This window comes from Eurosta solidaginis, unplaced genomic scaffold, assembly GCF_040869045.1.
Source record: "Eurosta solidaginis isolate ZX-2024a unplaced genomic scaffold, ASM4086904v1 ctg00001086.1, whole genome shotgun sequence".
Classification (NCBI taxonomy): Eukaryota; Metazoa; Arthropoda; class Insecta; order Diptera; family Tephritidae; genus Eurosta; species Eurosta solidaginis.
This window is the reverse complement of record NW_027136923.1, coordinates 456,442-528,530: the sequence shown is the minus strand read 5'-3', so window position 1 is coordinate 528,530 and position 72,089 is coordinate 456,442. Positions and strand designations below refer to the sequence as shown.

Genomic DNA, 72,089 nt, shown 5'->3' with positions numbered 1-72,089 from the left:
ACATACATTTTGTATGTCGGGGTTGATTCTGGGTAGGTAAGAGTTTAACCTGTTACAGTATCCAGGTCGAAGTTGAGCTGGAGTGACGCGCGTTTTCCTACGGATAGCGCGTTCCTCCTCTGCTAGTTCTGAGTACTTTTGTTCGAGTACCGGATTCGCCGGGCAACTCCTGGCATAGAGGTCCGACGCCTGTTTGTGGATATCATCCAGGAACTGCTTGTGCTTTTTGGCATCATACGACTGTATTCTCGGGTGCCGCATTTCCTTATAAGGCTTACGGATATGGCCTTTTGTGGCCACTGGGCGGTGTAGTCTCATTAATCAGATTTTGGTTTGGATGGCCAGTTTGTGGTTATTTAAGAGAAACTGTTTGGTTAGCATTTTATTTCTCTCCCTAATGGGGAGTACTCTCAACTCATAGTATAGATGGTGTTCTGGGGACATAGGAAGACAGCCCATAGCGATTCTGAGGGCAGAATTTTGGAAGGCCTGTATTTTCTTCCAGTGAGGAACCTTTATTTAACCTTGGCGACCATATCATGCCGGCCACTTGCTTTGTAAGTGAAAAGGCGTTTTTTTGTCTTTACCCCAAGTGTTGCCGGCAAGACGTCATTCCCAAGATTTTAGGGTATAAGACAGTGGGTAGCGTAGTGCCATCGACGTGGATGTTCACAATGGTCGATATTTGGTACGTCCATGTTGTAAAGAAGGTCGCGGAGGGTTAAGTCGGTGACAATGCCAGGTTTCGCGAGGCGAAAAACTGGAGAGATCAGGGAGGTAGCTTATTCTGTTACAAAGCTCATCGATCTGTGCGCCTGGACCTGTGGCCATTATTTTGCAGTCATCGGCGTAGGATGCGATAGTGACTCCTACTGGTGGTGATATTTGAAGAAGTTAATCAAAAGTGGCACCCCTTGTATAATAATTCTCTGGTTTGATGTTACTTTCCTGAATTGCACCGATGCTTGCCGATCAGACTTGGGGAAGGGGAGGCCCTTCTAGGTCTTCCATTAACGTGCCGTGGTTGACCATATCAAAAGCTTTTGAACGAGCCAGTCATGGTTGACAGGCCAAGCAGCACCAGCACCGTCCTATGATGAGTGCTAATGGAGTTCAGTAGTGATATGCACTTTACGGAAGTCTGGATAACCGAAGAATTTCGTTTAAATGAGTTACTGACTGAAAGGATAATATCGGTAGATACTCGTTGGGTTTCCGGTTTTTGGTAGGGGGTTTATTCTTGCCATTCTCCGTTATTTTGGAATGGCAAGTACTTTTAACGATAAGTAGAAAAAATGTGCGAGGCTGCAGATGCCCTCATGGTCAAGGTGTTTAGGCATCGGCATAGGTATTCCGTCTGGGACGTTTGGGAATTCTAGTCGATTAAATCATTCAACTACTAACTAGTATGAATAACATCACAAAGTTATAGTCAATAAACTATTCTAAAACTGACTAGTATGATGAATGCCATGAAATTCTAGTCAGTTAACTACTCATACACTAACTAGTATGAACCACAACAAAAAACTATATTCAATGAACTACTCAAAAGCTGATTAGTATGATGAACGCCACAAAATTCTAGTCAGTTAACTACTCATACACTAACTAGTATGAATCACACCACAAAATTATAGTCAATGAACTACTCAAAAGCTGACTAGTATGATGACCGCCACACAATTCTAGTCAGTTAACTACTCATACACTAACTAGTATGAATAGCGCCACAAAATTCTAGTCAATGAACTAGAATGTTCGCTGACTACTTTGGCTTTTGACTGCAGGGTTATAGTCAATAAACTATTCTAAAACTGACTAGTATGATGAATGCCATGAAATTCTAGTCAGTTCACTACTCATACACTAACTAGTATGAATCACACTACAAAATTATAGTCAATGAACTACTCAAAAGCTGACTAGTATGATGAACGCCACAAAATTCTAGTCGGTTCACTACTCATACACTAACTAGTATGAATCATACCACTAAATTATAGTCAATGAACTACTCAAAAGCTGACTAGTATGATGAACGCCACACAATTCTAGTCACTTAACTACTCATACAATAACTAGTATGAATAACGCCACAAAATTCTAGTCAATAAACTAAAATGTGCGCTGACTACTTCGGCTTTTGATTGCAGGGTATTATACGAGGCTGTAGTGTCCGTTTTTTGTCAGCATAATCCTTAATTAGTGCAGAAATACTTGGCATTATGTCATTTGGGGTTGAAACCAGAGTTATAAAATCGTATTGGGCATCAGCAATCGTAGGTTTTTCATTCCTATTACGAGGCAGTGGTTGCAGAATACAATGCAGTAGCAACATAGTTATACAGTATTTAGAATCTGTTAAAGGTATATGATTAGATAAAATTTAAACAAACTGACATTTATATGTACCATTTGAAATATTTGTGTTTAAAACTTTAGAGAGCAGCAGTTCTCTGCTTGCTTTGTCCATAACATCACACTGCAAGATTGGCATTATTTTTTTATAATTTCTCCAGCTTCAAAAATAATTGATTTGATTTGCCTGGATACGTATTTTCGAAATCTATCTCGACCTAAGAAAAAATGTATTTAAATTTTTAAACGAAAGCTAAATCAAAATACTTACTAATTCATAACCGTTGGAATCGTTATACCTAGGCCAGTCCTCCAACAAATCTTTTAAGGAGTTTCCACTTTTTAGCCTCATAACAGGTGTTTCTTTCCAATACGATTTAGCTTGATCCCACGGTGTGCAGTTGTGTGTTAGCCAACATTTCTTCTCCAGGAACTCTTCTGCAATTTCAAAAAATAATAATTAAATAAATTAAATTAATAAATAATGGTTTTCTATTTCGATTTCAGTACTTGAAGGCCCTTCAACCCTGATAGAGTTTGCCCAACCTGAATACAGTTTGCCGGAGGAATTCTTCTTTCCTTTTTTTCTATCTAAAAAATAAGTTTCCTGAAAAGATAACGCAATCATATTTAAAAAAAAGCACTGTAAACAAAATAAATTATCTAAAATAAACGCAATATTTTAGCATCATAAAACAATCACTTCGTTATACTCAAATTTAATGGGCTATAAAATTGCATACTTGGCATTTTTCTAAAGGAAAGTTAGAAAGTAATTGAGGTAATTGTTTTCCACAAAGGTAAAATATGTAAGCCACAGTCAAAAAATCTAACAAGCTATTTAAATTACCGGTTTTTCCTTTGGGAATATTTGACATATTGCATTTGCCCATTGTTTCATGTCTGAGTAATTCATCTTCCGACCGGTGCTTGTATAACTTTCTATAATACAATGTGTGAGCGTCTTTTGATGTTTATTATCAATCATGGCGCAACGATACAAGGTGGTAGCATGGGACAGCTGATTTTGAGCTTTTTTTATTTGATTTGATACATCAAATTACGACGCAGTACGATTTTGACATTTGTCCATCGAATTTACAAAAACAAAGTACATGAAATTTTTATTTATGTTTGTAGGTATGTCACCATGCTGCCACCTTGTACCGTTCCGCTATGTTATCAATATATCCCTTCTGATCGTGAAAAGCAAGCATAAGTTGGCCTCTGACAGTCGATTTCAAAAGATCATAAACGTTAAATGGCGTATTTTCAGACGGCAATGAAATTGGTGTAGATTCTCTGGATTTCACGGTGTCTAAATCGTTCGATATTTTTTCCGACCAACTCAATATTGTACTATGCCCTTAGTCGGTATCTCTGTCACACAATAATGGAATATTCTGAAAAAACTATAATTAGAGCAATCACATATTTATTTAAAGATAAAAACTTACCAAACGGTTTCTCCACTACCTCAATCCAGACTTGAACTTTATTTTCTCGCCGAAAAATTTGCTTTCCAAACTGTTAAAGAGAGCTTCTACATCTTCAATTAAAATTTTTTTTAAAACGGGACAAGACATGATGCCGCGTTCATTTAAAATTTGCATGATTTCATCATTCAATTCTCATGATTTCATCAAATCCAATATTTCAGCTGCACTATGGAGCGCGTCGATATCCGGCATTTTAATTTTTGTGCGTTGTTGCGTTGTAAAGCTCACTGAAAATGTTTGCACTTTGATTTTTTAACACGATTCAATATAAAAACTTTCTTTTATAAATTTATGTTCATATAAGATTTAAATAATTTCACAGCGATTGAATTTAAACATTAAAATCATAAACTTCACTTGTCCGGCTTGTCTGTCCCACGAATAGAAAAACACTGAGCATTTCGCTAACTACATTTGCAAGAACAAGAAATATACCACTGAATTAATACTGTTTTTGTAACGGTACTATTGCTAAAAAAAAATATATGCTATCTAGTAGTGTTTAGAGGAAACACGTCTTAATAAAATCAAGAAGCTTCTTGTAAAAATTAGAAGTAATCCTTTTTAATAAAGAAAAAAGTGTTATTTGTTGCAATTAAGACGTTTTCCGCTTTATTTTTGAATTATTAACAGAAAATGCCACATTTTCAACAGAAAATTTTGAAAATAAGTCGATATATGGTAATTTCAAACTGATTATGGTTTTAATAAATTTAATAGGATTTTCAACATGAAAACAAAAAGAGTATCTTATAAAAATTTCTTCGTTTTCATCTCCCGTCATACCCCATCGCCTAAAAACATTTTAAGACGTTAAACTCATACTTTTTAGGTAACATTTTTGGCTCTGTGCATATGAAGCCACCAGCCGCAATATCGATTGAAAATTTAATTGCCCTTCCAACCCAAGTTCAGGGGGTTCTTGGGAGCGCCTTATAGGTGTCGTAAAAAGAATGCTGCTAAAGACACTTCGTGAGAAGGCACCGAAAGAAGACACACTTGGAAGCGTATTGATCGAAGCGGAAAATATTTTAATTTCGAGGCCACTTACCGACGTGCCTTTATCATCGGAAGAGGACGACCAAATCACTCCTAACCATTTCCTTATGGGATGCCCCAATCCCATGCAAAGAGCGCAGCCAGCCGATCAAAACATTTGCCTTAGAAAACAATGGCGTATCGCACAAAATCTGAAAGACCGCATTTGGAAGCAATGGGTGAGACATTATTTGCCCCAATTACTTGTGAGGCCAAAGTGGCAAGACAAATTTAAACCCACCGCCATCAACGATTTGGTTCTCGTCTGCGACGATCTTCAACCGCGAAGCCAGTGGAAGAAGGGACGAGTTACCAAAGTGTTTCCCGCTAAGGATAGGCAAATCCGCCTCGTTGAGATTAAAACAGCTAACGGAGTACGCGTCGGCCGGTGTCATGGCATGCCATCCTCAGAATAAATGGTGAATCCCTACGCGATTCACGGTGGGGTGGGGTGTGATGGCACCCTGTGTATTCACATTTTAAATAGTAGTCAATCATATGCGCAACATTGTTACTTTTCAACGCGAATATAAATACCACCACAACAAAAGAAGAGGGCAAAGTCTAAGCCAACAGCCAACACAGAGACAACACAATTTGGAAACACATCAACCGCCAAGGAAAGAAACGGCCATACATATATACCTTTAAATTGTTATTCTTTTGTGAACCGTTTTTCCTATACATTTTAATAAAGTAAAATTGCAATAATATCACACTCTGTCATCAATGTTAAGCCAACCGATGTATTCCACAATTGCTCGAGAGAGGAACCGGCCATAGTAAGACAAAAGTTGATGGAAGCCCAACAAAGAATTTTGAGCAGAAATAACCTTGGAAAAAAAAGGACGTGTGGCACTCGGGGACTGCCGCGGTAAAGCTATTGCATATTATCAATTTATGCAATTATAATATTTGTGCAAAATTTTGTTTTCTTTGATATTAATTCAAGTTTTGTCTTTGATATTAATTCAAGTTACACTCTTTAAGCGTGGTGACCGATAAGAAAACAAATTTTTTACTTTTATTGAATAAATGAGAAGTTAATATTGGTTAAAAAATTTGTCTTATTATCTTACAAGATATGTACATACATAGGTTATTCAGGAATATTTATAATTGAAACTATATGTTTGTGGTACCTGAAATAGGAAAAATTACCTTTAACTTTCACTTTAACTTTAACTTTATTTTTAACTTCAACTTCCACTTCAACTTTAACTTTAAATTTAATTTTAACTTTAACTTTAACTGTAACTTTAACTTTAACTTTATTTTTAACTTTACTTTAACTTTATTTTTAACTTTAAATTTAACTTTAACTTTAACTTTAAATTTAACTTTAACTTTAACTTTACCTTTAACTTTAACTTTAACTTTAACTTTAACTTTAACTATAACCTTAACTTTAACTTTAACTTTAATTTTAACTTTAAATTTATCTTTAACTTTAACTTTAACCTTAACTTTAATTTTAACTTTAACTTTAACTTTAACCTTAACTTTAACTTTAACTTTACCTTTAACTTTAACTTTAAATTTAACTTTAACTTTAACTTTTAACTTTTAACTTTAACTTTATCTTTAACTTTAACTTTAACTCTATGATAGAGATCCAATTTTATGTATTTGGCCTGTTGCTAACACCTTACCTTTTTCGAACCTTTTTTGAGAAATATCCGTTACGGCTTTTTTTGATTTAGTCGCCAAGCCTGCGATAAAATCTATGCAATGGCTTAAAAATTAAAAAATTATCACCCCGGGGAAAAGGTTTTTTTAAAGCGAAACAAAAGACTTGAAGGTAAGCTAGATAGGATTTATGTTGAGAAGGCTATTGAAAAAGACCTCGGCCCACACAATTAATCGACCCGATGTGAAACTAATTACTTGAAAAATGCAAGAAACGAATATTGTTATTGTTATTATAATATTCCACAAACCAATTTTGAATTATTACAGAACTACTTAAGAAAACAAATTTCGATTGTTGTTAATTGTTTGTAGATTAAGCACTAACAGAGTTAATCCATCTTGCCAATGAAGCTCAAATGATCTCATAAATTACATTGCCCCGAACTTTATGACATTCCGAACCGGGACGTTTCGAGCTTAACAAGGGGGATAGTTAACAAGAGGTACCATTCAAATACTTATGCTACCTTCCCATATGTAATGCTGGGTTGAATGTATGGCCAAACTGTTGCTGGGTTATAAACGCAAAAACATAACTATCATTAGCTAATAATGATATTAGTACCGCGAGCAAAGCACAAAAAAACTTCAATGGTATTATCGCCTGATGACAATAAGAAAGAGCATAAAAAGCTCCAACTGAATTGTTGCTGCACAAAAAATTAAGACAAACGGGAATACCTAGTGAAGTGGACGTTGGTCACCAAAGCCATTCCCATTAAAAAAAATACGCAAAAACAATTGATTTAGAGGCAAAACCAAAGCTGGATATATTTGGCAAACGGAGCATTTCAGCAGATCATTAAACAACCGTACCTTGAATAGGCTAGTCGCTCGATCGAAATATATGACTGATAAAAGCAAGTCGTTTTGATATATGTAAATCGAAGAAAATATATGATTAATAAATGCAAGTTGATTTCCTATAAATCGAACGGAGTGATATTTTATTTTATATACCACGGATCTCTATAATTCTTTCAGACAACAATATCTGCTATATGCGTAAGCATTTGGTGAAATTTGAAGCTTCTAGCTGTTAAAATGGGGCGGAAATTGCGAAAATATATATATATATACTATATATACCACCATATATATACTATATATACCACCATATATATTCTATGTATGCCACCGATCTCTAGTTTTTTAGACAACAATATATGCTATATACGTAAGCATTCGTTGAAATTTGAAGCCTTTAGCTCTTTAAATGGGGCAGTAATTACGAAAATTTTCTTATCTGAACAATCGGTTGTGGGGGATATATACTATATATAGACCGATCTCATCCATTTTTTCAGACAACAATATGTGCAATGTATGAAAGCATATGGTGATGTTTGAAGCTTCAATCTGATAAATTGAGGAAGATATGACAAAAATCCCTTGTATGGAGGATATATGCTATAGTTGTCCGATCCGGCCGGTTCCGACAAATGTCTAATCGGACACCTAAATACACCCGCTCACCAAATTTTATCAACATATCTCAAAAATTGAGGGACTAGTTTGCATACAAAAAGACAGACGGACAGACGGATATGGCTAAATCAACTCAGCACTTCATCCTGATTATTTCGGTATACTTAATGGTGGGTCTATCTATTTTCCTTTAAGGACTTACAATTTTGGGATTCGTGACGAAATTAATATACATTTCATTTTCATGAAAGATATAAAAATAGGTATGTACTTTGTGTCAGGATGCAAAATTTCACGTTTTTTGTGGTCTGCATGTAAAACCTATGACTACGAATCACGTATCTCAACAATATATAACGTAAACGTAAGTATTTGATGGAATTTTAAGCTTATAACCGTAAAAAAGGGGCAAAAATTACAGTTTATATGGGGTATATAATATATATACCACCGATGTCTATGATTTTTCCAGACAACAATATATGCTATATACTTATGTATTTGGTGAAATTTGAAGCTTCTAGCTGTTAAAATGGGGCAGAAAGTTTCTTATCTGAACAATCGGTTGTATGATATACAAGTTAACACGCTGCGGCACCCAACACATTCCATTCCCACACTCTACCTGTACGCGTGCCGCTGTACCAGCATAATTGCAGTCATACCATTTTGCAACCCAACACCCTAATTCAAGGCCAATGATATTTCACCATATACACCTGTGGGAAACCAAGTTCATGATTAGTACCACGTACTAATGTTTACGCAATAAGAACCATACCAACAGGGCCAGACAGTTGCGTCAGCAAATTATGTTTCACACGATTGTGAAATACTTGCACATCAATAAGAATCATACCAACAGGGCCAGACAGCAGCGTCAGCAAATTATGTTTCACACGATTGTGAAGTAATTGCACATGCCCTCAGTGTATGTAAACCGTGAGAAACTAGGGCCTAATCCAGCGTACCAAATACTGTGCACCACAAGGCAGCAGAGCAACAAGTCTATATAAGGAAGCAGCGCGCATCAAAGTGGCAGTTGCATCGTGGACTACTAACCCGCTTGTTCTATTTCAATAAATTACTGTAAATCTAACTTTTCTGTGTTTCATTGCAGGGCAAGTTTGGGTTTTAATTTTTTTATTGTTCAGGGACCTTCAGTCCTTTACTTACATATTATATATACCACCGATCTCTATGATTTTTTCAGACAACAATAAATGCTATATACGTAAACATTTGGTGAAATTTAAAGTTTCTAGCTGTTAAAATGCGGCTGAAATTGCGAATATATATATACTATATATATATACAATATATACCACCATATACTAGAAAGTCGAACCGTGACCGCGCTGCTTTAAATGCATCAAAAAAACTTGCCAGGCAACACTCCAGAAGTAGTAAAAACTTAAATTATGTCTTATCAAACGTAAATAATATCTCACTTATTATAATTTATCAGAACGTTAGGGGGTTGAATACCAAACTAACGTAAATTTTTCTACTGAGTCATGAGAGTTCTTATGGTGTACTCGTTTTGCTAAGGCTTGGTTAAAACCAACAGTTTTTAATGCTGAAGTTTTATCGAGTTCGTTGCAAGTGTTTAGAAAAGATCGACTGGCCAGAGCTGGTGGAGGTGTGTTAATTGTCGTTCACACTAGGTTTTCCGCGGAGAACTACATTTTCCTCACTTTGAGGATGCTGAGCTTCTTTGTGTGAGAGTAAAACTTTCCTCAACCTACAAATATTTTACAGCCAACTACATTCCCCCACATTCTGACATTTCCTTATATTTGAATCATTCCTCAATAGTGAAATATGTGTGCAGTACTGCCAGGGCCTGTGATTCTGTCACTGTACTTGGCGATTTTAATCTGCCATGTGTGTCATGGAGTCTTATCGACGGGAAGCTAGTCCCTACTTCTTCTCGCGCTATCCACTATGATTTCCTAAACGAGTTTGCAGATGTTGGACTTTTTCAAGTTAACAACATTCAGAATAAATTCGGTAAATGCTTGGATTTAATTTTCTCAGACGATTCCAATTGTTTTGTAAATCGATGCGATCCCCTTGCCCTGCCTGAAGATGTAAATCATCCTGCTCTCGCGATGTTTATGGAATCTCATAATTTATCTGAGCGTTCTTCCAACGTATTGCGAAAGACCCCTCACCGATTTCTGTTTAGAAAGGCCAATTGGTCTAAAGTAATACTCGAAGTATCGAGAATAAATTGGCCTGAGTACGATGGGGATATTGATGAGAGTATATCCCATTTTAATAATGTATTATACGGAATATTTAAAAAATACATACCTACGTCCGAAACCACTGCTACACCATCATCGGCTTGGAGCACTAAAGAATTGAAACGCCTGAAAATCAGAAGACGCGTTCATTCAAACGCTACAAACTTTCTGGATCAATGACTGACTATGCCGCCTACTCAACTTTACGTCGCAAATATAAAACATTGAACAGAATTTGTTATAAGAACTATATCAGTAGGATTAAAAGCCAAATATTTGTCAATAATAAATATTTGTCCTAAGTCGTTTTACAGCTTTGTTAATTCAAAAAGGAAGATAAAAGGGTTTCCTTCTACAGTGAAGCTAAATGATCAGATTTCCAAAGATAGCTTCGAAATTGCTAACATGTTTGCGGATTTCTTCGAATCTAATTATTCAAACAGCTACGATTACCCGCCATCGAATTATACTTTCAGATTGTCTCTTCTGAATTCCCAGGCAGTCCCATATATATGTACTGATGATGTTTTAACTCATCTGGAAAATCTAAAAATTTCTTACTCTAGTGGTCCGGATCAAATTCCGTCGGTAGTGCTGAAATCTTGTGCTCGATACTTGTATCGACCTCTAGCCTGTTTGCTTAATGCGTCCCTGAAGCAAGGGGTATTCCCCAAAAAGTGGAAAGAAACATTCATTATACCCCTGCATAAAAATGGAAGCAGAACGTGTGTTTTAAATTATAGAGGAATAGCCAAACTCAACACCATTCCTAAGCTATTTGAATTGATTATCACAAAACAGATTGCTTTTAGAGTATCTTCATTAATGGATTTTTCACAACATGGCTTTTGCAAGGGTAAATCAACGGTGTCCAACTTGCTCGAGTTTACAACCTTTTAAGACTAATTGTGAAGTTGATGTTATTTATACTGATTTTAGCAAGGCATTTGATAAAGTTTCTCATTCTATACTTTTATTCAAACTTGATCGGTTAGGATTTCGTCCTTTGCTTCTATCTTGGGTTTCTTCTTATGTGAAGGAAAGAAAACTAACAGTTATATTTAATAATTGTTGGTCTCGGTTCATAAACATAACTTCTGGTGTTCCTCAAGGCAGCCATCTTGGTCCGGTTTTGTTCCTGTTGTTCATTAATGACCTTCCTAGTGTTTTGAAGAGCTGCAAGCCGTTGATGTACGCTGATGATGTCAAACTTGTAATGCCTATCCGCTCACCCGTGGATAGGGCATGTCTTCAGGCTGATCTGAATAGTCTTGGTGACTGGTGTTATGTAAAGGCCATGTCAATAAACCTACCTAAATGTAAGTTCATGTGTTTTACAAGGAAGTCCTTCCAATCCCATGATTATGTTATTGGCGACTATGTAATCAAGCAAGTCACTAATTTTATTGATTTAGGCGTTACAATGGACCCAAAACTCGATTTTAAACTTCATATTTAATCTTGCGTGAATAGCGCTAAAGGTACTTTGGCTTTCGTTAAACGTTGGTCTAAAGAATTTAATGACCCATACGTTACAAAAACTCTTTTTACATCATTGGTCAGACCTTCTTTGGAATATCTGTAAATCTTATAAAGTCGCTAAATTCCATGTATGCACATAACTTCACACAGAATGCTCCGATTTTAAAACGGGTTTTTGCATTTGAAAGCTTAGCTACGTGAGATGGTACAGTTAATATAATTTGAAGGTATATATTATAGGGGCGTGGCTAATTGCTAAAATGTAGTAAAAAATTATAAAATTTTTGTTTACAAAGCTATAACTCATAAACGGATGGATGGATTTAAAAAATTCTACTTTTCAGTAAAACTTTGAAATATTTACCTTCGATCTGCGTCAAAAAAAATACTTGACTCCTTTCTTATATCAGCCAAATTGTTTAAACAAAAGTAACATTTTTATCAAAAAATTCGTATGTGTGTTTGTTCGCTGTGAACTGTCCGCTCTAATTGCTTTTGAGTGAGGCTTGATGCGACACATACATACTTACATATATAGCATTCGCTGCGTTATTTAACTTCGGGCGTAGGTTTATAGGTATGTGTACATCACTACATAGTATAAAACAAAGTCGATTTTTCTGTCCATATGTCCCTTTGAATGCTTAAAACTTTAAAAATACGCGACGGATTTTGATACGCTTTTTTTTAATAGATAAAGAGTGATTGAAGAGGAAGCAACGGATGAACATATTTGGCTGAAAATTGGTAGAGGGGTAGCTTAGAACCAGGAGACAGACATAGGCCAATTTTATCCCGTTCTGGATAGGGTCTTGAGATCAAAACGTGGACCTGGGTAATCCTGGGATATGTTTGTACAATATGGGTATCGAATGTAAGCTGTTTATGAGTACTTTGATATCGGGTATTTTTCGTACACGCGTGTAACTAGGGTCTCGAGATATAAGCGAAAACGTGGACGCACGTACCCCTAGAATGTGTTTATATAATATGGATAACGAATGAAAGCTGTTGATGAGTGCTTTAGTACAGGGTAGTTTTCATACCTATTGGTGACTAGGGTCTCGAGATTGAGGCCAAAACGTGGACCCGGGTACCCCTAGAAAGTGTTTATACAATATGGATAAAAATGAAAGCTGTTGATGAGTGCTTTAGTACAGGATAGTTTTCATACCTATTTGTGAAGGGTCTCGAGATATAGGCCAAAACGTGCATCAGGGTAACACTAGGATGTGTTTTTACATTATGGGTATCAAATTGAAGCTGTTGATGAGTGCTTTAGTACAGAGTAGTTTTTATACCGCTGGGTGACTATGAGTACTTTGATACGGGGTATTTTTCGTACACGCGTGTAACTAGGGTCTCGAGATATAAGCGAAAACGTGGACGCAGGTACCCCTAAAATATGTTTATACAATATGGATAACGAATGAAAGCTGTTGATGAGTGCTTTAGTACAGGGTAGTTTTCATACCTATTGGTGACTAGGGTCTCGAGATTGAGGCCAAAACGTGGAACCGGGTACCCCTAGAAAGTGTTTATACAATATGGATAACAAATGAAAGCTGTTGATGAGTGCTTTAGTACAGGATAGTTTTCATACCTATTTGTGAAGGGTCTCGAGATATAGGCCAAAACGTGCATCAGGGTAACACTAGGATGTGTTTTTACATTATGGGTTTCAAATTGAAGCTGTTGATGAGTGCTTTAGTACAGAGTAATTTGTATACCGCTGGGTGACTAGGGTCTCAAATTATGGGCAAAACCTGGACCCGGATACCCCTAGAATGTGTGTATAGTATGGATATCAAATGAAAATTGTTGCCGAGAGCTTTAAAGTAATTATCATTGTGATATTCGATTTAGTTGTATTAACCTGGAAAAACTGATAAATGTGGATGCGAAGCCGAAATAAAGACATGAATTAACAAGTAAGAAAAGCTAAGTTCGGGTGTAATCGAACATTACATACTCAGTTGAGAGCTATGGAGACAAAATAAGGGAAAATCACCATGTAGGAAAATGAACCTCGGGTAACCCTGGAATGGCGGCCACCGTGGTGTGATGGTGCTCCGCGTGCTCCGCCTACCACACCGTATGCCCTGGGTTCGCACCCCGGGCAAAGCAACATCAAAATTTTAGAAATAAGGTTTTTTAATTAGAAGAAAATTTTTCTAAGCGGGGTCGCCCCTCGGCAGTGTTTGGCAAGCGCTCAGGGTGTATTTCTGCCATGAAAAGCTCTCAGTGAAAACTCATCTGCCTTGCAGATGCCGTTCGGAGTCGGCATAAAACATGTAGGTCCCGTCCGGCCAGTTTGTAGGGAAAATCAAGAGGTGCACGACGCAAATTGGAAGAGAAGCTCGGCCTTAGATCTCTTCGGAGGTTATCGCGCCTTACATTTTTATTTATTTTTAACCCTGGAATGTGTTTGTATGACATGCGTATCAACCACGAACAGTAATCCTGCCATGATTCCAAGGGCTTTTGATTTCGCCCTGCAGAACTTTTTCATTTTCTTTTACTTAATATGGTAGGTCTCACACCTATTTTACAAAGTTTTTTTCTAAAGTTATATTTTGCGTCAATAAACCAATCCAATTACCATGTTTCAACCCTTTTTTCGTATTTGGTATAGAATTATGGCACTTTTTTCATTTTTCGTAATTTTCGACATCGAAAAAGTGGGCGTGGTCATAGTCAGATTTCGGCCATTTTTTATACCAATAGAAAGTGAGCTCAGGTATTATGTGAACTGAGTTTAGGAAAGATATATCGATTTTTGCTCAAGTTATCATGTTAATGGCCGAGCGGAAGGACAGATGGTCGACTGTGTATAAAAACTGGGCGTGGCTTCAACCGATTTCGCCATTTTTCACAGAAAACAGTTATCGTCCTAGAATCTAAGCCGCTACCTTGCTTCACAAGGATTGGTAAATTTTTGTTCGACTTATGGCATTAAATGTATCCTAGACAAATCAAATGAAAAAGGGCGGAGCCACGCCCGTTTTGAAATTTTCTTTTATTTTTGTATTTTGTTGCACCATATCATTACTGGAGTTGACTGTTTACATAATTTACTTATATACTGTAAAGATATTAAATTTTATTAAAAATTTCACTTAAAAAAAAATTTTTTTTTTAAAAGTGGGCGTGGTCGTTCTCCGATTTTGCTAATTTTTTTTAAGCATACATATAGTAATAGGAGTACCGTTCCTGCCAAATTTCATCATGATGTCTTCAACGACTGCCAAATTACAGCTTGCAAAACTTCTAAATTACCTTCTTTTGTTGTTGTTGTTGTAGCAATGCTCGCCCCACCTAATAGCCGCGACCGATCACAAATTGTCATCAATATCCTCTAACGGGAGTCCAAGGAAACTTGCCGTTTCAACAGGGGTGGACCATAAGGAAAGGGGTGTTAGAGGCGTTGGTTCCACATTACAATTAAAGAGATGGTTGGTGTCATGTGGGGACACATTGCAAGCAGGGCATACATTTTGTATGTCGGGGTTGATTCTGGATAGGTAAGAGTTTAACCTGTTACAGTATCCAGAACGAAGTTGAGCAAGAGTGACACGCGTTTCCCTGGGGAGTATGCGTTCCTCTTCTGCGAGTTCTGGATATTTTTCTTCAAGTACTGGATTCACCGGGCAATTCCCGACATAAAGGTCCGACGCCTGTCTATGGAGTTCACCAAGGACCTGCTTGTGTTTTTCCGCTTCATACGGCTGGGTTCTCAGGTGCCGTATTTCCTCAAAATGCTTACGGAGATGACTCCTTAGGCCCCTAGGCGGTGCTGGTTCGTCAATCAGATGTCTGTTGGGATGCCCAGGTTTCTGGGTATTCAACAGAAACTGTTTGGTCAGCATCTCATTTCTCTCCCTGATGGGGAGTATTCTCGCCTCATTATGCAGATGGTGTTCTGGGGACATAAGAAGACAGCCCGTGGCGATTCTGAGAGCAGTATTTTGGCAGGCCTGTAGTTTCTTCCAGTGGGTGGTTTTTAGGCTTGGCGACCATATGGGTGACGCGTAGCACGTAATCGGCTGGCTAATTGCTTTGTATGTGGTCAAGAGCGTTTCTTTATCTTTTCCCCAGGTACTGCCAGCAAGGGATTTGAGGATTTTATTACGGCTCTGAATTCTGGGAACAATTGCGGTTGCGTGCGCACCAAAATGTAGATCCTGATCAAACGTCACACCCAAGATTTTGGGGTGTAGGACAGTCGGTAGCGTAGTGCCATCGACGTGGATGTTCAATATGGTCGACATTTGGGGCGTCCATGTTGTAAACAAGGTCGCGGAAGATTTAGTCGGTGACAATGCCAGGTTTCGCGAGGCGAAAAAACTGGAGAGATAAGGGAGATAGCCGTTTATTTTATTGCATAGCTCATCGATCTTTGGGCCTGGGCCTGTGGCCATTATTGTGCAGTCATCGGCGTAGGAAACGATTGTGACTCCTTCCGGTGGTGAAGGTAGCTTAGATATGTAGAAATTAAACAAAAGCGGGGATAGGACACCACCCTGTGGCACCCCTTGTTTAATTCTCCTTGGCTTTGATGTTTCGTTTCTAAATTGCACCGATGCCTGCCGACCACCCAGATAATTTGCGGTCCACCTTTTAAGACAAGGGGGAAGGGTAGACCCTTCCAGGTCTTGCAGTAACGAGCCATGGTTGACCGTATCAAATGCTTTTGATAGGCCTAGCGCTACGAGTACTGTTCTATGGTGGGGATATTGATTCAAACCGCAATTTATCTGGGTGCTAATGACATTTAGCGCAGAGGTAGTGCTATGGAGTTTTCTGAAGCCATGCTGATGAGGGGCTAGCTGCAAATGTGCTTGGAAATAAGGGAGCAAAATGGCTTCAAGCGTCTTTGCCACTGGCGATAGGAGAGATATCGGACGATATGATTCACCTACGTTGGCTGGTTTCCCAGGCTTTAGTAGCGGGACCACCTTGCCCATTTTCCATTTCTCGGGTATGACAAAGGTGGAAAGAGACAGGTTGAAGATATGCGCTAAATATTTGAAACCCTCTTTCCCTAGGTTTTTAAGCATCGGCATGGCTATGCCGTCTGGGCCCACTGCTTTGGATGGTTTAGCGCGACCAATGGCGTCCTCAACCTCTCTAGCGATGATGGTAATTGGTGACGCGCTGAGTTTGTGTTTATGTGCGTGTCTATTGGCTCTCCGTCTATCTTTGTCGACCGTAGGATGCATTATATATTGTCGGCAGAAAGCGCTCGCGCATTTTTTCGCATCCGACAGCACCTTATCGCCAAAGGCGATGGAAACTTTGTCTTTGTGCGTAGTCGGATTCGATAGGGACTTTACGGTGGACCAAAGTTTACCTACACCGGTAGAGAGGTTACAACCTCTTAGGTGCTCTTCCCATTTAGCCCGCTTGTGTTCGTCCACAAGCACTCTGATGCGTTGGTTTATATCCCTTATTTGGGGGTCGCCTGGATCAAGCTGTCTTATAAGGTCACGTTCCCTCGCTAAGCTCGCGATTACCCGCCATCGAATTATACTTTCAGATTGTCTCTTCTGAATTCCCAGGCAGTCCCATATATATGTACTGATGATGTTTTAACTCATCTGGAAAATCTAAAAATTTCTTACTCTAGTGGTCCGGATCAAATTCCGTCGGTAGTGCTGAAATCTTGTGCTCGATACTTGTATCGACCTCTAGCCTGTTTGCTTAATGCGTCCCTGAAGCAAGGGGTATTCCCCAAAAAGTGGAAAGAAACATTCATTATACCCCTGCATAAAAATGGAAGCAGAACGTGTGTTTTAAATTATAGAGGAATAGCCAAACTCAACACCATTCCTAAGCTATTTGAATTGATTATCACAAAACAGATTGCTTTTAGAGTATCTTCATTAATGGATTTTTCACAACATGGCTTTTGCAAGGGTAAATCAACGGTGTCCAACTTGCTCGAGTTTACAACCTTTTAAGACTAATTGTGAAGTTGATGTTATTTATACTGATTTTAGCAAGGCATTTGATAAAGTTTCTCATTCTATACTTTTATTCAAACTTGATCGGTTAGGATTTCGTCCTTTGCTTCTATCTTGGGTTTCTTCTTATGTGAAGGAAAGAAAACTAACAGTTATATTTAATAATTGTTGGTCTCGGTTCATAAACATAACTTCTGGTGTTCCTCAAGGCAGCCATCTTGGTCCGGTTTTGTTCCTGTTGTTCATTAATGACCTTCCTAGTGTTTTGAAGAGCTGCAAGCCGTTGATGTACGCTGATGATGTCAAACTTGTAATGCCTATCCGCTCACCCGTGGATAGGGCATGTCTTCAGGCTGATCTGAATAGTCTTGGTGACTGGTGTTATGTAAAGGCCATGTCAATAAACCTACCTAAATGTAAGTTCATGTGTTTTACAAGGAAGTCCTTCCAATCCCATGATTATGTTATTGGCGACTATGTAATCAAGCAAGTCACTAATTTTATTGATTTAGGCGTTACAATGGACCCAAAACTCGATTTTAAACTTCATATTTAATCTTGCGTGAATAGCGCTAAAGGTACTTTGGCTTTCGTTAAACGTTGGTCTAAAGAATTTAATGACCCATACGTTACAAAAACTCTTTTTACATCATTGGTCAGACCTTCTTTGGAATATCTGTAAATCTTATAAAGTCGCTAAATTCCATGTATGCACATAACTTCACACAGAATGCTCCGATTTTAAAACGGGTTTTTGCATTTGAAAGCTTAGCTACGTGAGATGGTACAGTTAATATAATTTGAAGGTATATATTATAGGGGCGTGGCTAATTGCTAAAATGTAGTAAAAAATTATAAAATTTTTGTTTACAAAGCTATAACTCATAAACGGATGGATGGATTTAAAAAATTCTACTTTTCAGTAAAACTTTGAAATATTTACCTTCGATCTGCGTCAAAAAAAATACTTGACTCCTTTCTTATATCAGCCAAATTGTTTAAACAAAAGTAACATTTTTATCAAAAAATTCGTATGTGTGTTTGTTCGCTGTGAACTGTCCGCTCTAATTGCTTTTGAGTGAGGCTTGATGCGACACATACATACTTACATATATAGCATTCGCTGCGTTATTTAACTTCGGGCGTAGGTTTATAGGTATGTGTACATCACTACATAGTATAAAACAAAGTCGATTTTTCTGTCCATATGTCCCTTTGAATGCTTAAAACTTTAAAAATACGCGACGGATTTTGATACGCTTTTTTTTAATAGATAAAGAGTGATTGAAGAGGAAGCAACGGATGAACATATTTGGCTGAAAATTGGTAGAGGGGTAGCTTAGAACCAGGAGACAGACATAGGCCAATTTTATCCCGTTCTGGATAGGGTCTTGAGATCAAAACGTGGACCTGGGTAATCCTGGGATATGTTTGTACAATATGGGTATCGAATGTAAGCTGTTTATGAGTACTTTGATATCGGGTATTTTTCGTACACGCGTGTAACTAGGGTCTCGAGATATAAGCGAAAACGTGGACGCACGTACCCCTAGAATGTGTTTATATAATATGGATAACGAATGAAAGCTGTTGATGAGTGCTTTAGTACAGGGTAGTTTTCATACCTATTGGTGACTAGGGTCTCGAGATTGAGGCCAAAACGTGGACCCGGGTACCCCTAGAAAGTGTTTATACAATATGGATAAAAATGAAAGCTGTTGATGAGTGCTTTAGTACAGGATAGTTTTCATACCTATTTGTGAAGGGTCTCGAGATATAGGCCAAAACGTGCATCAGGGTAACACTAGGATGTGTTTTTACATTATGGGTATCAAATTGAAGCTGTTGATGAGTGCTTTAGTACAGAGTAGTTTTTATACCGCTGGGTGACTATGAGTACTTTGATACGGGGTATTTTTCGTACACGCGTGTAACTAGGGTCTCGAGATATAAGCGAAAACGTGGACGCAGGTACCCCTAAAATATGTTTATACAATATGGATAACGAATGAAAGCTGTTGATGAGTGCTTTAGTACAGGGTAGTTTTCATACCTATTGGTGACTAGGGTCTCGAGATTGAGGCCAAAACGTGGAACCGGGTACCCCTAGAAAGTGTTTATACAATATGGATAACAAATGAAAGCTGTTGATGAGTGCTTTAGTACAGGATAGTTTTCATACCTATTTGTGAAGGGTCTCGAGATATAGGCCAAAACGTGCATCAGGGTAACACTAGGATGTGTTTTTACATTATGGGTTTCAAATTGAAGCTGTTGATGAGTGCTTTAGTACAGAGTAATTTGTATACCGCTGGGTGACTAGGGTCTCAAATTATGGGCAAAACCTGGACCCGGATACCCCTAGAATGTGTGTATAGTATGGATATCAAATGAAAATTGTTGCCGAGAGCTTTAAAGTAATTATCATTGTGATATTCGATTTAGTTGTATTAACCTGGAAAAACTGATAAATGTGGATGCGAAGCCGAAATAAAGACATGAATTAACAAGTAAGAAAAGCTAAGTTCGGGTGTAATCGAACATTACATACTCAGTTGAGAGCTATGGAGACAAAATAAGGGAAAATCACCATGTAGGAAAATGAACCTCGGGTAACCCTGGAATGGCGGCCACCGTGGTGTGATGGTGCTCCGCGTGCTCCGCCTACCACACCGTATGCCCTGGGTTCGCACCCCGGGCAAAGCAACATCAAAATTTTAGAAATAAGGTTTTTTAATTAGAAGAAAATTTTTCTAAGCGGGGTCGCCCCTCGGCAGTGTTTGGCAAGCGCTCAGGGTGTATTTCTGCCATGAAAAGCTCTCAGTGAAAACTCATCTGCCTTGCAGATGCCGTTCGGAGTCGGCATAAAACATGTAGGTCCCGTCCGGCCAGTTTGTAGGGAAAATCAAGAGGTGCACGACGCAAATTGGAAGAGAAGCTCGGCCTTAGATCTCTTCGGAGGTTATCGCGCCTTACATTTTTATTTATTTTTAACCCTGGAATGTGTTTGTATGACATGCGTATCAACCACGAACAGTAATCCTGCCATGATTCCAAGGGCTTTTGATTTCGCCCTGCAGAACTTTTTCATTTTCTTTTACTTAATATGGTAGGTCTCACACCTATTTTACAAAGTTTTTTTCTAAAGTTATATTTTGCGTCAATAAACCAATCCAATTACCATGTTTCAACCCTTTTTTCGTATTTGGTATAGAATTATGGCACTTTTTTCATTTTTCGTAATTTTCGACATCGAAAAAGTGGGCGTGGTCATAGTCAGATTTCGGCCATTTTTTATACCAATAGAAAGTGAGCTCAGGTATTATGTGAACTGAGTTTAGGAAAGATATATCGATTTTTGCTCAAGTTATCATGTTAATGGCCGAGCGGAAGGACAGATGGTCGACTGTGTATAAAAACTGGGCGTGGCTTCAACCGATTTCGCCATTTTTCACAGAAAACAGTTATCGTCCTAGAATCTAAGCCGCTACCTTGCTTCACAAGGATTGGTAAATTTTTGTTCGACTTATGGCATTAAATGTATCCTAGACAAATCAAATGAAAAAGGGCGGAGCCACGCCCGTTTTGAAATTTTCTTTTATTTTTGTATTTTGTTGCACCATATCATTACTGGAGTTGACTGTTTACATAATTTACTTATATACTGTAAAGATATTAAATTTTATTAAAAATTTCACTTAAAAAAAAATTTTTTTTTTAAAAGTGGGCGTGGTCGTTCTCCGATTTTGCTAATTTTTTTTAAGCATACATATAGTAATAGGAGTACCGTTCCTGCCAAATTTCATCATGATGTCTTCAACGACTGCCAAATTACAGCTTGCAAAACTTCTAAATTACCTTCTTTTGTTGTTGTTGTTGTAGCAATGCTCGCCCCACCTAATAGCCGCGACCGATCACAAATTGTCATCAATATCCTCTAACGGGAGTCCAAGGAAACTTGCCGTTTCAACAGGGGTGGACCATAAGGAAAGGGGTGTTAGAGGCGTTGGTTCCACATTACAATTAAAGAGATGGTTGGTGTCATGTGGGGACACATTGCAAGCAGGGCATACATTTTGTATGTCGGGGTTGATTCTGGATAGGTAAGAGTTTAACCTGTTACAGTATCCAGAACGAAGTTGAGCAAGAGTGACACGCGTTTCCCTGGGGAGTATGCGTTCCTCTTCTGCGAGTTCTGGATATTTTTCTTCAAGTACTGGATTCACCGGGCAATTCCCGACATAAAGGTCCGACGCCTGTCTATGGAGTTCACCAAGGACCTGCTTGTGTTTTTCCGCTTCATACGGCTGGGTTCTCAGGTGCCGTATTTCCTCAAAATGCTTACGGAGATGACTCCTTAGGCCCCTAGGCGGTGCTGGTTCGTCAATCAGATGTCTGTTGGGATGCCCAGGTTTCTGGGTATTCAACAGAAACTGTTTGGTCAGCATCTCATTTCTCTCCCTGATGGGGAGTATTCTCGCCTCATTATGCAGATGGTGTTCTGGGGACATAAGAAGACAGCCCGTGGCGATTCTGAGAGCAGTATTTTGGCAGGCCTGTAGTTTCTTCCAGTGGGTGGTTTTTAGGCTTGGCGACCATATGGGTGACGCGTAGCACGTAATCGGCTGGCTAATTGCTTTGTATGTGGTCAAGAGCGTTTCTTTATCTTTTCCCCAGGTACTGCCAGCAAGGGATTTGAGGATTTTATTACGGCTCTGAATTCTGGGAACAATTGCGGTTGCGTGCGCACCAAAATGTAGATCCTGATCAAACGTCACACCCAAGATTTTGGGGTGTAGGACAGTCGGTAGCGTAGTGCCATCGACGTGGATGTTCAATATGGTCGACATTTGGGGCGTCCATGTTGTAAACAAGGTCGCGGAAGATTTAGTCGGTGACAATGCCAGGTTTCGCGAGGCGAAAAAACTGGAGAGATAAGGGAGATAGCCGTTTATTTTATTGCATAGCTCATCGATCTTTGGGCCTGGGCCTGTGGCCATTATTGTGCAGTCATCGGCGTAGGAAACGATTGTGACTCCTTCCGGTGGTGAAGGTAGCTTAGATATGTAGAAATTAAACAAAAGCGGGGATAGGACACCACCCTGTGGCACCCCTTGTTTAATTCTCCTTGGCTTTGATGTTTCGTTTCTAAATTGCACCGATGCCTGCCGACCACCCAGATAATTTGCGGTCCACCTTTTAAGACAAGGGGGAAGGGTAGACCCTTCCAGGTCTTGCAGTAACGAGCCATGGTTGACCGTATCAAATGCTTTTGATAGGCCTAGCGCTACGAGTACTGTTCTATGGTGGGGATATTGATTCAAACCGCAATTTATCTGGGTGCTAATGACATTTAGCGCAGAGGTAGTGCTATGGAGTTTTCTGAAGCCATGCTGATGAGGGGCTAGCTGCAAATGTGCTTGGAAATAAGGGAGCAAAATGGCTTCAAGCGTCTTTGCCACTGGCGATAGGAGAGATATCGGACGATATGATTCACCTACGTTGGCTGGTTTCCCAGGCTTTAGTAGCGGGACCACCTTGCCCATTTTCCATTTCTCGGGTATGACAAAGGTGGAAAGAGACAGGTTGAAGATATGCGCTAAATATTTGAAACCCTCTTTCCCTAGGTTTTTAAGCATCGGCATGGCTATGCCGTCTGGGCCCACTGCTTTGGATGGTTTAGCGCGACCAATGGCGTCCTCAACCTCTCTAGCGATGATGGTAATTGGTGACGCGCTGAGTTTGTGTTTATGTGCGTGTCTATTGGCTCTCCGTCTATCTTTGTCGACCGTAGGATGCATTATATATTGTCGGCAGAAAGCGCTCGCGCATTTTTTCGCATCCGACAGCACCTTATCGCCAAAGGCGATGGAAACTTTGTCTTTGTGCGTAGTCGGATTCGATAGGGACTTTACGGTGGACCAAAGTTTACCTACACCGGTAGAGAGGTTACAACCTCTTAGGTGCTCTTCCCATTTAGCCCGCTTGTGTTCGTCCACAAGCACTCTGATGCGTTGGTTTATATCCCTTATTTGGGGGTCGCCTGGATCAAGCTGTCTTATAAGGTCACGTTCCCTCGCTAAGCTCGCGGCCTCCGCCGGGAAATGGGGCCGGATTTCGGAAATTCTCCCGGCGGGAATGAAATGTGCCGAGGCGGATTCAATGACCTTACGGAAGGCACGCTCCCCTTGGCGGGCATCAGTCGGGATAGGGAGGGCAGCAAAGCTGCTGTCTGTTGCAGATTTATATTCTTCCCACTTTCCTTTTTTGAAGTTTATGAAAGTGCGTTTTTCGGTGACGATGAAGTCGGCGGTACGCTCGAACGAAATAAGTATGGGCAGGTGGTCGGATGCCAATGTTACCATCGGCTGCCAGTTGACGCAGTTTACGAGTTCTGCGCTTACGATTGAAATATCTGGCGAGCTATGACAGCTTCCTACCATACGTGTGGGGGCGTCTCCGTTTATTGTGCAGAACGTCGTTTCGTCTATTTGATCCGCCAACATCTCACCCCTACTGTCCGCCCGCAAGTTTGAATGCCATAGGTCGTGATGGGCATTGAAATCGCCTAAGATAATGCGATTGTTGCCAGTGAGTAAGGCCTCAATATTAGGGCGGTATCCACTGGGGCAACAGGTGACAGGAGGGATGTAGATGTTGATGATTTCTAGATTTGCATCGCCTGACCGGACAGATAGGCCTTGACGTTCTAAGACATTGTCACTGCGGTCGATGCCAGGATCAAATATATGATATTGCACAGAGTGGTGTATAATAAACGCGAGGCCGCCTCCATTTCCGCTCTCGCGGTCTTTCCTGTGGACATTATAACCAGAGCAGGTCTGCAATGCAGATCTTGCTGTGAGTTTAGTCTCTTGAATCGCAGCAATGCGGATGTTGTGCCGCTTCATGAAATCGACTATCTCCGTAATCTTCCCAGTTAGTCCATTACAGTTGAACTGCAGAATTCTGAAGTGCATGAGGGGTGACGCCGCCACTCTAGGGGTAAGTGAGGGGTGACTACGCCTAGGTTGTGGAAGGCCAGGACGCAATTGCTGTTGTGGCCTTGGGACTGTGCGCCCTTGGGCAAGCATTGGGGTACCCGGATGATTTGGGTTTGCGACCTGGCAACATGGCGCGATGAAACCCGTCGAGGGGTTGCCGTCGCGGAGACCAGAAAATCTAGGAAAGTGGCACCACCCAAGGCAGGAGCTGCATTGAGCGGATGTCGCAAACCTATATATTCTGTGCTGGCAGACGGTGCAAACGGAGGCAGGGACTAAGAGTCTGTTTCCCTGACCTGCACGATTGCTGCCAGAAAAGAGGGGGGGAGAAGAAGACGGGGGCAGGGGCTGATGCTCAGCATTGCTACCAGCTCTACTACGAAGGTAGTAGTTATCAGTGGTATCAGCTGTTTGAGTTGTTGGCGCCGTGGGGCGCGAGCAGCAGCGGGTACTTGTTGTGGCTTGCTGAGCAGCGAAGCTGCTGGAAGGTAGTGGGGATACGCTTAGGCGTAGACTACGGGACGCCCTTGGGCGTGAGCAGCAAGGAGCCACAAAAGATTTATAAAAGTTACGTGGACGTCGGGTTTTGGGATCAAGCCCAGAACAACCTGTCCGATGCAACCATCCCTTGCACGAGACACACTGAACAGAGTATGACCGTCCTAAAAAGATTCTTTTCTGGCAGATGCAGCAAAACCATTTCTCATGACCGGCGCAGGATACGGACCCGGATTGGGTTCGATATCTTCCCGGAGTAAGAGAATATGTAGCAGTCCTGCTGCAAGGAGCTGATGGGAGGATGACAATTTGTGGGAGGGACGAAACAAATTAAATGGGGTCACACTGAAATGACAGTCCTTGGTCGGGAAAAATCCCGAGTCGCTCCGGTACATAGAACCGACTGCCTTGGGAAGCGCCAAGTTCTTTTAAAAGTAGGCGGTGCCACGCCCGTTGTCCAAAATTTTACTTGTTTTCTATTCTGCGTCATAAGTTCAACGCACCTACCACGTTTCATCGCTCTATCCCTCTTTGGTAATGAATTATCGCAATTTTTCGATTTTTCGAAATTTTCGATATCGAAAAAGTGGGCGTGGTTATAGTCCGATATCGTTCATTTTAAATAGCGATCTGAGACGAGCGCCCAGGAATCTACATACCAAATTTCGTCAAGATATCTCAAAATTTACTCAAGTTATCGTATTAACGGACAGACGGACGGACGGACGGACATGGCTTAATCAAATTTTTTTTCGATACTGATGATTTTGATATATGCAAGTATATATATACCTCGATTCCTTTATACCTGTACAACCAACCGTTATCCAATCAAAGTTAATATACTCTGTGAGCTCTGCTCAACTGAGTATAATAATACCCACATAACTATATATATACGTCCTATTCGATTTGCCTGGTAATAAGGGATGAAGAAGAATGGGAAAAACTTTAGAGAAGAGAAAAGACGGAAGCAGAAGGAGACTGAGAAAGAGATAGAGTGAGACGAAAATAGAGATAGATGAAGCGAAAATACGGAGGGAGGGGGGGGGGGGGGGGGGGTGGGGGGGGGGGGCAGAGTTAGACGGAAAAAGTTTATTAAAATGTATGGAGATAGACCAAATTTATGGCAGAACAACGTCTGTCGGGTCTGCTAGTGCTTCAATAATTTGGAATCCGTGTTATCAGGTTCATTCTGACAAGCTGGAATCGGTCCAGAAACAATTTTTGCTTTTCGCTTTAAAGCACTTACCATGGGATCCTTCTAAAAATCTTCCCCCCTCTTGCAACCGGTTAAAACTAATACAGATGCCCACATTGCAGAGCCGCAGGGAGATGCTTGGCGTCTTATTTATTGTTAAATTAATAAGAGGGTCAATAAATAGTACATTTTTGCTTGGTGAAATTAAGTTTAACGTTCCTATTAGGCCATCTAGATATTTTCAAGCAATTTTTGTAGCTACATGCAGGTCGAATTATGAAATGCACGAACCACTTCACTGTTTATGTCGTGATTTTAATAAACACTGTAAAAATGTAGACGTCTGCGACTCGTTTCTTGGTATTAAAAAATTCCTTTTAACTACATTAAATTTGTAATTCGAAATGAAGCAAAGAACGCTAAACCGTGATATACTGTTCAACCCTCTGTTTCAAATCTGAAGTACCAGTTGCTTGAAACTTGTTTGCAAAATTGCGTTGTGATCATTATTTTTATATGTATGCAATCAAATTTACTCTGTATAAATTTTATTCTGTATATATTTTATCTACTCTTAATTGGCTTTATTGCCAATTTCATAAATTATTATTTACTAGCTCCTTCATGAGTATATTTTAACACATTTACAACATTTTAACTTTTGCTTACTTCTAAGTTTTTAATTGAAATTGTCAAGCGTTTAATTAAATACTGTTTAAATATTACTTTAAAATTGATGACTGCTTATGTTGCCTTGCAGTCAAACCAACTAGTTGTATACTAGAAGAATACCAGTTTGCCAAAAATCTCAACTAGTATGGGTCCTGCCTTTTTTCCATATTACCAACTGTATTTTTAACACGGTGATGTCCTACGAAATTTGCCAGCCTCTGCATCACCATCATACCAATCGACAAACTAGTCATTATATACACCAACATCATCCAGATGACATACTAGTCAGCATACCCATTAGACTCATACCAATTACCATACTAGTCAGCCTTTGCTCCAGCATTATACCAGATGGCATACTAGTTATTATATACACCAATATCATACCAATTGACATACTAGTCAGTGTATTCAACATCAACATACCAGTTGGCATACTAAGTCTATGCATCAATGTAATAACAGTTGGCATACTAGTCGATATTTGCATCAGCATCCTACTATTTAATATACTAGTCTTAGTTGGGTTGAAAAATTACTTGAAAATTGATAAATTAGCTCAAATTTATGGTATTCATTATATTTCATATATATTAAAGGTATGTATATATATACATATGTATATAACTTTAAAATTTATCACTTCAATACATTATACTTTGTTATAAATTTTAATAAAAATACGTATATATATATGAAAACTAACAAGTAACGGAATAACACACGAATGTGACGCAATCTCAAGACGCAGGGCTAAGTTTATGGATTCACCATGGCCAGAAAATTCCCACACTAAATCCTTCAAGCCACGAGAACTGCTAGGGTTCATCATGGAAGTCGGATGGGATGAGGTGCTGACCACAGGTCGCAGTGCAATCCTCAATAAATTATCTATCTATCTAACGGAGAAGGGACGAACCAGTAGTGGTTGACTGTGTAAAAACAGGCCAAGCTGCACTAGCACCGTCCTGTTATGACTGTTAATGGAGTTCAGAATGGTGGTAGTGATGTGCACTTTACGCAAGTCATGCTTATGGCTGGATAACCGAACAATTTCATTTAATTGAGGGAATCATAACGGCTTTAAACGTTTTCGTTACTGACTAAAGGGATAAACCGGTAGATACTGGCTGGGTTTCCGGTCTTTCTCAGTTATTCTGGAAAGGCATAGGCTTTTAACGACAAGTAGAAAAAATGTCCTAGGCTACTGATGCCCTCATGCCACAGGTGTTTTGGCATCGGTATAGGTCTTCCGTCTGGGACTATTGATATGGATGGCTTGGCCTTTTCAATAACTTCTTTAACCTCTGCTGAGGTAACGGTGAGGGTTGAATCGTCATGCTTGTGTTTATGTGCCCGTTGATTTGGACGATATCTAGCATTGTCAACTGAAGTATGCATTCCAAATTGGCTACAGAAAGCACTCGCGCATTTCCTCGAGCCGACAGACGAAATTCTAGTCAAATTAATTATTAAAATACTAACTAGTATTAATAACACCACAAAATTATAGCCAATGAACCATTCTAAAACTGACCAGTATGGTGAACGCCACACAATTCTAGTCAATTAACTACTCATACACTAACTAGTATGAATAACACCACAAAATTATAGTCAATGAAATATTCAAAAGCTGACTAGTATGAATGAACCCACAAAATTCTAGTCAATGAACTAGAATGTTTGCTGACTACTTTGGCTTTTGACTGCAGGGTGCTTATATCGTGTATTACATCTGAGAATTAAGTGTCGGTATATTTGGTCTGTATAATTGTTTAATTTGTAGACTGATAAATAAATAAATAAATAAATATATATACTATATCTACCACCGATCTCTATGATTTTTTCACACAACAATATATGCTATATACGTAAGCAACTGGTGAAATTTGAAGCTTATAGCTGTTAAAATGGGGCAGAAAGTGCGAAAAGTTTCTTATCTGAAGAATCGGTTGTATGATATATATATACTATATATACCACCGATCTCTATGATTTTTTCAGACAACAATATATGCTATATACGCAAGCATTTGGTGAAATTTGAAGTTTCTAGCTGTTAAAATGCGGCTGAAATTGCGAAAAAAAATATATATATACTATATATATATACAATATATACCACCATATATATACAATATATACCACCGATCTCTATGATTTTTCGACACAACAATATATGCTATATACGTAAGCAACTGGAGAAATTTGAAGCTTATATCTGTTAAAATGCGGCTGAAATTGCGAAAATATATATAAGATCGCGGGTTCGAAACGAGCTTAAGGCCTAACAATAATTTTTTATCATTATTATTGTTATGATAAATTTTTTCTTATTTGAAAAAATTTGTAAATTAGAATAGAAGAAAGAAAAAATTTAGATAACTGCCAAAGCTCGTTGTATAGATCCATTTCGGGAACTGCTAAATTCCTTCATCGGCAACGTTTAGGCGCCGCTGCTATGACCATTCAGCCATCACAGCAGTTTTTTGTTTGTCTTCATTAATCCTACTTCTATTCTGGTTCGTGCCAATTGATATTCACAACACTGCGACATCTGTTGCAGAATGGATGTGAAAATTGGACTAGCAGCGGCGCCTAAACGTTGCGGATGAAGGAATTTAGCAGTTCCCGAAATGGATCTATACAACGAGCTTTGGCAGTTGTCTAAATTTTTTCTTTCTTCTATTCTAATTTAAAAATTTTTTCAAATAAGAAAAAATTTATCATAACAATAATAATGATAAAAAATTATTGTTAGGCCTTGAGCTCGATTCGAACCCGAGATCTTACAAATCAGTAGGCCGATATAACAACAAAAATTGAAAATATATATATATATATACAATATATACCACCATATATATACAATATATACCACCGATCTCTATGATTTATTCACACCATAATATATGCTATATACGTAAGCAATTTGTGAAATTTGAAGCTTATAGCTGTTAAAATGGGGCAGAAAATGCGAAAAGTTTCTTATCTGAACAATCGGTTGTATGAGATATATACTATATGTATCACCGATCTCTATGATTTTTTCAGACAACAGTATATGCTATATACGCAAGCATTTGGTGAAATTTGAAGTTTCTAGCTGTTAAAATGCGGCTGAAATTGCGAAAATATATATAAATATACTATGTATATACAATATATACCACCATATATATACTATATATACAACCTATCTCTATAATTTTTTTCAGGCAACAATATATGCTATATGCGTAAGCATTTGGTGAAATTTGTAGTTTCTAGCTGTTAAAATGCGGCTGAAATTGCGAAAATATATATATATATATACTATATATATATACAATATATACCACCATATATATACTCTATATACCACCGATCTCTTTGATTTTTTGACACAAATATATATGCTATATACGTAAGCAACTGGTGAAATTTGAAGCTTATAGCTGTTAAAATGGGGCAGAAACTGCGAAAAGTTTCTTATCTGAACAATCGTTTGTATGAGATATATACTATATATCACCGATCTCTATGGTTTTTTCACATAACAATATATGCTAAATACGTAAGCAAGTGGTGAAATTTGAAGCTCATAGCTGTTAAAATGGGGCAGAAAGTGCGAAAAGTTTCTTATATGAACAATCGGTTGTATGAGATATATACTATATATATCACCGATCTCTATGATTTTTTCAGACAACAATATATGCAATATACGTAAGCATTTGGTGAAATTTGAAGTTTCTAGCTGTTCAAATGCGGCTGAAATCGCGAAAATATATATAAATATACTATATATATTAGGGCGGGTCGATTTGTGGGGAGGCAAAAAAATCGCCCATTGCTCTGTGAAAATCATATTCTAGGGATCAAAATAAGAAACTTTGCCGAAGGAACCATACCTCTGAAACGAATTCTGATGCCCCCCCCCCTCCAAGGGAGGGGTAAATTTTGAAAAATCCCACTTTGACCCATTTAAAGTGCTCCAATCGAGTCCAAATGTATGACCGACCCCACTAACTTTGGAGGCCCGACCCACAGATGCCAGTGGCACACCCCCTGGAACCACCCTAGGAGTTCACCATACAAACATTTCAAAAAAGAGCCAGTTTTGCCCATAGAACTAAGGCCCACTCCTTTTTAAAATACTCATTAACACCTTTTATTTGGTACCCATATCGTACAAACTAATTCTAGAGTCACCCCCGGTCCACCTTTATAACGATATCTCGAAAAGGCGTCCACCCATAGAACTAAGGCCCACTCCCTTTTAAAATACTCATTAGCACCTTTCATTTGATACCCATATCGTACAAACAAATTCTAGAGTCACCCCTGGTCCACCTTTATGGCTATAGAACTAAGGCCCACGCCCTTTTAAAATACTCATTAACACCTTTCATTTGATACCCATATCGTACAAACAAATTCTAGAGTCACCCCTGGTCCACCTTTATGGCGATATCTCGAAAAGGCGTCCACCTATAGAACTAAGGCCCACGCCCTTTTAAAATACTCATTAACACCTTTCATTTGATACTCATATCGTACAAACAAATTCTAGAGTCACCCCTGGTCCATCTTTATGGCGATATCTCGAAAAGGCGTCCACCTATAGAACTAAGGCCCAATCCCTTTTAAAATACTCATTAACACCTTTCATTTGATACCCATATCGTACAAACAAATTCTAGAGTCACCCCTGGTCCACCCTTATGGCGATATCTCGAAAAGGCGTCCACCTATAGAACTAAGGCCCACGCCCTTTTAAAATACTTATTAACACCTTTCATTTGATACCCATATCCTACAAACAAATTCTAGAGTCAGGCCTGGTCCACCTTTATGGCGATATCCCTAAATGGCGTCCATCTATAGAACTATGTCCCACTTCGTCTTAAAATATTCTTTGAAATCTTCCATTTGATACACATGTCATACAAACACATTCCAGGGTTACCCTAGGTTCTTTTTACAACATGGTGATTTTCCCTTACTTTGTCTCCACAGCTCTCAACTGAGTATGTAATGTTCGGTTACACCCGAACTTATCCTTCCTTACTTGTTTATACTCAGTTGAGCACAGCTCACAGGGTATATTAAGTTTGATTGGATAACGGTTGGTTGTACATATATAAAGGATTCGAGATAGATATAGACTTCCCTATATCAAAATAATCAGGATCGAAAAAAAATTTGATTGAGCCATGTCCGTCCGTCCGTCCGTCCGTTAACACGATAACTTGAGTAAATTTTGATCTATCTTGGGTTCCTGAGCACTTATCTCAGATCACTATTAAAAATGAACGATATCGGACTATAACCACGCCCACTTTTTCGATATCGAAAATTTCGAAAAACCGAAAAAGTGCGATAATTCATTACAAAAGACAGCTAAAGCGACGAAACTTGGCAGATGAGTTGAACTTATGACGCAGAATAGAAAATTAGTAAAATTTTGTACAATGGGCGTGGCACCGCCCACTTTTAAAAGAAGGTAATTTAAAAGTTTTGCAAGCTGTAATTTGGCAGTCGTTGAAGATATCATGATGAAATTTGGCAGGAACGTTACTCCTATTACTATATATACGCTTAATAAAAATTAGCAAAATCGGAGAAGGATCACGCCCACTTTAAAAAAAAAATTTTTTTAAGTAAAATTTTAACAAAAAATTTAATATCTTTACAGTATATAAGTAAATTATGTCAACATTCAACTCCAGTAATTATATGGTGCAAGAAAATACATAAATAAAAGAAAATTTCAAAATGGGCGTGGCTCCGCCCTTTTTCATTTAATTTGTCTAGGATACTTTTAACGCCATAAGTCGAACAAAAATTAACCAATCCTTTTGAAATTTGATAGAGGCATAGATTTTATGACCCTAACTGTTTTCTGTGAAAATGGCGAAATCGGTTGATGCCACGCCCAGTTTTTATACACAGTCTTCCGTCTGTCCTTCCGCATGGCCGTTAACACGATAACTTGAGCAAAAATCGACATATCTTTAATGAACTTAGTTCACGTGCTTACTTGAACTCACTTTATCTTGATGTGAAAAATGAACGAAATCCGACTATGACCACGCCCACTTTTTCGATATCGAAAATTACGAAAAATGAAAAAATGCCATAATTCTATAACAAATACGAAAAAAGGGATGAAACATGGTAAGGTAATTGGATTGTTTTATTGACGCGAAATATAACTTTAGAAAAAACTTTATAAAATGGTTGTGACACCTACCATATTAAGTAGAAGAAAATGAAAATGTTCTGCAGGGCGAAATAAAAAACCCTTAAAATCTTGGCAGGTATTAAATATATAAATAAATTAGCGGTATCCAACAGATGATGTTCTGGGTCACCCTGGTCCACATTTTGGTCGATATCTGGAAAACGCCTTCACACCACTCCCTTTTAAAACTCTCATTAATACCTTTAATTTGATACCCATATCATACAAACTCATTCTAGAGTCACCCTGGTCCACCTTTATGGCGATATCTCGAAAAGGCGTCCACCTATAGAACTAAGCCCCACGCCCTTTTAAAATGCTCATTAACACCTTTCATTTGATACCCATATCGTACAAACATATTCTAAAGTCACCCCTGGTCCACCTTTATGGCGATATCCCGAAAAGGCGAACACCTATAGAACGAAGGCCCACTCCCTTTTAAAAATACTCATTAACACCTTTCATTTGATACCCATATCGTACAAACAAAGTCTAGAGTCACCCCTGGTCCACCTTTATTGCGATACCTCGAAAAGGGGTCCACCTATAGAACTAAGGCCCACTCCCTTTTAAAATACTCATTAACTCCGTTCGTTTGATACCCATATTGTACAAAAAAATTCTAGGGTCATCCCTGGCCCACCTTTATGGCGATATCTCGAAACGGCGTCCACCTATGGAACTAAGGATTACTCCCTTTTAAAATACTCATTAACACCTTTCTTTTGATACCCATATTGTACAAACAAATTCTAGGGTCACCCCTGCTCCACCTTTATGGCGATATCTCGAAACGGCGTCCACCTATGGAACTAAGGATTACTCCCTTTTAAAATACTCATTAACACCTTTCTTTTGATACCCATATTGTACAAACAAATTCTAGGGTCACCCCTGCTCCACCTTTATGGCGATATCTCGAAACGGCGTCCACCTATGGAACTAAGGATTACTCCCTTTTAAAATACTCATTAACACCTTTCTTTTGATACCCATATTGTACAAACAAATTCTAGAGTCACCCCTGGTCCACCTTTATGGCGATATTTCGAAACGGCGTCCACCTATAGAACTAAGGCCCACTCCCTTTTAAAACACTCATTAACACCTTTCATTTGATACCCATATCGTACAAACGCATTCTAGAGTCACCCCTGGTCCACCTTTATGGCGATATCTCGAAAAGGCGACCACCTATACAACAACCACCACTCCCTTTTAAAACCCTCATTAATACCTTTAATTTGATACCCATATGGTACAAACACATTCTAGAGTCACCCCTGGTCCACCTTTATGGCGATATTTCGAAACGGCATCCACCTATAGAACTAAGGCAAGTGGAGCTCATAGACTTGGCTTCCTCTAATCCGCAAGCTGTGGTTCCATCCACTTCTAAGGCCGCGGAAAAAATCTTAGAGCCTCAAACTGTAACTTCTGAAACTGTAACTTCTCAATCTGTGACTTCTTATTCAGTAGCACCGGCTAAGAAGCTGGTTGTATTCCCGCTCAAAAAATCGATTTTTGTATCTCGCTTTGACAAGGACACTTCCGTTGAGGATATCAAGTCTTATGTCACTTCGAAAATTAAGGCTGACGGCATGACTTTAAGAAAATTTAAATATAATTACGAAAGGAACATTTCTTCATTTAGAATTGATGTCTACTCAGAAGATTTTGATAAACTTTTGGACAGCGCATTTTGGCCGCCAGGGGCTTTTGTTCGCGAATTTGTGCATAAGACTATTGAGATTACTCAAAATGTAGCAAAAATTCCTCCTCAAAGTTCCGATCCAAAAAACTTAATTTAATATCTTGCTTAAGCATTTACTATCAAAACGTTAGAGGCTTAAATACTAAATTAACTGACTTATATTGGAAAACCATTCACTGTAACTATAATATTATTGCTTTTACCGAAACATGGCTGAAACCCAATGTTTTAAATTCCGAAATTTTTTGTGGTATCAGACCTATATAAATGATAGCTTAAATAGGACCGGAGGTGGTGTCTTGCTAGCTGTACATTCTTCAATTCCATCTGAAGATGTTAATTTAGCCGAAGTTGATTCCATCGAGTTTAAATGCATCCGAATCTTACTAGACCGGGGTCATATTTACTTAGTTTGCTATATTCCACCGTCTTCTGATCTATCAGTGTATATGCACCATATTTCACTGTTACAATCAGTCAGTTCGATGATAAAGTCCACGGACTCTATGATTGTTTTAGGCGACTTTAACCTGCCACATATATCTTGGAATACCGTTGATCACAATATTGTCCCCGTATAATCCAAGATGCAAAACAATGACTTTTTGGATGGAATTACTGATCTTTGCCTTAATCAGATCAACTTCTTTCCAAATAAGTATGGAAAATTCTTAGACTTAGCATTTCTTGACGACATATCTAAATTCTCTATAAATCGGTGTGACCTCTTGTTTTGCCAGAAGACGCTTACCATCCTTCTCTTGAGATAACTTACGAAATCATAAGCAACGAAGTCGGCTGCACTAACAAAACATGTGCCTCTACCAGATGCTTTGATTTTTCCAAAACTAATTTCAACAATTTAAATAAAGAGCTTTCTGAGATAACTTGGCCTCGATATAAAGAGGATGTAGAGGAAAACGTTTTACATTTTAATAAAACCATTTATACTTTATTTGAAAAACATGTGCCCAAACGCAAATGCTCGTACATTGAACCAGTGCAAGCCTGGTTTACTAAAGATTTAAAAGCTTTAAAAAATAAGAAATCACGTTTATTCAAATTATATAAGAGAACCGGTTTACATTCTCATTATGCACAGTACGCTATTTTCCGTCATAAGTATTTTGAACTTAATAAAAAGTGTTATAAAGCTTACATATGTAAAATTAAAAGAAACATTATTTGCCACCCGAAGTCTTTTTATGATTTCGTAAATTCTAAACGCAGAACTAACGGATTTCCTTCTGCCATGAAGTTTAGAAATAGCATTTCCAGCGACGATCAAGAGATTGCAAACTTCTTCGCTCAATTCTTTCACTCTAATTACTCTGCTGTGGTTGATTCATCACCTACAAATTATCCGTATGAGCTCCATTCTAGTAACTCAATATATGCCCCACATTTGCTGCCTGGAGATGTTCTACTACATCTAAAGACCCTAAAAAATCTTTCAAATACGGTCCCGATTTGATCCCAACATCTTTTCTTAAAAAATGTGCGGAATACATTTACCAGCCCCTTACTGATCTGTTTAACCTCTCCTTAAAAATGGCATTTTGCCGATGGCTTGGAAGGACTCTTTTCTTATCCCACTCCATAAAAAAGGAAGCAGGTCGTCTATTGAAAACTATCGTGGAATAGCAAAGCTCTCCGCTATCCCTAAGCTTTTCGAAGCAATCGTTACTAATCACCTTACATTTTCGATTTCTATATTGATAGATAGTTCTCAGCATGGCTTTTGTAGAGCCAAATCAACCACAACCAATTTGCTTGAATTTACAACTCACGTCTTTAATGGGTTTAGAAACAATCATCATACCGACGTTATACACACTGATTTGAGCAAAGCATTCGACAAAGTACGCCACTCATTACTTGTTTATAAACTCGAATTGCTTGGTTTTCAACCTGGCCTAACTCGCTGGATCTCCTCCTATCTTTCCGGTAGAACTCAAAGAGTCATTTTTTAAAAAAATTTGTTCGAATGTCATCGATGTTCCCTCTGGTGTGCCTCAGGGCAGCCATCTCGGTCCTATTCTGTTTTCGATCTTTATAAACGATGTTTCCACAACTATAAAATATTCTAAAATTTTAATGTATGCCGACGACGTAAAACTTTTTAAGTCATACGCGTCGGTTGAAGAACGTTCTGTACTCCAGGCGGATTTAAATCGTTTAGTTACTTGGTGTAATGCGAATTTTATGCCACTCAACATAGAAAAATGTAGATCCATGTGTTTTTCACGTGGGAACATACAGCCAGCTTCCTACACAATTAATGGCCAAACTCTGGAAAGCGTTGATGTTTTTGTCGACTTGGGAGTTACAATGAATTGCAAACTTAGTTTCAACCCTCATATTAATGCCACAGTCAATAAAGCGAGAGGAGTTTTAGCATTTGTGAAGAGATGGGCAAAGGAGTTTGGTGATCCTTACGTTACCAAAACCCTTTTTACATCATTGGTGAAGCCGATATTAGAATATGGATCGATAATTTGGAATCCGCGTTATCAAGTTCATGTGGATAGACTAGAATCAATTCAAAAACAGTTTTTACTTTTCGCCTTTAGAAATCTTCAATCGGACTCTCCGTATAATCTTCCTCCTTACACTAATCGATTAAAACTAATAAATCTTCCTACCCTTGCAAGTCGTAGAGAAATGCTAGGTGTACTATTTATGGCTAGACTTTTAAATGGATCGATTTCAAGCCCATTTCTATTGAACGAAGTAAACTTGAATGTTCCATGCCGAGTTTCAAGGCATTATAAACCTATAATTCTTAAACAATGCAGAAGCAATTTCTAACTACACGAACCTTTTCTATGTTTGTGTGAAGATTATAACTCTCACTCGAGAATAAGTTGATGTTTCGGACTCGCTCTTTGCCAAAAAAAAGACGGTTCTATCTTCTCTTAATAATTAAAAAATTATATTTATACTTTTAGTCTATTGTATTTTGTGAATCTATATTTCTCAGCTGATGAGTTTCTCTGTAGCTGAGCGGTTTTAGATCTCGGCGCTTAAGAAGCCACTGCATCTCAAAGACTCGGTAACAAAAAAATTATAAGTAACACATAAATAAGAATTAGGACACAAAAAAAAAATAAAAATAAAAAAAAACAAAAAAAAAAAAAAAACAAAAAAAAAAATAAATATGTATGAATTAAAAAAAAAAAAAACAGGATTAGCCTGGTTTCATCGGGCCACTTGAGGGCAGTGCGCTGCCACAACGTCCGAGAAAAAAAAAAAAGGCCCACTCCCTTTTAAAGTACTCATTAACACCATTTGTTTGATGCCCATATTGTACGAACAAATTCTGGGGTCACCCCTGGTCCACCTTTGTGGCGATATCCCGAAACGGCGTCCACCTATGGAACTAAGGATTACTCCCTTTTAAAATACTCATTAACACCTTTCATTTGATACCCATATCGTACAAACGCATTCTAGAGTCAACCCTGATCCACCTTTATGGCTATATCCCTAAATGGCGTCCACCTATAGAACTATGGCCCACTCCCTCATAAAATACTCTTTAATGCCTTTCATTTGATACACATTCCAGGGTTTCCCTCTGTTCATTTTCCTACATGGTTATTTTCCCTTATGTTGTCACCATAGCTCTCAACTGAGTATGTAATGTTCGGTTACACCCGAACTTAACCTTCCTTACTTGTTTAAATCTAAATTGAATGTTCGGAACTGTTCAATTGAGTTATTTGCTGAATGCTCATTATTCATTTCACTTTCTTCAACAACATTTTGTTTTGGTATTTCAATACTTAGTTTCAAATTAAGGTCCTTTATGTGTTTTTCTACATGTTTTTGAAAACGATAAATGTTAGTGAAATTTTGATCACAACTTTCGAATTTACGTATAAATTTATAAATATCTGGCACGCCATGGTAACTACTACTAAGGAAATTTTGGTCATACAAGAAGCAAGAAAGTTTGGGCATTTTGGAGTATTTTCTGTTTTTTATTTAAGACAAATCTAATTTACTTAATAAACTTGAAACTCAGGGGAAATCTTCAGACTTTAGTTCAAAAAAGTATTGCTCCAAAAATACCCAAACTTGCTTGCTATTGTGTGCGTATTCAATTTGAAAAACATCACTTAACTTAATAATGTACTCAACAGTTTTCATAAATGAGAAACATTTCCCTTTGAGGCCGTTACAAAATATATAAAATTGCGATATATCCGAAAAAGCTGTGCCCACAGCTACCCTGCAGTCAAGCCAACTAGTTGTATACTAGAAGAATACTAGTTGGCCAAAAATTCCAACTGGTATGAGTTCTGTATTTTTAACACAGCGATGTCCTACGAAATATCAATTGCCAGTCTCTGCATCAGCATCATACCAATTGACAAACTAGTCATTATATACACCAACATCATACCAGATGACATACTAGTCAGCATACCCATCAGAGTCCTACCAATTGACATACTAGTCAGCCTTTGCGCCAGCATTATACCAGATGGCACACTAGTCAGCATACCCATTAGGGTCCTACCAATTGACATACTAGTCAGCCTTTGCGCCACCACTATACCAATTGCCATACTAGTCAGCATACCCATCAGGGTCCTACCAATTGACATACTAGTCAGTGTATTCAACATCAACATACCAGCTGGCATACTACTCACTCAGTATGCATCATTCTAATACCAGTTGACATACTAGTCAATATTTGCATCAGCGTTCTACTAGTTAATATACTAGACCTATTCAGGTTGAAAAATTACTTGAATAAATTAGCTCAAATTCATTTTATTCATCATATTTCATATATAAAAGAAGTAAGGCTTTCTAAGATCGGGTGTAATCAAACTCCATATTCTCAGCCAAGAGCTCTTATCGTAAAGACAATTAGTTTAAGTTTTTTTAAATTAAATAAAATTAATACTTGGTGCGATTTTCCTACGACGAGGTTTAGGCCGAACTTTTCTTTCAATTTGTATTGATCTTTTTTTTTAGTTTTTCTTACAAATTGGCGAGACACGAACTACAGGGCTTACGGTGATTCTGAACGTCATCTGCTAGGCAGATGAATTTTCACGGAGAAGCTTTTCATGCAGAAATACACTCTTAGGCCCGGTTTCACCAACTCGACTTAACTTAGTTAAGTCAAATTTTTGAATTTTTCTGTTTCACCACCAATGCTTAGCTAAGTCGCAAATTAGCCTACCTGTTAGCTGGCTTATTCTCGACTTTCAACAGTGTTGCTGTAGTACAAATTTTGAGTCGAATTAAATGGCAGTTTTGATACTTATTTCATTATGCAAATATAGCAACCCCGCTATTGTTGGCATCTGCAATTTCTCTGAAGTGGCTTATTTGTATTCTCGGTGGAAAATTTGTAAAAAGTTTAATGGATCTTCGAGATTCTGGTGAAAGTGATTGCGATTTTGAAGCTCTGCAGGTAATTGTGCTTCGACGAAAAAGAAAAATTAAAAAGCGTCCTGCCTTTTTTCATTATTATGACGATGTTGACTTTCGCGAACGATTATGTGCAAAGATGCTGCTTGGTTTGTTTAATAAAAGACAAAATTTATCTTGGAGCACGGTAAGTTTACATCATATTTTATAAATGTTGCCCTAAATTACTTCTTCGTTTACAGCAACAACGCAATGCAGCCACATCAAATGTTTTTCATCGCACTCCGGTTCTATGCTTCAGGATCTTTTCAGCAAATTGTGGCAGACCTTTCCGGAGTTTCAAAAGCATCCTTGCGACCAGATTTTGTGGAATTTCCTCAAACGGGACAGGAGCGCTTGGAAACAGAGGCTGCTTTTAAAGAAAAGGCAAATTTTCCGCGTGTAGTTGGGGCAATGGAGTGCACCCATGTTAAAATCAATTCCACAGGTGAATATGTGTGAATAGTAATTGGAAAACAATATCTATATTAATTTATAAACGCTTCCCAAGGCAGCCGGTGCTGTCCGGCTTCATTTCAGTGTAATCCCATTTAATTTGTTGCGTCCCTCCCACAAATTGTCATCCTCCCAGCAGATCCTTTCAGCGGGGTAAAAGTCTAGTTGAAGGGTAGACTGCTAACATGCTACCAAAAATATCGAGAGAGGTGTCAAAAGACGCGTATTAAACTCGAAAATAATAACCCGAAGGCGGAAAATAAAAATTGCGTCTCAGTTCTGAGATATTTGCAGTTGAAATGGGCGATTTTCATGTGATTGTTGTAATGTTGTGTACCCACAAAAAAAAATTGTGAACATAAGTGTTTTGCACGGATATAGTTATGGTCTCCAAACCGGTGTTGGACCCACCCAGGTTAAGTTTTTATAAGCGCGGCCGAAGGCCGCCAACGCAGAGGTGTTCTGCGCAAAAATACGATGGATCCCACCCCGGCTTCGGAGGAACCCGCTGGTAATTTTTCGGTTTTTCATTAAACTCCTTTGAAATTTTTATTTTCCGCCTTCGAATTAATAATACTGATGTCAAGACGCGTCGTTTGACACCTCTTTAGATATTTTGTGAAGTTCACTGAGGACCTGCTTGTGTTTTTTTGCTTCATACGGCTGAGTTCTCAGGCGCCGTATTTCCTCATAATGCTTACGGAGATGACTCCTTAAGCCCCTAGGCGGTGTGGGTCAGCAATCAGATGTATGATGGGATGCCCAGGTTTCTGGTTATTCTACAGGAACTGTTTGGTTAGCATCTCATTTCTCTCCCTGATGAGGAGTATTCTCGCCTCATTATGTAGATGGTGTTCTGGGGACATAAGAAGACAGCCCGCGGCGATTCCGAGAGCAGTATTTTGGCAGGCCTGTATCTTCTTCCAGTGGGTAATTTTTAAGCTTGGCGACCATATAGGGGACGCGTAGCATGCAATCGGCTGGCCAATTGCTATGTATGTGGTAATGAGCGTTTCTTTGTCTTTTCCTCAAATACTGCCAGCAAGGAATTTAAGGTTTTTATTACGGCTCTGGATTTGTAGATCCTGATCTGTGGCTCCCCCTGTTTAATTCTTCTTGGTTTCGATGTTTCATTTCTAATTTGCACCGATGCCTGCCGACCACCAAGATAATTTGCATTTAGCGCGGTGGTGGTCGTGCTATGGAGTTTTCTGAAGCCATACTGATGACAGGCTAGCTGCAAATTTGCTTGGAAGTAGGGGAGCAAAATGGCTTCAGGCGTCTTGGCTACTGGCGATAGGAGAGATATAGGGAGATATGACTCCTATTTTAGCTGGTTTTCCAGGCTTTAGTAGCGGGACCACCTTCGCCATTTTCCATTTTTCGGGTATGACAAATGTGGAAAGAGACAGGGTGAAGACATGTGCTAAATATTTGAAATCCTCTTTCCCTAGGCTTTTAGGCATCGGCATGGCCGTCTGGGCTCACTGCTTTGGATGGTTGGCATCTTGGCATCCTCAACCTCTTTGGCGGTGATGGTCATTGGTGACGCGCTGAATTTATGTTTATGTGCGTGTCTGTTGGCCCTCCGTCTATCTTTGTCGACCGTAGAATGCATTATATATTGTCGGCAGAAAGCGCTTGCGCATTTTTTGGCATCCGACAGTACTTTATCGCCAAGGTCGATGGAAACTTTGTCATTGTGCCTAGACGGATTCGATAGGGACTTTACAGTGGACCAAAGTTTACCTACACCGGCAGAGAGGTTACAACCGCTTAGGTACTCCTCCCATTTCGCCCGCTTGTGTTCATCCACAAGCAATCTGATGCGTTGGTTTATATCCCTTATTTGGGGGTTGCCGGGATCGAGCTGTCTTATAAGGTCACGTTCTCTCGCTAAATTTGCGGCCTCCGCCGGAAAGTGGGGCGAATTTCGGGAACTCTACCGGCGGGAATGAAGCGAGCCGAGGCGGATTCAATGATCTTGCGGAAAGCACGCTCCCCTTGGCGAGCATCAGTCGGGATTGGGAGGGCAGCAAAGCGGTTTTCTGTAAAGGATTTGTATTTGTCCCACTTTCCATTTTTAAAGTTAATGAAAATACGTTTTTCAGTATTTTTTTTTTTCACATTGTCGGTATATAAATCCAGTCTCATCCCAAAAATCTATTGCATTGTTAAAGTGCTACTTTGTGCCAAGGACGCAAGTTAAAAGTAAAATTATACGAAGAACAAAAATCAAACGGCTTCCAAGTATTCTATAGAAAGGTTATCGAAAAGGGTTTAATGATGTGCTTTAGGCTGATTCGAACATAGTTCACCGAAGCCCAAACCTTCGGCCTACGTGATGTTAAGAGAATGGATGAAAACGATCTGATCAAGAAAGTGTTTCCATCAGCATCCGTAATTTATGATAAGGAAGGGGAGATCTCCAGTAAGTTGGGAGAAGGAGGTTGGGTAAGATTTGATGTCCCAACTGTAGTCAGTTTTTGTGAAGCAGGCAGTTATTAATGATCAATAATATGTTCTTTAAACCCTTATAAATAACTAATTTAAATATTTTGAATTCCAATTTCAGTGATGAACGATCCTCTGGAGCACGCATCCGGTATTGAAAGGCGTGAAGTTTTAGCCAAAGCTGCTGGCAACGATAATCCCTTCGACATAAAAGTGTTCAAACGTGGCGCAGGCACCAAAGAAAACCCCAATCTGATACCATCCACATTTGATGAACGTATTGTTGGTTGCATTTGTGAGTGAAGAATAAATAGCACAAGCGAACAAAAACTATTTTTTTAACATACTAAACAATTATTTTATATTATTTCCAGGCGAAGAAGATCAAACTTATGTGCAATGGATGTGGCTGCAAAAAGGTACATTAAAACGCTGCGAATGCGGTCATTGGTTCAAATTGGTTGAGAAAGCTCCTGTCTAAACTCATTAGTTTTAAATAAATGCAAATATCTTTTTATTAAGAAAAAAGTAACCCAATAAATTCCCAAAACCAACAAATGAAAACATGGTCAGATATTTAGTAAATATAAAACGGATATAATTGCTTACAAGTAAGCAACTAATGGAATAGGAAACGTGCATTTGTCGAGAGCTGCTTTCAGTTGAGTGCGGGGAGGTAACGCTATGCGCATTTTTGGACATAGAGGGGCTTTCGACAAAACGACAACATGGAGAAGCTGACGGAGCAGATTCCACTCATCCAACATCTCACAGATGACACGAGGAAGATAATTAAGTTTGAGAAGCGCTTCAAAATAGAGCTGGGAACAAATGTGCGTGGGACACCTCCTGGATTGAAGCGCTTCTCGATGGCTCGAAGGCACCGGAGGGCATAGGAGCGGGGATCTTTCGCCCCCGGATCAAAATATCCCTACCAGTTGTCGCCAAAAGCCGGTGTGCAGCATGGGTACCTGGACACAGAGGAGTAGATTGTAACGAGCGAGCGGACGACCTTGCCAGGTTGGCAGCGGCCGGAAAGCCAATAGGACCCGAGCCTATCATGCCAATAGAGTCACATACAATAAGGGAAGAGTTTAGACAAAAAGAGGTGTGCCTAAGAGAACAACACTGGCGCGAAAGTCCAGGACTTCGGCAGGCAAAGGCACTAATAGGAGTGTAAAACTCCCAAAAAGTAGCCTTAGGATTTCAACAGGTATACTCACAGGCCACTGCAGGCTAAAGAGCCATATGAATAAATTGGGTATATCGTCTAGTTGTTGTTGTTGTTGTTGTAGCGATAAGGTTGCTCCCCGAAGGCTTTGGGGAGTGTTATTGATGTGATGGTCCTTTGCCGGATACAGATCCGGTACGCTCCGGTAACACAGCACTATTAAGGTGCTAGCCCGACCATCTCGGGAACGATTTACGTGGCCACATTAAACCTTCAGGCCATCCCTCCCTCCCCACCCCCAAGTTCTATGAAAAGCTTGGGGTCGCCAGAGCCTCGTATGTTAGTGAAACAGGATTCGCCGCGGATAGGTGAGGTTGACAATTGGGTTTGGAGAAGCTATATATTGCGCTGGCAACCTGAAGGGTTGCGCTACACAGCCCTCGAATCAGGTATTTTAGTCGCCTCTTACGACAGGCATACCTACCGCGGGTATATTCCGACCCCCTAACCCGCTGGGGAGATGTCGTCTAGTAGCCTCTGTCGGTTATGTGATTGCGAAGATGAGACTGCAGAACACATCCTGAAGGAATGCGATGCAGTCGCGAGAAGACTTGGGATGCTAGCATCATCGAAAGTAGGAAATAGTAACATACACTCTCTGAAGCCGAGAAACATTCTGGATTTTCTCAGAGAACTCGGCTTGGATGAGTTGTTGTTAAGAGAATGAGGGCACAATATACCAGTAGGTCGCAGTGCTTGACCTCACAACATCTATCTATCTATCTATCTAAGTGGAATGCGGAAACTGTTATCTTGTCTATGAATGCAACCAGGCTAGAGAGCAACACATGTCTACACACGATCTTATGGTGGTAATCGAAGACATCAGAGGCGATTTGAGCTGGTGTCTTCGGGCCCGAAGCCACAATATGAGCTGAACGAACTACGAACCGACAATGTAGTACTGCGGGCGTGAGTTTTAGGCCACAGAGGGGTGAGTGGATGGTAATAAGCGGGCGAACGTTCTAGCGAGAGAGGGAGCTACTGTACGGCCTATTGGGCCCAAGCGGCAGCTGCCAGTTCGCTAAAAAAAAAATAATAAAAATATGGTGGCATATATTGCTGGTAGACAGATATATAAGAACACTGGCGCACTCTAAACAATCTAAATTACTGCAGGAGAATGTAGTCTTAATCGCTAGAGGAGCAATCATACGCCTTTCAAAAAATAAAATTAGAATTTTAACAGGTTTCTTAAAAGAAAATGCAGACTCAACAGCCACATGCATAAATTGGGCAAATAATCGTGATACCTGCGGGTTCTTTGATCGATAAGCGGATACGGCTAAACATATCCTCCTGGAAAGCGATGCAATCTCAAGGGGGCTAAGTCTTTAAGTTGGGGCGGGATCGCCCCTCGTGCAAATAGAAACTAAGCGGAACCGAGGTTTTGTACAGTTATCATTTAAAAACTATTTAATATTCATATTTACACAGTTAATAGCATATCCATAATACATAGTTTAGGGTAATTCATTTAAAAGTGGATTCTGCAGCAGCCGAATCCAGACTGCTTTACAATAGGGTTTCCTTTTTAACAAAAATAAAAGAAACTGCCTTACGAAGATCTATGCAGTGCTACTAGAACTAAAATCCTTGATGGGTTTTATGGCATAGTGCTTATCCAAATGCGAGAACATCTTGCGCAATTTCTCACGACGTTCTTTCTTCCCGATACGCCAAGGTTTCTCTGTAGGTGACGCTACGCAAGGTTTCTCTGTAGTGCGTCCTCTCACATAAGCTTTGCTATTGTTTGAATCAAAGAACTGTTTATCAATCTCCTTCGAAGCGGGTTTTGAATCGATCTAGAGATTGGAGAAGGGAGATAATATAACAGAATCCAAATTTTACTAAAGTTTTTGCAATGCAAATTTGTGGCGAAGAAATCATATTCATTTTATTCGAATTTACTTCCTTTACATACCGCTCTAAGTCGACGCTGCGAAAGAGCAGTGGATTACGTGCGTCCACAATCTGCAGAACAACATCTGAACGTTCGACAACACGCCACAACTGACGCCAAAGCTCTAAATTCTTTTCATAAGGTGTAAGTAAGATGTCGTTGTCTTCTTGCAGCAGCGCTAAAGTGCGACACCATTCTAAGAAGCTTTCATTTTCAGCTCTTTGCAATTCCTCTGCGGTTGTTTGTGCTGTCCATTTAGGACGGCGTGGCACTGTTAGCATATTATTATTTTCCCTATGTTTTTGTTGCATTTGCTTCATTTGTGATTTCGAGAGTACACCAACGCCCGTTTTTGGATTGAAGAATGTGATATTCAGTTTCTCAGCTTGAAATTCAGTGTCCGCCAGCTCAGCAGTGCATAAAAAATCATGAAGTGAAGATTCCTCAGCAACAGATGCCAAATTTAACTGTCCCCAATCGTAGCCATCTTGGATTTCGGTAGTATGGAGCTGTATAAACCCCAATATATAAAAATAACAAAAAAATTTTAGCTTAAACATTGTTTATCCAAATGCAGTTTTTGTTTACCATAGTGTCGTTATCCACTTTACGGCGGAGTTGATGCCCGAAGCGATTTTTTATCAATGCTCGTCCCAGATTGCCGGACTTGGTTTTGCTTTTCTTGCTCATACTGCTTTTTTAATACCATAAATTTGCAATAAATACAATAAATTCTAAAATTCACAAATATTCCAGCACGTGCGCAAATTGAGCAGATATTTTTTTTCCTAGATCCAGTTTTAGGCAAAAGTTGACAATTTATATAATGCGTTGAACTTTATGCACAATTTATTATTTTTATTATAATTTTATCAAAAATTGCCAATACGCAGCTGACAGCCGTAACTGACAATACTTCAATTGTATTGGGTTGCGTGAAACTAAAGAGTAGCAAAAAATACTACTATGTATAAAACAGCTGATAGGGTTGTTGTATGTCAATTTCGTTAAGTAACTAAGTTGGTGAAACCGAAAAAAAACTAAGCCGCAAATCTGGACTAACTTAAGTCACAACTAAATTTTAGCTTTAGTCGAGTTGGTGAAATCGGCCCTTAGTGTTTGCCAAATCACTGTCGATAAATACTTTATTCTAATTGAAAAAACATTAGAATGTGTGAGGTTTTTTATCGGGACCATCGGTGTGATAGGCTGAGATCCCTTTCTGAAAAAATTAACCCGATTTAAGAAAACTTAAATAAAATAAAAATTTAACAACAGTTCCCCAAACCTAATTGATTATTTATAATTTTCACTGTTGGAAAAAATACTCACAAACAAACTCCGATTTTCAGGAACAACCTTTTCATTTATCTTAAACAAATCCTCTGCACACGACAGAGGAAAGTAAGATCTGACTGAGCATGCTACAGCATCTTGTTGAACCAACTTGCTCATCACCACTTTCGTGTCTGCAAGTGCAGTCATCACTGCAGTATTCTGAGAAGACATTAAGGATAAAGAAAAGTTGAAAAGTTGAATTTAAGTAAATGTAATATATAGAAAATATTTAACACTCTTATACAAAATGGTCTCCTTCAGGTTTCCGACTGATTCTGGAAGTAAAAACAACACAAATTATTAGGTCAATTGCAAGCAAACAGGTAAAATTAATTGCAATCACTTTTGAGTTTAAATTGAAATTTTTGATCTTCTGTTGTAATTTTCTGAACTTGACTGGAAAAAGTATAGATTTATAACAAAAATTATTTTATTATCCGGAATCGTAAATGGAATATGCAGCCAAATTATCAAAATTTTAGCAACCTCAAAATTTTAAACTCTTTTACTGATATCTCTTCTTAGAGTTTTGTAACTTTCCAACATATGCTGTTTTTTTATTGAAAATAACTATATTGATCCGATTTGGATTAATATTGTATGGGAGATGTCACGACCCTCATTCCCATGCACCCCACTTCTTACCACTTTTCTCCGCTGATATAATTTTGATGTTGGGCATCTGCTTGCCAAGTATCATTTCCCCGGTATTGTTGGTATATATATCAGATGCCACGCTCCATACATGCAAAAATTACCCCCTATACACTGAATCACTTTTTCTTAAAAATTGGTGTATATTTCATTTAAATCGGCCGTACGGTGAAAATTTGCGTGGGGCTTATTTATATGGTAAAAGTCTAGTTGAGGGATTGACTGCTAATACGTGTCCAAAAATATCGAGAGAGGCGTCTTGACTTCAGTATTAATAATCCGAAGGCGGAAAAGAAAAATTTTAACTCGTTCAAAAGATATTAACGTGAAGCCCAAAAATTACCCACGGTTTCCTCCGGAATTTTGAGAACAGCTTTCTGCGTTGAGGGCCTTCGGCCGCGATTATAAAAAAAAATTACCCTGGGCGGTCCCCCAATTGGCTGGGATCGAAAAAATGCGTGCAAAATCCCTTTGAGCACACACTTTTTTTCAGTGCATAACAACCATTGCCAAATTCAACTGCAAATATCTCCGGACAGAGATACAATTTTGCTCTTCCTCCTTCGGATTATTGTTGTCGAGGTCTTTTGACACCTCTCTCGATATTCTCGACTCGTGTTAGCAGTAGACCCCTTAACTAGACCATTACAAGGACTTTTAATTGCCTATATTTAAAGCGCAAGGTTAGCAAACGTAAAAGGGTAATATATTTGCAGCATTTATACGTGTCTAATCAGCTAACACATGATGGAAAGTAAAAACCTGTAGCACAATATTTTACCTATTTTATTATAGTCAAGCGATGTGTGTAAATCCCTTAAAGTATCAGGTTAAGTGAAAGTTGACGATTTATAAAATAAATCTTTAACTTCTCAAAATATAAACAATTAGTTTACAAAATTTTTCGATATGACAGGAGAGTACCTAGTTAGAGAACGCATAGTACCGATGGTACTATCGAAATTGCATTAATGTAACTCTTGGACCGAAATTATAGGCCCGACACATAAGATTTTGTATGCATCATAGTAAGCTGACGGATGATTGCATTTATACTCGAATTGCGCGGGGGAGGGACAAATAGCCTAAAACTGTGACTACCATGCCCATTAAATTACTTACCTTGCAAATTTGTTATTTTTGCATCCAGCGCCTTGCAACCTGCACACTCTGCAACTTGTGACTTTTTATCTAAAAAATGAATACTTGGGTTGATGATATCTTATTCATATGTATATGTGATGAAACTTATAAGAGGATGATGGTACGTTCTCGAAGTTGCTGAAGGATACGCGCTTTATTTCTTTTGGCATGTTTGTATATTTATTGTCAAAGTTTTCTGTATGTTAATTTAGTTAATAAGTAGAGAAATTAATATTTTGTTGCATATGATTTCGAACCACCAAACAAAGCAAAATATTAATTTCCCCAATGTGTTCAATTTAAATTGAGCTAAAAAGTGCCATGTAACAATGGCAGCAATAATATGCTATCAATATGAGGGAGACCTACTAGTTTACATTCTGTTTCTTCAATAGGGTATTGGTTTTCCTCATCTATGAGTGAGAAGTTGCCCACGCAAATACTAAGAGACATGGAGTCAATTGGTTCTAAAAAGAAACTTCTCAAATTTGCAAACTCTTTCCCTATTATAAAACGTCTGTCTTCTGAAAACCCTGTAATTTGTATTGGTTTGAATTGTTTAATAAGGCAGAAGCTATCTGGCTTTTTAAAAGAAAAGACGCAATCCTGGAAAAAATAACACAAACCTCTTCCCCTCAAAGTTTTAAAGCCCTGATGTTTTTCCATTATTAGCAACGTTTCATTATTGACTCGATTTATTATTTGTGGAAGAATTTGAGTTGGCTTTTTGATATACTTTTTTAATGTTTGCAAATAATTTTCGAAATCGTAAGCTGAAAAACTTGATAACAGACCAATTGATTCAACACACTCCGTTAGATGTAGTAAATGATGAACGTTATGAGTAACACTGGAATTCCCGAATATAGTTGAGAAATATTCAACAAATGAAGATAACATATTGTAACGAATTTACTTGCAAATCCTCTTATTTGCCCTTTTGCTAAGTTCGTATCACTAAACTGTTGAATAAATAACTCCAATATTGAATAATGGAAAAATGGCCTTTATTAAAGTACTTCACAATAACACTTATACTTTGCAACTAGGCTTAATAACCAAACTGATAGCTTAAATGACACTGACTTTCAAAATAATACTGCTATGGCTCGCTAGATAGCGTCTTAATCGAAACTGCTTGATAGCTCAAATCAAACTGAATTCCAGCGCCTCTACATTTTCTGCCTTTTATACTCTCTGATTTCAACGTTCACATCTTCTAGGCGCTTCCACAATCTACTAGTTGCCATCAGCTCTCAAACTTCTCAGCTGTAACTACAATTGCACAATTTTATAGCTTCTCTCGTTGCATACTTTCAGGAGTATCTCAGATATATGCATGTGTTTGTGCATTGATTCTCTGCTGCTCGTATACGTACATGGTACATATTTGTAGACGCAATTATTGTTTCGTTTATGTAGATGCATAATGATTGATCTATAGATGTGCATGGTATCACTGTTTAGCATCGGCTTAGAGATAGCAGCACCCCTTAGTTTTGCTAATATTCGCAACAATATTTTTTGCAATTCCCAAATTATCTATATATGATTTGGGACAAAGGAGCATCCTATACGCACAGAATAGAAGCAAAAATTGATAATGTAAGTCACCATGAACATTGTTTTTCAGAATAAGGACCCCCGTATATAACAGAAATTGGCGAAACTCAGTTGCCTTCCAATTTGAGATTTCATCGAACGATCTCGGCTTACGGGCGAATTCCCTCGTTTTCAACGGTGCAAGAGAGATTCAAAATTGTGACACATGCTTCTTTTTTAGCTTTTCAACTTTTATATTTATATCGTCTTGTATAATTCTTTTTAAAAAGTTTCGCATTATCCACAAATCCACCAAATGCATACTGTCTACAGCTACTTGGCTTATCATTTTTACACCAGTGTAAGTCTGTGGAGTCTTTGAATTCCTAAATTTCGGTTCATGATGTGTTTTGTATCTTCTGGTTAAAAAGTCATTGTCAGTTACCAAATGTCCAGACACAGAAGAATATAACATTACATGGTTTACCTTTACCCCGATTTGCGTACACTTGCTGCAACCATGAGAAGCTGAATGATAAGGTGTACTACAAACAAACGCTTTCGCGGGAGCATCACATACAATTGACCTTATCAGAACTTTTAACAATTTGCCACCTAGTTCAATGCCATTTTCCAAGATATTCTCCATTTCCGTAACAAAGGAATTTAAAAATTCCGAAACATCGCTTGGCTTTTTATTTCCAACATATATACCGACAGCAAAAATACAAATTGAACTAAAATCAACGAGCCGCACCAATATTGGCCACAATTGAATGCGAGAGCTTCTGAATAATGGCAACCCATAAATGTTGATGTCTATACAAACAGTGTCAATTTCTTTAAATATGTATGCAATTTTCTCCAATTGCTTGCTCAAACCAACATGGCAATAGAGTCCTGGTGGAATGGATTTAGTAACTGCGATTTCTCTTCTTTTGCATTGAGTGTTTCGCCGCTTCTTGGTACATCTATATTCTCTTCTTGTAAAATACTAAGAAGGCTCTCAAATGCTCTACGTGATGGTCTAAAAGTAGTAAACCATTCCAGGATTTTTTCCTTACCGGAACGCTGCAGTTTGCCTATAACTGAATTTCCACTATCTACATTAATAACTCCATCAGCACAACCACTTTCCTCACATTCATACTTAGTAGACAAACTTCCTATATCACCAACTCCAGTTATGCTAGTACCGCATTCCTCCACAGAGGATTTTGATGATCCTGCTTCATCATTACTAGAAACTGGACTAAACATAGTCGTAGCATTTATTTCCCTTTGCTTCTTGAAAAGTGTTCTCATATTACGTTTGCTACTCATTGCTACATGCAATTTTCAACTCACCAAAATCGCAAAACACCACAAAATTTATATTTTAATTTTATTTTTTATTTTATATTATTTTTATAAGGCACGAGCAAAATTTTTCCACTTTTCCGTACACGCTTGATAATTTGGAATGTATACTGAAAAAGTTAGATGTGTCTACGCAAGCCGTTTATCGATTATTGCGATTGCCACCGACAGATCGAAAAAATGTAGTCGGCTGATATGATAGTTCGTGCTCGTGTTATGTTTTTCTTAAAACAGCTGTTGTTATATTACAACTATAACAAACTTTTTATGGAATAGCCACAATATTTTGTTTTCCAAATAATATATAAAGCTATACATGTAAAACCACCAATGCGGTACCGACAGATAGCAAATAGATGATAGGTTGAATACAGCAGCAAAGGCACAAAGCAAAGCAACGCGAGCAAAAAATTTACATGGACCGCCTTGCTGCGTTCATTTTGAACTATGAAACGTCTTGCTGCTTTAATACAAGCACAGATTTAGCTGCACTACACTACGCGGCAAAATATTATTTGCATGTATTCTTTCTTATGGGCAAAGTCCAAAAAGTGTAGCGCCGTTGCCGCTACATGTAAGTCCGCCTTTACTTTTATTGACAACATATCTGTACTGTTTTCACTATTCAACTTGAATCCATTCATAAAACTTACAATCGCCTTTTAAATGAAATTTCTATACAAATTTTTGAACAACAAATTTTTTTCACTGGACTGGAATTAATTTACACACAGTCGTATTCTTAAAATTTTGAACAGTATACTTTTACGGGAACCCAAAAATTAATGGTTTTAGGTAATATAAAACAGCGCGTAAGATTTTGAAATGCTTACTTATATCGCAACACAATTCACACACATAAGATTGTGCATTCACGAGTTCAAAATTGCTTCGTTCTGCGCATCTACGTCACACTTGACTTCTTCAGCGAATGAAAGAAAGAAAGAAAAAACAAGAGCTAAAGGAAAATGACGTAAAAATTGCCTTTAAAATAATGTTTATATGCGCAGTGAGCCACCTTCAATAATTCCATCATGATATCGCACAAATAACCCAGATTGCGCATTCACAAGTTCAAAATTACTTCGCTCTGCGCATCTACGTCACAGTTGCCTACTTAAGCGAATGAAGTAAAGAGAGAAAAAACAAGAGCTAAAGGAAAATGACGTAATAATTGCCCATAAAAAACAGCTGAACTAATGTTTACATGCGCAATGCGCAACCTTCTATATTCCAAATGCTTATATCGCTATATCAAAATCGATAGTTTCGTTTATCGACCATCTTTTGTCATCGTTGACATTTACATATATTTAAAGAAAAAATAGCCAATTTTCAACAGGCGAAAAAATAACCAATCTTCAACGGGCTCTACAATTAGCGGAGGTGAAATCTTCTGAATTGGCAAAGATATTCGATTCTGAGAATGCATGTCATGAACGCGATGTTGAAGAATTAAAGGAACGTTGGGAAAAAGAGAAGGCAGCAAAAGCAGAAGGATCCAATAATTGTAGTAAATGCATTGATTATATGGTAATTCTTTACGACAGCATGACACTGCTAATACGCGTCAAAAAATATCGCAAGAGGTGTCAAAAGACGCTTATTAATCTCGAGAACAATAATCCGAAGGCGGAGAAGTTGGCGATTTTCATGTGGTTGTTCTAATGTTGTTGTGCACACAAAAAAAATTGTGAACATAAGTGTTTTGTACGGATTAGTTTTGGTCTCCAAACCGGTGTTGGACCCACCCAGGGTAATTGTTTATAAGCGCGGCCGAAGGCCGCCAACGCAGAAAAGTGTTCTGCGCAAAAATTCTATGGATACCACCCCCGGTTTCGACGGCACCCGCGGGTTTCTTTCTCTTTGAACGAGTTAACATTTTTATTTTGCGCCTTCGGATTATTAATACTGATGTCAAGGCGCGTCGCTTGATACCTCTCTCGATAGCAGTGTCAGCTGTCGTAACGAATTACCAAATTGACGATCTTACGCAAAAACTAAATAAATCTAAAGCTTTAATTGTAGAGCTCAATGAAAAGTTGAAGCTAATCGAAGAACAAGAAACGCTTATACGCGAGCTCAAAACCTAAGCTGCATGATTCGAAGAGTATATCAAAAGTCAAAGTAGCACATCCGAATATAGTTCAGCTCAACCAAAACAAGCATCACCAAAGAAACCGGCTGCCAATGATGCTGATAACAGTAATGGGCAAGAAAATAAGCACTTGCACACAACTGAGATAAAGCACAAACGCGAAATTTAAGCCTTTATTTAAAAGCTCTTTTTCGTTTTCATCTAGTATAACGTTAGATTTGTTTATAATAATATTAGGTATGAACTTACTGGATTTCAATGTAGACGGTTTGGGTTTTCTTAGTTTAGCCAACTTAATTCTTTTTCTTTGCATTAGCTGTCGAGACAAACGCTCAAGCTTTGCGTTTAATTTTGTCAAGAAGTGATGCCATATTACTGGGGAAAAACTGCAAGCCAATAACTTATGTAGTTTATATGCCAATAACTCACACGATGATAAGTGGGCATGTTTTTGTTTTAACGCCTGACTTAACCAAAACACTTTTGCTTTTTCAAGCAACGCTTTTCCTACTGGGCACTTGCTTTTGCATTTAAAGGAAAGATCGATGAATTTAGGCATTACTTTTTGGTTTCTGCAAATGTAAATGTCCCACTGAGCGATGACGCATATAAAAAAGAAAAGCAGACAATAATACATATTGCAGAAACAAATGGGTATAGCTCTAGCAGTATAGAGCAGCTAGTGAGAAAACACCGAACCAAAAAAGATCGACGTGAGAGCAGTTCTTTTTTCGAAACGGTAGGCGTGGAAGATAAAAGTAGGTCTTGGTGTAGCATGACATATGATTCGCGATCTTTTGATAATATTAAAAAAATATTTAATGCAGTAGATTTAAAAGTCGCTCCGAAAACTACAACAAAACTCAAATCCTTACTGAATTCAGCCAAAGATAAGTGTTAAAGTCTGGACAAACCGGGAATTTATTCCATCACTTGCTCATACAAAGATGACGACGGGAAATAATGTGGCGCAAAATACATTGGCCAATCGACACGCACTGTTCGGACCAGGTTCAACGAACACTTGAAATACATAAAAAATATTGAACCGAAAAGTGGAATCGCTGAACACGCTTTATCGAATCAGCAATCGATAAGTTTTGACGATTGCAAATTAATTAAATCTGAATCTAATGTAAATAGATTGAATATTTTAGAATCGTTACATATTTATGTAAACAAAAATGTCTCAGTAAATCGTGATACTGGTCCACTGTATTCTAGTCTCTTCACAGCGTTGCAGTAAACTTCGCTAGTTCCGTGTCTTGTTAGTACATATTAATTTTGTTATTGCATATTAATTTTTTTTTTTATCTTTGTTTCATTTCTCTTTACATTGTATTTGCATTGTATCAGTTTTTTTTTTTGTTTTTGTTTTAATGCTTCACTGAGTGATTTGTTAGCTTACTTGTTAATTTATGTTGACAATGGTTAGTTGAAAACTAGCAACTGATGATGACACCACGCGCGAGTTAGTGCAACAGAAAATACACTACTGTACCGATAAGATCATCCCATGTATGATATAGAATCAGTAGTTTACATAAAAAGTATGGTCCTCTTTAAACGTCTATCTATCTATTAACCATTATCAGAGACCAAAACATTGTAAGCAAAGATAAGATTTCTATTTAAACATAAACCAAATACAAACATAAACAAAACCAAATAAAATATTAATAGCGAACAAAAGATTCCTATTCAACCATTGTAAGCATAGATAAGATTTCTACTTAAACAATATCAGCAAGATCCTTTTTTTGAACATTATCAGCAGCCACTAAACAAAAGAAACCAGAGCATATAAATAGACGGTTAAGCATAGAAATAAGTTAGTCTTCTATTACACTGAATCATATGAACTTCAGTTTAGAATTCATTAAAGTACATATAGATACAAATAAAGTATATTGTTTTATTTAAAATCGAAAGTACATACTTAACTGGGGGCTCAATAAGTGAATAAGTGAATAATAAAAGGAACTCCTAAAAAATCAAATTCCATACGTCCTGAAAAAGAGGACAAGGACAACCAGAAAATAAAACTGGACCTCTTCCGCAAAAAACGATTACAAGTGTTTGACCAAAGCAGGGGAATCATTATGGAAGCAAGGTTAGTAACCTTGGAACAAGCTTATGCCGCTATAGAAGCACAATTAGCCCAGCTGCGGCAAGCGCAAGTACCTAATATCGAAGAATTTCAACCGATAAGTCCCAGGATAAACAATGCAAATGAAATAAATCTGAGACTATTCGAACGGCTACCAGTGTTCAACGGAGACACATCCAAATACAGGACATGGAGGGCAACCATTATATCAGCAATGAGTCCCATAGAAGCCTTTATTAATACCAAACCATATTACGATGCATTATTTATAATACGTCACACGAAGATCGAAGGAGAAGCAGCAACTCTTCTCCAGAATCATGGCACAGTGTCCCACTTACAAGCAATACTCAATCGCCTAGATTACAGCTACACCGATACTAGAAGCTATAACGCCCTCATAGAGGAAATGAAAAGACAAATACAAGGAAAACAGACGCTATCCGAATTCCACAGCAAGATCTGTCAAATCTTTAATTTAGCAATGACTAAATGTGAAATTGATTACCCAGGGAATACTCACTCTCTACAGCAGGTCACAAAAGAAATGGCCATAGATTGCTTCCGCAATGGCATAAATGATGAATTTACTCAACACACATTATATGCAGCAAAACCAAGAGATTTAGAAAGTGCATACGCAATTGCCACGGAGATTCTTTATAAAAGGCAGAATAATCCGATACGACGAGAAGCGTATAACTACCCTAAACAGCCACAAAATGAAAGGAGGTATCAACCAGGAGTTCAACCTATTCCCCATATGGGAAGATCAAACCCGACACCAATGGACGTGGATACATCAATAGGAAGATTCCGGCAATTCACGAATAATCAGCATCAGCAACAGCAATCGTATCAACAGAATCCTTTCAGAAACAACTATGAACGACAAAGAGCAGGATATGCACTTTTAATCCCAATAGAGGAGAACCATTTAAACGAAACCACCAACCAACTTCATCAAGATATAATATAGTACCGCAGAAACTACAAAGCATCAATCAAATAACGGATAATAATAGTGATCAGTCATTAAAGGTAAATATAGATGAAAGTGAATTTGAAAATAGAGCTACTTTTTTAGACGAGTAAATAATCTGCCGTGTCTTCAGATTATTTGACATGATAATAAAAAACTTTTAGTTTTAATAGACACAGGCTCGACATTAAATTATATAAGGAAAAATATTCCAAATGGAAAGACCTTTCCAGTTAAACAATTTGTTAGTAGAACTCTGAATGGTTCAAACACAATAAACTCAGCTAAGAAGATAAGAATGCTAGGACAAAAATTAGTATTTTTTGAAATCGAAGAATTAAAAGAATTTGATATGATATTAGGAGAACAATCCTTGAGAGAAATGAAGGCTAAGATAGATCTGTTCGAATATAAAATGATGTATGTCAGGAGAACAGAGCAGAAGAAAAAAGAAATGGATGTCAGTCAAGTAAATTTCACAATAGATGAGAGCAAATATAAAAAAGAGGTTGAAGAAATTATGAGGAAACAAATCCTATTTTACCATTTACAACAACAATTGAAGCCACGATTCGCACTAAAACTGAAGAGCCAATATGGACGAAACAGTACCATTACCCCTTTTCAGACAATAATTTCATAAATAAAGAAATAAATAAAATGCTAGAGGATAATATAATTAAACCCAGTAAGAGTCCCTATAACTCACCCGTTTGGACTGTACCAAAGAAAGGAACTGACGAGTTAGGAAACCCTAAGAGAAGAATGGTCATAGACTTCCAGAAATTGAATAGCGAAACCATTACCGATAGATATCCCATACCTGATGTCAACATGACAATACAGAATTTAGGTAAAGCAACTGTTTTTACAACCCTAGATTTGGAAGCAGGTTTCCATCAGATAAAAATCAAGGAGTCAGACACCGAAAAGACAGCCTTTAGCATAAACGGAGCAAAATATGAATTCTTAAGGCTGCCGTTTTGACTAAAGAATGCACCTTCAATATTTCAAAGATGCGTAGATGACATATTAAGAAATTACATAGGAAAATTCGTACATGTATATATAGACCATGTGTTAATATATTCATCCTCACATGATGAACATATGGAACACATAAGAATTGTTATAAATGCACTGCGTCAAGCAAATATGAAGATTTCATATGAAAAATCTCATTTTTTCAAAGACAGCACTGAATATTTAGGACATATTATTAAACATAACAGAATAACTGTAGACCCACAAAAAATTGAGACCATAAAAAACTACCCTGTGCCTATGAATCTGAAAGAATTAAGATCATTTTTAGGGCTAGCAGGATATTATAGAAAATTCATCAAAGACTACGCCAAGATTACCAAACCCCTAACATTGTTTTTAAGAGGAGAAAACGGTATCGTAAAGAAAAAGCAAAGTGAAAGAATGCAAATAAAATTAGATGAGGAAGCCATAAAAGCGATGAATATATTAAAAAAGGAATTACAAGCACAAGTCGAACTCTTTCAACCCGATTTCAATAAACCCTTTGATTTAACCACGGACGCAAGTAATTTTGCCATAGGAGCTGTGTTATCCCAAGGTAGAAATCCCATTTGCTTTATATCCAGAACATTAAGCGAGACGGAACAAAAATATAGCACAAACGAAAAATAGTTATTAGCCATAATTTGGGCACTACAAAAACTCAGAAACTATTTATATGGACGATCAGACCTTACAATCTATACGGATCATCAGTCCTTAACCTACTCTATTTCAGAGAAGAACCCTAATAATAAACTAAAAAGGCGGAAAAACCAAACAGAAGAATACGGTGCCAAATTGGTATACAAACCAGGTTCTCAAAACATCGTTGCGAATGCACTAAGTCGGCAACAAATAAATTAACCGACTCAGAATCGCAGCACTCTCAACTCAGCTCACCCACTGAAACCATAAGAAGGGTAGGCACTAGCTTAAACCATTTTAATAATCAAATTATTATCCAAACTAACAATGGATTATTAGTAAGAATAGAAAGTAAAAATATATTCGGAAAATTTAGACATACCATATACTTCACAACTATAGAACAATTGATAAGTGATATTAAAGGCGTACTACACCCAAACAATATTAACGCCATAATCACTACCGAAGAAATTCTATACAAAATAAAAACTACACTAGTACAAACTTTCCCAACCACTACTTTTGTAATAACAAATGCATTAGTCAGAGACATCACTGACGAAAATGAACAGAATGAGATAGTTGAACAAATACACAGAAGAGCATATAGAAATTATAGAAATAATATAAAAGAACTGTCTGAGAGCTATTACGGGCCAAACATGCGAGATATGGCAAAGAAGGCAGCGCAAATATGTGAGATATGCAAAAAATGTAAATACGACAGACGTCCTAATAAATTACTTTACGGAAAAACACCAATACCAAATGAAGTAGGTACACATCTGCACATGGATACATTTTTTATGGACAACCAAATATATATAACTACAGTAGATAGATACTCAAAATTCTGCTATATAAGAAAAATACCAGATAAGAAAAACTCATACATATATTTGAATGAAATACTATCCCAAATATTCCCATACGCAACGAACCTAACAACTGATAACGACCCGACATATGTTAATGTAGTAGCAAAATCCTTATACGATCGACTACATATACAGCACACAGCAGTGCCACCACAACATTCGACAACGAACGGTCAAGTAGAGCGGACGCACAGCACAATAGTGGAGTTAACTAACTTACTAGTAAAGGAAACCAAAGGTAAACACGAAGAGGTAATATTCGAAGCAGTACGACAGTACAATAAAACCATTCACTCGGTCACAGGACATAAACCCGAAGACGTTTTTTTCAACAGGGGAGGATACGACTATACAGTCATCAGAAACAGAATTCGTTATAAGCAAGAAAGAGATATCACCCAACAGAAGGCACCGAACAAACAAATTATTTACGAGAAAGGTGATATTATTTACGTTAAGAGAAGCCGAAGAAATAAAAAACACGATAGATTTATGAAAAAAATAATTGAACAGGATAACGGTAAAACAGTCACAACAACTGATAAAAGAATAATACACAAAGATAACATCCGTACGAACTAGAAATGAATCTCACAATAATAATAATCTTGCTGTGCATAAACAGAATTAGTTCAGACACAAGTATTACAGACCTGAAAGGAAAAGATTATATATTAATAGAAACGAATCCAGCTTTTATATTTGATAGCTATGATTATTTATATCATATTACAAATTTAACTAGAATATTAACACCTTACCAAAATATATTAAACTCAAAATATAATTTAGATTCAAATCCTGAAGTGAAAATATTACACCGAAAAATTGAAATATTAATAAAACAGATTAATCCAGTTAATAGATTTAAAAGAGGATTAAACGCTTTAGGGACAATATTAAAATGGATAACAGGTACACCAGACCACGATGATGAAGTAGAGATACAGACAAGAATCAATCAACTAATTGAGGGACACAATAAACAAAAAATAATAAATAGTAATTTCGAAAAAATGTTAAACAAATTAAACCCCAAGGATTTCTCTGAAAAATTAATACTCACAGAAGTCTACAATGAACTTAATACTCTCCTAACTACAATTAATTTAGCAAAAAATAACAACTTCCTGTCAACTTCATTGGACTTAGAAGAAATTACAGAAATCATTGCGAAAGAAAAAACAAATGTTTTAACCATAAATATTTTAGAATATGCAGAAATTAAAATTGTTAAATTCAAACAAAACTTTGTAACAGTTTACAAATACCCAAAAATCAAAGAAAAATGTGAACAATTCTACATCCACTCATTAGCTTCAAAAAAAGGAAAATTAGTTATGGATAAAAATATTGCTTTATCTAAAGGAAATCAATACGTAAGAATCAATAAATGTAAAGATTTTATAGATCAAGCTATATGTAAGCAGAATAAAAAGGACGGATGTACAATACAAATATTAGAGAAAAATAATGCTCAATGTAAAATGATAAAAGAAAAGAATCCACCCTTTATTAATTATGGTAACGGAAACATTATTATTAGCGGATTGAACATATTAAACAACGAGATTTTAGATGGAGATTTTTCAATTTATTTCAAAACCAATATAACATTAAATAACGAAGTATATATAAACATTAGGGAAACTATGGTAAAAATACTCCATAAAAAGCATAAAGAAAATCTAGATATATTAGAATACTTAGAATCTCAATCAGAATACAAGTTCAATAATCTAGACGAAATATTATCCATATTTGTACCAATTGAACAAAATCCAATCAAGACTACATTTATAACTATATTAATTATAACCCTATTAATCACAATAACCAAACTATTATTAGAATTTAGAGTAAGGAGAAGGAATATACTTTATCAAAGAGCACTAATACAATGTCAAAAAGACCATGCAGAAAGAAAACAAAAATTACTAGAGTCCAAATTGTAAATGAGGACATTTAATTTTAAGAGGGAGGAGAGTTAGTGCAACAGAAAATACGCTACTGTACCGATAACATCATCCCATGTATGATATAGAATCAGTAGTTTACATAAAAAGTATGGTCCTCTTTAAACATTGTCTATCTATCTATTAACCATTATCAGAAACCAAAACATTGTAAGCGAAGGTAAGATTTCTATTTAAACATAAACCAAATACAAACATAAACAAAACCAAATAAAATATTATCAGCGAACAAAAGATTCCTAGTCAACCATTGTAAGCATAGATAAGATTTCTACTTAAACATAATCAGCAAGATCCTTTTTTTTTTTTAAATTTTTTTTTAAAACGGGATAAGACATGATGCCGCGTTCATTTTAAATTTTCATGATTTCATCATTCAATTCTCATGATTTCATCAAATCCAATATTTCAGCTACACTATGGAGCGCGTCGATATCCGGCATTTTAATTTTTGTGCGTTGTTGCGTTGTAAAGCTCACTGAAAATGTTTGCACTTTGATTTTTTAACACGATTCAATATAAAAACTTTCAATTGCATATATATACATATGAAATTGAATGAAAACTTTTATAAATTTATGTTCGTATAAGATTTAAATAATTTCACAGCGATTGAATTTAAACATTAAAATCATAAACTTCACTTGTCCGGCTTGTCTGTCCCACGAATAGAAAAACACTGAGCATTTCGCTAACTACATTTGCAAGAACAAGAAATATACCACTGAATTAATACTGTTTTTGTAACGGTACTATTGCTAAAAAAAAAAATATATGCTATCTAGTAGTGTTTAGAGGAAACATGTCTTAATAAAATGAAGAAGCTTCTTGTAAAAATTAGAAGTAATCCTTTTTAATAAAGAAAAAAGTGTTATTTGTTGCAATTAAGACGTTTTCCGCTTTATTTTTGAATTATTAACAGAAAATGCCACATTTTCAACAGAAAATTTTGAAAATAAGTCGATATATGGTAATTTCAAACTGATTATGGTTTTAATAAATTTAATAGGATTTTCAACATGAAAACAAAAAGGGTATCTTATACAAATTTCTTCGTTTTCATCTCCCGTCATACCCCATCGCCTAAAAATATTTTAAGACGTTAAACTCATACTTTTTAGGTGACATTTTTGGCTCTGTGCATATGAAGCCACCAGCCGCAATATCGATTGAAAATTTAATTGCCCTTCCAACCCAAGTTCAGGGGGTTCTTGGGAGCGCCTTATAGGTGTCGTAAAAAGAATGCTGCTAAAGATACTTCGTGAGGAGGCACCGAAGGAAGACACACTTGGAAGCGTATTGATCGAAGCGGAAAATATTTTAATTTCGAGGCCACTTACCGACGTGCCTTTATCATCGGAAGAGGACGACCAAATCACTCCTAACCATTTCCTTATGGGATGCCCCAATTCCATGCAAAGAGCGCAGCCAGCCGATCAAAACATTTGCCTTAGAAAACAATGGCGTATCGCACAAAATCTGAAAGACCGCATTTGGAAGCAATGGGTGAGACATTATTTGCCCCAATTACTTGTGAGGCCAAAGTGGCAAGACAAATTTAAACCCATCGCCATCAACGATTTGGTTCTCATCTGCGACGATCTTCAACCGCGAAGCCAGTGGAAGAAGGGACGAGTTACCAAAGTGTTTCCCGCTAAGGAAAGGCAAATCCGCCTCGTTGAGATTAAAAGAGCTAACGGAGTACTGCGTCGGCCGGAGTCATGGCATGCCATCCTCAGAATAAATGGTGAATTCCTACGCGATTCACGGTAAGGTGGGGTGTGATGGCACCCTGTGTATTCACATTTTAAATAGTAGTCAATCATATGCGCAACATTGTTACTTTTCAACGCGAATATAAATACCACCACAACAAAAGAAGAGGGCAAAGTCTAAGCCAACAGCCAACACAGAGACAACACAATTTGGAAACACATCAACCGCCAAGGAAAGAAACTGCCATACATATATACCTTTAAATTGTTATTCTTTTGTGAACCGTTTTTCCTATACATTTTAATAAAGTAAAATTGCAATAACATCACACTCTGTCATCAATGTTAAGCCAACCGATGTATTCCACAATTGCTCGAGAGAGGAACCGGCCATAGTAAGACAAAAGTTGATGGAAGACCAACAAAGAATTTTGAGCAGAAATAACCTTGGAAAAAAAAGGACGTGTGGCACTCGGGGACTGCCGCGGTAAAGCTATTGCATATTATCAATTTATGCAATTATAATATTTGTGCACAATTTTGTTTTCTTTGATATTAATTCAAGTTTTGTCTTTGATATTAATTCAAGTTACACTCTTTAAGCGTGGTGACCGATAAGAAAACAAATTTTTTACTTTTATTGAATAAATGAGAAGTTAATATTGGTTAAAAAATTTGTCTTATTATCTTACAAGATATGTACATACATAGGTTATTCAGGAATATTTATAATTGAAACTATAGGTCTGTGGTAACTTAAATAGGAAAAATTACCTTTAACTGTAACTTTAACTTTAACTTTATTTTTAACTTTACTTTAACTTTATTTTTAACTTTAAATTTAACTTTAACTGTAACTTTAACTTTAACTTTAAATGTAACTTTAACTTTAACTTTACCTTTAACTTTAACTTTAACTTTAACTATAACCTTAACTTTAACTTTAACTTTAACTTTAATTTTAACTTTAAATTTATCTTTAACCTTAACTTTAACTTTAACCTTAACTTTAATTTTAACTTTAACTTTAACTTTAACCTTAACTTTAACTTTACCTTTAACTTTAACTTTAACTTTAACTTTAACTTTAACTTTTAACTTTAACTTTAACTTTATCTTTAACTTTAACTTTAACTCTATGATAGAGATCCAATTTTATGTATTTGGCCTGTTGCTAACACCTAACCTTTTTCGAACCTTTTTTGAGAAATATCCGTTACGGCTTTTTTTGATTTAGTCGCCAAGCCTGCGATAAAATCTATGCAATAGCTTAAAAATTAAAAAATTATCACCCCGGGGAAAAGGTTTTTCTTAAAGCGAAACAAAAGACTTGAAGGTAAGCTAGATAGGATTTATGTTGAGAAGGCTATTGAAAAAGACCTCGGCCCACACAATTAATCGACCCGATGTGAAACTAATTACTTGAAAAATGCAAGAAACGAATATTGTTATTGTTATTATAATATTCCACAAACCAATTTTGAATTATTACAGAACTACTTAAGAAAACAAATTTCGATTGTTGTTAATTGTATGTAGATTAAGCACTAACAGAGTTAATCCATCTTGCCAATGAAGCTCAAATGATCTCATAAATGACATTGCCCCGAACTTTATGGCATTCCGAACCGGGACGTTTCGAGCTTAACAAGGGGGATAGTTAACAAGAGGTACCATCCAAATACTTATGCTACCTTCCCATATGTAATGCTGGGTTGAATGTATGGCCAAACTGTTGCTGGGTTATAAACGCAAAAACATAACTATCATTAGCTAATAATGATATTAGTACCGCGAGCAAAGCACAAAAAAACTTCAATGGTATTATCGCCTGATGACAATAAGAAAGAGCATAAAAAGCTCCAACTGAATTGTTGCTGCACACAAAATTAAGACAAACGCGAATACCTAGTAAAGTGGACGTTGGTCACCAAAGCCATTCCCATTAAAAAAAATACGCAAAAACAATTGATTTAGAGGCAAAACCAAAGTTCGATATATTTGGCAAACGGAGCATTTCAGCAGATCATTAAACAACCGTACCTTGAATAGGCTAGTCGCTCGATCGAAATATATGATTGATAAAAGCAAGTCGTTTTGATATATGTAAATCGAAGAAAATATATGATTAATAAATGCAAGTTGATTTCCTATAAATCGAACGGAGTGATATTTTATTTTATATACCACCGATCTCTATAATTTTTTCAGACAACAATATCTGCTATATGCGTAAGCATTTGGTGAAATTTGAAGCTTCTAGCTGTTAAAATGGGTCGGAAATTGCGAAAATATATATATATACTATATATATATATACTATATATACCACCATATATATACTATATATACCACCATATATATTCTATGTATGCCACCGATCTCTATGAGTTTTTTAGACAACAATATATGCTATATACGTAAGCATTCATTGAAATTTGAAGCCTCTAGCTCTTTAAATGGGGCAGTAATTACGAAAATTTTCTTATCTGAACAATCGGTTGTGGGGGATATATACTATATATAGACCGATCTCATCCATTTTTTCAGACAACAATATGTGCAATGTATGAAAGCATATGGTGATCTTTGAAGCTTCAATCTGATAAATTGAGGAAGATATGACAAAAATCCACTTTTTCTGAAAAATCGGTTGTATGGAGGATATATGCTATAGTTGTCCGATCCGGCCGGTTCCGAAAAATGTCTAATCGGACACCTAAATACACCCGCTCACCAAATTTTATCAAGATATCTCAAAAATTTAGGGACTAGTTTGCATACAAAAAGACAGACGGACAGACGGATATGGCTAAATCAACTCAGCACTTCATCCTGATTATTTCGGTATACTTAATGGTGGGTCTATCTATTTTCCTTTAAGGACTTACAATTTTGGGATTCGTGACGAAATTAATATACATTTCATTTTCATGAAAGATATAAAAATAGGTATGTACTTTGTGTCAGGATGCAAAATTTCACGTTTTTTGTGGTCTGCATGTAAAACCTATGACTACGAATCACGTATCTCAACAATATATGACGTAAACGTAAGTATTTGATGGAATTTTAAGCTTATAACCGTAAAAAAGGGGCAAAAATTACAATTTATATGGGGTATATATTATATATACCACCGATGTCTATGATTTTTCCAGACAACAATATATGCTATATACTTATACATTTGGTGAAATTTGAAGCTTCTAGCTGTTAAAATGGGGCAGAAAGTTTCTTATCTGAACAATCGGTTGTATGATATACAAGTTAACACGCTGCGGCACCCAACACATTCCATTCCCACACTCTACCTGTACGCGTGCCTCTGTATCAGCATAATTGCAGTCATACCATTTTGCAACCCAACACCCTAATTCAAGGCCAATGATATTTCACCATATACACCTGTGGGAAACCAAGTTCATGATTAGTACCACGTACTAATGTTTACGCAATAAGAACCATACCAACAGGGCCAGACAGTTGCGTCAGCAAATTATGTTTCACACGATTGTGAAATACTTGCACATCAATAAGAATCATACCAACAGGGCCAGACAGCAGCGTCAGCAAATTATGTTTCACACGATTGTGAAGTACTTGCACATGCCCTCAGTGTATGTAAACCGTGAGAAGCTAGGGCCTACCCAGCGTACCAAATACTGTGCACCACAAGGCAGCAGAGCAACAAGTCTATATAAGGAAGCAGCGCGCATCAAAGTGGCAGTTGCATCGTGGACTACTAACCCGCTTGTTCTATTTCAATAAATTACTGTAAATCTAACTTTTCTGTGTTTCATTGCAGGGCAAGTTTGGGTTTTAATTTTTTTATTGTTCAGGGACCTTCAGTCCTTTACTTACATATTATATATACCACCGATCTCTATGATTTTTTTCAGACAACAATAAATGCTATATACGTAAGCATTTGGTGAAATTTAAAGTTTCTAGCTGTTAAAATGCGGCTGAAATTGCGAATATATATATACTATATATATATACAATATATACCACCATATACTAGAAAGTCGAACCGTGACCACGCTGCTTTAAATGCATCAAAAAACTTGCCAGGCAACACTCCAGAAGTAGTAAAAACTTAAATTATGTCTTATCAAACGTAAATAATATCTCACTTAGTATATTTTATCAGAACGTTAGGGGGTTGAATACCAAACTAACGGAAATTTTTCTACTGAGTCATGAGAGTTCTTATGATGTACTCGTTTTGCTGAGGCTTGGTTAAAACCAACAGTTTTTAATGCTGAAGTTTTATCGAGTTCGTTGCAAGTGTTTAGAAAAGATCGACTGGCCAGAGCTGGTGGAGGTGTGTTAATTGCCGTTCACACTAGGTTTTCCGCGGAGGAACTACATTTTCCTCAATTTGAGGATGCTGAGCTTCTTTGTGTGAGAGTAAAACTTTCCTAAACCTACAAATATTTTACAGCCAACTACATTCCCCCACATTCTGACATTTCCTTATATTTGAATCATTCCTCAATAGTGAAATCTGTGTGCAGTACTGCCAGGGCCTGTGATTCTGTCACTGTACTTGGCGATTTTAATCTGCCATGTGTGTCATGGAGTCTTATCGACGGGAAGCTAGTCCCTACTTCTTCTCGCGCTATCCACTATGATTTCCTAAACGAGTTTGCAGATGTTGGACTTTTTCAAGTTAACAACATTCAGAATAAATTCGGTAAATGCGTCGATGCGATCCCCTTGCCCTGCCTGAAGATGTATATCATCCTGCTCTCGCGATGTTTATGGAATCTCATAATTTATCTTAGCGTTCTTCCAACGTATTGCGAAAGACCCCTCACCGATTTCTGTTTAGAAAGGCCAATTGGTCTAAAGTAATACTCGAAGTATCGAGAATAAATTGGCCTGAGTACGATGGGGATATTGATGAGAGTATATCCCATTTTAATAATGTATTATACGGAATATTTAAAAAATACATACCTACGTCCTAAACCACTGCTATACCATCATCGGCTTGGAGCACTAAAGAATTGAAACGCCTGAAAAATCAGAAGACGCGTTCATTCAAACGCTACAAACTTTCTGGATCAATGACTGACTATGCCGCCTACTCAACTTTACGTCTCAAATATAAAACATTGAACAGAATTTGTTATAAGAACTATATCAGTAGGATTAAAAGCCAAATATTTGTCAATCCTAAGTCGTTTTACAGCTTTGTTAATTCAAAAAGGAAGATAAAAGGGTTTCCTTCTACAATGAAGCTAAATGATCAGATTTCCAAAGATAGCTTCGGAATTGCTAACATGTTTGAGGATTTCTTCGAATCTAATTATTCAAACACCTACGATTACCCGCCATCGAATTATCCTTTCAGATTGTCTCTTCTGAATTCCCAGGCAGTCCCATATATATGTACTGATGATGTTTTAACTCATCTGGAAAATCTAAAAATTTCTTACTCTAGTGGTCCGGATCAAATTCCGTCGGTAGTGCTGAAATCTTGTGCTCGATACTTGTATCGACCTCTAGCCTGTTTGCTTAATGCGTCCCTGAAGCAAGGGGTATTCCCCAAAAAGTGGAAAGAAACATTCATTATACCCCTGCATAAAAATGGAAGCAGAACGTGTGTTATAAATTATAGAGAAATAGCCAAACTCAACACCATTCCTAAGCTATTTGAATTGATTATCACAAAACAGATTGCTTTTAGAGTATCTTCATTAATGGATTTTTCACAACATGGCTTTTGCAAGGGTAAATCAACGGTGTCCAACTTGCTCGAGTTTACAACCTTTTAAGACTAATTGTGAAGTTGATGTTATTTATACTGATTTTAGCAAGGCATTTGATAAAGTTTCTCATTCTATACTTTTATTCAAACTTGATCGGTTAGGATTTCGTCCTTTGCTTCTATCTTGGGTTTCTTCTTATGTGAAGGAAAGAAAACTAACAGTTATATTTAATAATTGTTGGTCTCGGTTCATAAACATAACTTCTGGTGTTCCTCAAGCCAGCCATCTTGGTCCGGTTTTGTTCCTGTTGTTCATTAATGACCTTCCTAGTGTTTTGAAGAGCTGCAAGCCGTTGATGTACGCTGATGATGTCAAACTTGTAATGCCTATCCGCTCACCCGTGGATAGGGCATGTCTTCAGGCTGATCTGAATAGTCTTGGTGACTGGTGTAATGTAAAGGCCATGTCAATAAACCTACCTAAATGTAAGTTCATGTGTTTTACAAGGAAGTCCTTCCAATCCCATGATTATGTTATTGGCGACTATGTAATCAAGCAAGTCACTAATTTTATTGATTTAGGCGTTACAATGGACCCAAAACTCGATTTTAAACTTCATATTTAATATTGCGTGAATAGCGCTAATGGTACTTTGGCTTTCGTTAAACGTTGGTCTAAAGAATTTAATGACCCATACGTTACAAAAACTTTTTACATCATTGGTCAGACCTTCTTTGGAATATCTATAAATCTTATAAAGTCGCTAAATTCCATGTATGCACATAACTTCACACAGAATGCTCCGATTTTAAAACGGGTTTTTGCATTTGAAAGCTTAGCTACGTGAGATGGTACAGTTAATATAATTTGAAGGTATATATTATAGGGGCGTGGCTAATTGCTAAAATGTAGTAAAAAATCATAAAATTTTTGTTTACAAAGCTATAACTCATAAACGGATGGATGGATTTAAAAAATTCTAGTTTTCAGTAAAACTTTGAAATATTTACCTTCGATCTACATCAAAAAAAATACTTGACTCCTTTCTTATATCAGCCAAATTGTTTAAACAAAAGTAACATTTTTATCAAAAAATTCGTATGTGTGTTTGTTCGCTGTGAACTGTCCGCTCTAATTGCTTTTGAGTGAGGCTTGATGCGACACATACATACTTACATATATAGCATTCGCTGCGTTATTTAACTTCGGGCGTAGGTTTATAGGTATGTGTACATCACTACATAGTATAAAACAAAGTCGATTTTTCTGTCCATATGTCCCTTTGAATGCTTAAAACTTTAAAAATACGCGACGGATTTTGATACGCTTTTTTTAATAGATAAAGAGTGATTGAAGAGGAAGCAACGGATGAACATATTTGGCTGAAAATTGGTAGAGGGGTAGCTTAGAACCAGGAAACAGACATAGGCCAATTTTATCCCGTTCTGGATAGGGTCTTGAGATCAAAACGTGGACCTGGGTAATCCTGGGATATGGGTATCGAATGTAAGCTGTTTATGAGTACTTTGATATCGGGTATTTTTCGTACACGCGTGTAACTAGGGTCTCGAGATATAAGCGAAAACGTGGACGCACGTACCCCTAGAATGTTTTTATATAATATGGATAACGAATGAAAGCTGTTGATGAGTGCTTTAGTACAGGGTAGTTTTCATACCTATTGGTGACTAGGGTCCCGAGATTGAGGCCAAAACGTGGACCCGGGTACCCCTAGAAAGTGTTTATACAATATGGATAACAAATGAAAGCTGTTGATGAGTGCTTTAGTACAGGGTAGTTTTCATACCTATTTGTGAAGGGTCTCGAGATATAGGCCAAAACGTGCATCAGGGTAACACTAGGATGTGTTTTTACATTATGGGTATCAAATTGAAGCTGTTGATGAGTGCTTTAGTACAGAGTAGTTTTTATACCGCTGGGTGACTATGAGTACTTTGATACGGGGTATTTTTCGTACACGCGTGTAACTAGGGTATCGAGATATAAGCGAAAACGTGGACGCAGGTACCCCTAGAATATGTTTATACAATATGGATAACGAATGAAAGCTGTTGATGAGTGCTTTAGTACAGGGTAGTTTTCATACCTATTGGTGACTAGGGTCTCGAGATTGAGGCCAAAACGTGGAACCGGGTACCCCTAGAAAGTGCTTATACAATATGGATAACAAATGAAAGCTGTTGATGAGTGCTTTAGTACAGGATAGTTTTCATACCTATTTGTGAAGGGTCTCGAGATATAGGCCAAAACGTGCATCAGGGTAACACTAGGATGTGTTTTTACATTATGGGTATCAAATTGAAGCTGTTGATGAGTGCTTTAGTACAGAGTAATTTGTATACCGC

General features: G+C 37.6%; 1 protein-coding gene across 1 annotated transcript; it reads left to right on the top strand.

Annotated features, from left to right (window-relative positions):
* Positions 1–43,295: 43,295 nt before the first annotated feature.
* Positions 43,296–43,907, top strand: LOC137235810 (cytochrome c oxidase subunit 5B, mitochondrial-like). Its single transcript, XM_067758639.1, has 3 exons — positions 43,296–43,371; positions 43,516–43,689; positions 43,769–43,907. The coding sequence occupies exons 1-3, from the start codon at positions 43,296–43,298 to the stop codon at positions 43,873–43,875; spliced, it is 357 nt and encodes a 118-aa protein (XP_067614740.1). The 3' UTR covers positions 43,876–43,907.
* The last annotated feature ends 28,182 nt before the right edge of the window (positions 43,908–72,089 follow it).

Excerpts from the sequence above, each read along its gene's own strand:
- LOC137235810 (XM_067758639.1), top strand. The coding sequence starts at position 43,296 with ATGGATGAAAACGATCTGATCAAGAAAGTGTTTCCATCAGCATCCGTA. Across the intron at positions 43,372-43,515 it reads TAAGGAAGGGGAGATCTCCA|TGATGAACGATCCTCTGGAG; the intron begins GTAAGTTGGGAG and ends TTCCAATTTCAG. Across the intron at positions 43,690-43,768 it reads ACGTATTGTTGGTTGCATTT|GCGAAGAAGATCAAACTTAT; the intron begins GTGAGTGAAGAA and ends TATTATTTCCAG.